The sequence below is a fragment of the Cenococcum geophilum genome (assembly GCF_001692895.1).
Source record: "Cenococcum geophilum 1.58 unplaced genomic scaffold K441scaffold_64, whole genome shotgun sequence".
Taxonomy (NCBI): domain Eukaryota; kingdom Fungi; phylum Ascomycota; class Dothideomycetes; order Gloniales; family Gloniaceae; genus Cenococcum; species Cenococcum geophilum.
The window spans coordinates 439,008-511,096 of NW_027137622.1; the positions used below are offsets into that span (position 1 = coordinate 439,008).

Consider the following 72,089-nt stretch of genomic DNA (forward strand, 5'->3'; position numbering starts at 1 on the left):
AGTTTATAAAGCAGACACGTATAGAGGATAGAAAGAAGATAAATAGTAAGTTTTAAGGATTATTAATTACAAGGACATTAACGATAAAATATGGTACGAGGTTAAGTGGGTAGGCTATAATAAGACTACCTAGGAGCTACTAGAAAATTTAATGAACGCTATAAGAAAGGTATAGGAGTATTAGAAGAGATTAGGTTAGGCAGTATTAAAAAAAATTACTAAAAAATAAGTTACCTAAGGGGGACCTAAGAAGAGCAGTTGCTGAACTACTTAGATCTATTTCCTTCTCTATTAGGAGAGAATCCGTTCTTTTATCGCTAAGTTCCTATAAACCTTGTTTTATAAGTTTCCACTCCTTAAAACGAACCTTCTTATAAACCTTCTTAAGACGAAGCAAATAGGTAGATGCCGCAATCCGAGTATTTAGGGCCTTCTATTCCGCATTATAAAAACGTTCTAATTTAGTAAGGGCTTAAGATAGTTCACTATCTAGCCGCGTAGTAGTAGATTAAATATAAGACCCTAAGGCAAATTAATTAGGGAACTAGACGACTATTAAGAGTAATAGGTTGCGTATATTTAGTATTAGAAGTAAAGCGAACGTTATAGGACGAATAAATATTCGCTTTAGTGCACTCTAAGTAAGAGAATGGTTATTATAAAGATGGGTTCGCTAATGTAATATAGACTAACCCCTCTTTTAAATAGCAAGAATATGGAGACGGTATAATCTTACTAAGAGATAATATCGCAGCAATAGTGCGGGCACGACGGACGGTCGAAGAAGAAGAAATTGCTTTAGGTATAATAAGCAATAATATTAACTAAATTAATTAAACGGATATTATACCTCTAGTAAATAACTTAAAGATATTTTGAATCTTTAAGGACAAAGATAAAAAGGAGGGAGATAGTGTTATGGACGCTTTAAGTACAATATTATAACTACTTAGAAAAGAGACGGAAGAAGCTAGTTAGTTAATTTAGGCACAGTCTAGGATGGAGCTAATAGAGCTATATAATGAGGAATAGTAACTAAGGTTATATAACGTGATCTGTATAATCTATAGGATCTATATAATCTGTAAAGAGTAAATAGAGTATACGTATATTATATACAAGAAGGATTTTATAGGAGTACGGTTGTGTATTTAAGAACCCTTAGTCCCTACCTAAATAGTTCCTTCCTTATAGTGATTCTCAGAATATAATTAGAGTTAATCTATTAGGCAACCACTCCACCAGTTATTATTACTTGTCGACTTTTATACTTGCATTTCCTATATACCTAGCCTAATAATAGGACCCATCGTACTTCTTGCTATAAGGTTCCGTTACACTAACAGGAATAGTCCTACGTACGCTATTCAATCTATAGGTATTAGTAGCTTTGCCCCTTTCTATATAACTTTAAAGTGTATTTACGTAAGAAATCCCTTAAGCTTTAATCTCTCCCCTAAAAATCTCTTAATTAATAGTAACTTAATCTTCACTGCTCCTATCCTGTTAATCCTTTATTTAAATATTATATTGTTTTCTATTAACTAGTTAACTATCTCTTATAGTTATCTAACTGTTATAGGTTATTGTAAGTTAGTATCTACTATACTGGTATCACCTCCTAACCTTAAAGTAGTTGCCGCCGTTAATAGCGTTGTGGTGGCTGCTTTTGGTGGCATATTATTTAACTTTTCCGTATTTAATACCGTAACTAGGTAGTAATTGTATAATAGAACCTTATAGTAAGTACTATAATGGGCTTATTAATAGGCTAGGTGTGTAGGTAATATAAATAAAAGTTAATAACGTAATAATAACTGGTGGAGTAGTTGCCTAATAGATTAACCCTAATTATATTCTAAGAATTACTATAAGGAAGGAACTATCTAGGTAGGGACTAAGGGTCGTTAAATACACAACCGTACTCCTATAAAATCCTTTTTGTACGTAATATACATATTATATATAAGGTATATAAGTTCCTCTTATTCCTTTTATACACTATATAGCATATTATATAACCTTAGCTACTATTCCTCGTTATATAGTTCTACCGGTTTTATCCTAGACTATACCTATATTAACTAACTAATTTCTTCCAACTTTTCTCTAAGTAGTCGTAATATTATACTTAAAGCGTCCGTAATATAAGAGAGGAGTTAAAAGAAGCTAGTTAGTTAATTTAAGCATAGTCTAGAATAGAGCTAATAAAGCTATATAATAAGGAATAGTAACTAAGGTTATATAACGTTATTGTTACGAAGTGAGTATAAGCGACAATAATATATAACAAGGTAGATATTATTAAGCTATATATATAAACTGTGTAAGGAGGTTAAGACGTTACGTAAGGAAAGAAGGTAGGAAAACGGGAAGAAAGGGCATATATTATTAACTTGGTTGCTTAGTTAATACATACATAGGTAGAATAGGGTTTAGGTCATAGTCCTAGCAGAACTTAACAAAATTTGGTAAAACTTGGCAGAATATGGCAGAATATAGCAGAATGCCGTAGATTGCCGTTAGATTGCCATTAGATTGCCATTAGATTGCTATTTCGCGGTTAGTCTCTAATTGCTAAGTCGGTAGAAATAGGTAGACGTGTGCAAGGTGTTACGGGGGTGTCCCATAACAGTACCCCCCCTTTAAACTTGAGCTTCTGCGAGATGGGGCTGTAGTAGTTCTAGGTAGAGTTTGTAAAAGTCTTCTACGGCTTATATAAGTCCTATAGAGTTAACGGGTTCCCATAAAGACTTAGTAAAGCCTCTCCATTTCGTAATATATATATATTAGCGTTTCCGTTTATCGTACTTAATATCATTAATTCTTTTAATAAAGTACTCGTTCTTACTATTTACTTTAACTAATAGGGGAGGGTCTTATATCTGTCTAGGCAGGGCGTCTAATACGGGGGCAGTAGGGTGGAGGACTAACGTATAGAATATGGGGTGGATTTTAACCGTATTAGGAAGCTTTAGTTAGTAGGCGTAAGGAGAGATAACCTTTTCAACCTTATAAGGGCCAGCGTTCTTCCAATTGAGTTTCTTAGTAGGTCGTTTCGTGTTCAGATTTCTTATATCTAGCTAGACAAAATTACTAATTTAGTAGGCTAGTGCTAGGGTTCGTTTCTTATTCGCTACGGCTTTATAGATAGATTAAGCCTATATTATCTTATTAGTAAGGAACTATTATAGTTCCTCCATCTTCTCTATAAATTTATTTACTTTTACGACTTATAAGGCGTAATAAGTAGGGTAAGGAGCATTACTGAAGGGTTTAAAACCTATTTGTGGGTACTAGCCGTAATTAGCTAGGAACGGGGAGACTTTTATAGTTTCCGAGACGGAGTTATTTGCGGTAAACTCAGCAAATGCGAGCTAGTTAATTTAGTTATCCTGTAAATATAACGTATATATCCGAATATACTGTTCCATTATAGTATTTACGCATTCTATTTAGCTATCCGTTTCTAGGTAATACGCGGTAAATAATAGTGCTTTAATACGGAGTTAAGTAGTTAGTTCTTTCTAGAATGCTAAGATAAACTGGCTACCTCTATCGGAGATAATCGTTTTGGGAAGTCTGTGGAGTTTCTATACGTAATCTAGGAATAGTTGGGCGATAGCAGGCGTTAATATATCGGGGTAGGCGATTAAGTGTCTTATTTTAGATAGTTGGTCTATAACTACTATAATGTTCGTGCAGCCTCTACTTTTAGGAAGGTTAATAACAAAGTTAATTAAAATATCCTTCTATCTTTAGTCTGGAATAGGTAGCGGCTTTAAAAGACCATTATACGTCTCATGCGAGGCTTTAGCTCGTCGGTAGGTATAGCAGCTAGAGACGTACCTTTATATTATATTATGCATATTCGGCCAATAATACTCCCGTTAGAGTAGTTTTAGGGTCTTTCCTTAGCCTGGGTGGCTGGTAATAGGTAGATTATATATGTGTTTAAGGAGTTTAAGCTTAAGCTTATTATAATTAGGGATAACTAGACGGTTCCGGTAATATAAGCGGTTTCCGCGGGCTTTATATTTACTTAGAGAAATATTTTTAAAGCGTCTAATGCCATCTTGCATTAGCTTAAGCGTCTCTTAGATAAACTCATTATTTGGGTATTTATTAACCATAATCTGTTTAATTAATTAATTAGTTATTTTAAGGACGTGTACTATAAGATCTTTAGTAGGAGGGTTGAATAGTTTAGGGCGAAGTAGAGTCTAATTTCGGTAAAAGCGCGCTTCTTTTAGGGCTAGCGCGTCTTATAAGCGTCGGGTTAGGGTATTAGGCTTCTAGCCTTGGACGCCTAGGCGGTATATAATTAAAAATTGGAAATAAGACAGATATTCTAACTAGCGGGCCTAATAATGACTTAGCTGTTTTGTGGTTGTAAAGTACTGTAGGTTCTTATGGTTGCTAAGGACCTTAATTAGAAATCCAGCGCCTTTTAGTTTAGGTCGCCATTGTTTAAAACATCTAATAATAGCTAACAATTCCTTATCGTAGATCTCGTAGTTACATTTAGCTGGGCTTAGTTGTTTTAAGAAGTATGCTATGGGGTATAATACTCCATCCTTGTTATATTAAGACAGGATGCCTCTAGTAATGTAGTTAGATAAGTCGGCTTTTATAACACTTATTCGGTTTAGGTTAAAGTGTTAGAGTATAGGCGCAGTAGTAAATATAACCTTTAGATAGGTAAAGGCCTTCTTACATTCCTTATTAAAGATAAAGACTTTATCCTTTTAGGTTAGAGCTATAAGGGGTAAAACTAGGGCGGAGAAGTTATTAATAAACTATTAGTAGAAATTAGCAAATCCTATAAAGGCTCTTACGTCCTTAACGTTCTCGGGTTCTTACCAGTTCACAATTACTTTAACTTTCTTCGGGTCCATTTATATACCATTTATAGAAATAAGAAGTCTAAGGTATAGGACTTCTGTTTTATAAAACTCGTATTTATCTATATCTAATTATAGACTAGCTCCGTATAGGGATTATAGGACAAGGTTAACGTGCTTCCAATATTCAGTTAGGTTATTACTATATATTAGGATATTATCAATATAAGCAGTATAGAAGATGTCTAGGTAGGGGCGTAGGGTGTTATTTATATAATATTAAAACGAGCTTAGAGCGTTTGCGAGGCTAAAGGGTGTTACTAAGTACTTAAATAGTCCATATTGGGTACGAAATGCAGTAAGCCATTTATCCCTTTTATAATGCGGAGATGGTTAAATACAGAGATAATATCGAGCTTTGTGTAGTAACGAGCCTTACTTAGTTAGTTTAGCGTCTCTTATATTAACGGGATTGGATATCGGTTTTTAACGGTAACGGTGTTAAGAGCTCAGTAGTCTATACAGAAGCGCAGACCGCCGCTAGGTTTCTTAATGAAGATTACTAGTACGGCTATAGGCGATAAGCTTGCTCTAATAAATCCTTTACTTAGGTTCTCGTCTAAATACTTTTGTAGTACTTAGAGTTTATTTTAGGATATCCTATATAAGGGTCTAAATCTAGGCTGAGTTCCTTCTTTAAGTATAATCTTATAGTTATATAGTTGGTGTTTAGGTAGCTTATTGGCTTCCTTTTATAAGAATGCATCTAGGCGATAATAATACTCTATTAGTACCTTTGTGGCAGAGTTAGTATGCTTCTTTAGTACCAAGGCCTTCTTAATATCGGCCATTGTAATAGCGAAGATTATATACTTAGGTTTCTTAGTAAGTTACGCTAGCAGGGTAGCTCTAATCATGCGGATATTTAGGGTGCTAAGCTTGCTCGGATTGTCTATAGTTTCTTATTTAGGTTTAGGTTTAGTATTAGGTACGGAGTTAGTATCAGATTTAGGTTCGGGTTCTTTAAGAATTCTTTTTATAGTGGAATACCAGTCCTTCTAGTATTTTTGTATATAGAGCTTAAGCTTTTACTTAGCTCGGGGCGGTGTAGTGCTTAGTAATAACTTATAGAATTTAGTAGAGTTTTCGGATCCTTGGTAGGTGTCAGTGGAATTCTTATATTAGTAGAATTTAGTAAAATTCCTAGGTTAGTGGAATCTGGTGGATTCCTTAGGTATAGGGTAGACAGTCGTAGAAATTTTAAACTAGTAGATCGTGGTGGATTTTTTAGATTTTAGTTATAGGTCTAAGCAGCAAGTTATAAGGCACTTTTACTTGTAACGGGAGGCGGTAAATAGAAGCTTAAGGTTGTCCTAATCAATAGTTACCTTATATAGCTTTATTTAGGGTTATTTAAGGATTACCAAGTGCCCCAGGGTGGTAACAAAAAGTTTAATTAATTCTTTATAGTTTAGGTATTGGAGTTTTAGGAATACTACGTAGGTAATACGGCCTAAGATGGTGCGTTTGCTATTAAATCTAAATATGTTAATATGCTAGTTAAGGGGGATTAGGGTAAAACCATTATCTTACGCAAAGATCTTATTAATAAATCCTATACCGCTAGCTCCTGTGTTAATTAGGATTTAAGCGTTAGCCTATTAACTATTCTACTAAAGATAGTAGTTAATAGTTATGCTACGGTCCTAAGAGTTGGAGTTCGTGACGTTAAATGCGTTTAATGAGATCCTATAGCAGAGCCGTCCCGGAGAGCGACTTAGCTCTAGGACCTTCCTTTTAGAGGTAATCGGGGTGGGGTTCTTATGGGACGTTAGCTATAGCTTTATCCTTATAAATAGTGCTTGCTAAATATAGGGCTAAAACTAGGTGGAGATTAGGGACAGTAACCGGAAGATTAATGCGGTGAACAGCTGCTAGTATTAGCCGTTTATAATTTGTGTTTAGGTATAGGGACGGAGTAGTAGTTAGAGAGGTAAGAGCTACTTTTATATTTAAAGCAGAGGCCTAGCTTAATGCGTTATTCTCGTTTGGAGGACCCTAGTGGGGCGTACCCTAGGGTCCTAGTGTTAATATCCATAGCGTCGGGGTGCTTAGGCTAAGATAATAACTTAGTAGATGTTTACGGGGTTACTATATTATATCGTGGAGTGGGCTTTAGTGTCAGGCGTAGTATATTATTATATTGTTTATTAATAACGTTTACGCAGGCATTAAGGGCTCCTAGTAAGTCTACGCCTATTAGGGAGGTTTTTAGTTTAGGGCTTAGGGATTTAACGAGGCTGTTAATTAGTACGGAGTCGTTCCAGCCTATTTCCTTTACGTAACAGTTAAATTCGGAAAAGTATACTAGGAAACTTTTCGTTCCTTAAGTTATATAGTTTATCTTTCTTTAAGCAGTAGCTTAGCGGTTTAGGTTACTATATATAGCTTCAAGAAGTACAACTAGGCTTTATACTAAGTTTAGCTAAAGCGGTTTAATAAGGTTAGTTATATCTTCTTCTAGTCAACTTAGGGCGTAACAGAGTCGGTTAGCTTTAGTTAGGTAACGGTTAGCGTTACCAGTTAGCTTATTTTTAAGCTAGCTTAGAAATAATTAGAGCTTTTATTATTTACTAGTAAATACTAAGAGGTCTAGTAGTCGTTTAGATTGTTTTAGTATAGTAGTTGGCTTAGGGTAAGTAGCTACTGCGGGTTCGGGGCTCGCATTCCGCGTATTCATCTCCAGAGATAGCGTTTGGTCTTAAGGTCCTAGCGTAGGCATCTTAAGGGCGCGGACTTCTTCTTAGAGGTCCTTAATTAATTACTAGTATTATGCTTCTTATTCGGCTTATTATTAATTTAAAGTGGCTTAGTTCTATTTAAGGGCGTCTATAAAAGACTTCTATATCCCTACTAATTGTTCTTAGAGTGCGGATATAATACCGGCGGCCGTTATAGGGGCTTTAGGTTCGTTCTGCATATCGACAGTAGTGTAGGTAGTTAACGCAACGTAGTGTCACGAAGTAAGTATAAGCGACAATAATATATAGCAAGGTAGATATTATTAAGCTATGTACATAAACTATATAAGGAGGTTAAGACGTTACGTAAGGAAAGAAGGTAGGAAAACGGGAAGAAAGGGCATATATTGTTAACTTGGTTACTTAGTTAATACATATATAGGTAAAATAGGGTTTAGGTTGTAGTCCTAGCAGAACTTAGTAGAATTTAGTAGAACTTGGCAGAATATGGCAGAATATGGCAGAATGCCGTAGATTGCCGTTAGATTGCTATTAGATTGCCGTCAGATTGCCATTTCGCAGTTGGTCTTTAATTGCTAAGTCGGTAGAAACAGGTGGACGTGTATAAGGTGTCACGGGGGTGTCCTATAATAGTTATATATAGTATACGCAGTATATAAAGGGAATATACGTATAATACGTATAATACGTACCTTACGTATAAAGGGGATTTCTTAGGAGTACGGTTGTGTATTTAAAGGACTACAGTCCCTACTTAGATAGTTCTCTCCTTTATAGTAAATCTTAGAATATAATTAGAGTTAATCTATTAAGTAACTACTCCACTAGTTATTATTACGTTGTTAACTTCTTGTTTGCCTATATACCTAGCCCATTAATAAGTCTACCGTAGTTCCTGCTATAAGGCTTTATTATAGCTACTAGTTTCCTATTAAGCGAAGAGTCTATTAAACGGTATACCCTTTATTCGCCTAATAATATAGCCGATCTTAATATTTTTTATAGGAAAAAGGTAGGCGCTCTAAGTTAGTTTCTTGTGGATTTATATCTTCTAGTAGCTATATTCCTTACAGTCTCCCTAAAAGACTAGGGGATTAGGGTAGCGTATATTAGACCCTATAGTAGTAGTTTAGGTCTAATTATTATAGCTTTTATTGTTACTGCTTTAGTAGGGGTTTCTATTAGGTAAAGCTACTTAGCGCTAGCCCTCCGTTAAGCGTTAAGTAGGTAAAGTTACTAGGGGTATAAAGACTTAGGTGGCGTTATATATAGTAAACAGGTATCTAGCGTTATTATAAATATACTTATTAAGCTAAGATTATAAGTATTTAATTATACCTTCTCTTTTAGTAACTATAGTAATTAGTATAATCTTAGCCTTCTTTAACTATTAGACGTCGCGTTTAAACACGCGGAGGTTATCTTTGGTTTCTTAACGTATATTATTAGTAAGCGCCTTATAAGCTTATAGGTCTTAAATAATATTACAATCTTAAGTAGTACGCATCTCGGCTTATATAAGCTTTAGGTAGTAGTTTTATAAAAGGTGGTAGTATTTATTAGGGTCTTATGCTACTATTTTTATAAACGTCTCGGCGTCTCGTATTTTAATTTTAATAGGTAGTAGCCGTTCCATTTACTTATCCATAGTTATATAGTTAATAAAAGATAAGATATTATTAGTGTCCGTCTCCTTAAGGGTTAAGGCTAGGGCTAATAAATTAAATTCTTCTAGGATTAATTAGCGTTGTAAGTTAAGTATAGGTATTAAATTGTTCTTTAGGTTTAATATAGTAGCTAGTAAGGGATATTATCTTACTATTATAGGTTCCTTAGAAGTATAAAGTAAGGTAATTTATAAATACGCTACTTTTAGCAGCGCCTATAGTATTATAGAGACGTAGAATTAGTTATAGGCTAAGCGTTAGTAGTAAAAAAGGTGTAACGTAATGTTATAGGACGGGAGCAGTGGCTATAAAGCGTATATATTCGAGGAGTTTACAAGACATTACGCGATTAATCGTAAGGGTTAAGGGCGTAAGGAGGTAATATACCTACGCGTAGCTGATATAAGTTATACGCGAGGTATATATAAGAGCACGGGGCTCTCCTATAGAGGCCCCTGCGGTAGGGTTCCGTAACAGCTACCTACTAGAGAATTAAGCTTAATTTATATATAGTAACGCGGCTTTTAGTTTATAGGATTATATTTTAGGGCCCTATAAGAAATTTAGGAATAGGATACTAACTCTAAATTAGCAAGCGCTTAATTAGTAGCTATTAATAAAAAGAATTATAGAGTATGGCTTTAGAGGTATTAAAAGTACGTTTAAATTATTAACTTATAATTGGGTATTAGAAATTAGATTATATCTAATTAGCTTATATATGCCCATTTTTGCCTTTTTATAGAACTGTCAAACCTATCTACAAGGGGGCAATTAAATATTAAGAATGTTTAAGCTATTGCCGCCTTTATTAGAGGACTATTTAGCTACTAGTAGTAGTGGTAAGGAGGGGGGTTGGTAAATATAGTAGTAGATTTAAGGTTAAAATAAGCTTAATTTATTCTTTAGTAAATATTAGGGAAGAGGAGGAGAAATAGCCTCTTTTTCTATATAACTATACTAAAACTTTCCTCCTATTCCTTGTTATTAATAGAGAATACCTATATTATATATTATAAGCTTCCTTATTAAGATAAACTTCTTATTACTCTCTTCTTTTTTTATCTACCCCCCTAGCTACTAAACTACGTAAAAGATTTAATACTTTATTCTAATACTTATCCTACTTTCTCTTTATAGCTATAAAGTATAAGCTAGTCTCGTCCCTTATCTAATTAACAATTTTATAAAGTTCTGTATAAGTAATAGTCTCGGCTAATAAAGCAGCAGTAAATATTTAAAGCTCCCTTATAGACTCTAGTATAGTTAGATTATCTACTATATAGGATATTATTGTAGCGTTCTAGCGTCCCTTTTAACTACTATAAGTAAAAGAACTAAAGGCTCTACTACGGCTAGATATTTCGCCTCTTTTACTAACTCTATAAGTAGATTTAATATCTTTATCCTTATAGTTAGGTAGAACCTTATTTATACGCCGCTTATCGCCTAGATTCCGTATAAAATTTATCTAAATTATCTCTCTTTAAGCCGCCTATTATTAGGCCTATTAAGTCCTCTTAAAAGGTTGTAAAATAACATTAACTTATTTAATAAGAATATTAAGGTAGATAAAAAAAACTTACTATAGCGAATATCTCTACTAAAAGTATCGTCCTCCTTAATTTCCTTCTTTCTTTTACTTATAAGCGCGTTAAATAGGGCCTTAATTAGATAGAAGTTATACTTTAGGTCTCTTTCTTTAACGCGTTTCCTTATAAGGATTCTTTAGAATTTATCCTTTCCTTAAGGGCAAAGCTCGGCTTAATAGATATTTGCGGCTAGTAGAGCTAGCGCCTTCTTTTCCGCCTTCCCTATATATAACCTTTCCTCTAGCCGCCTTCTTCACTTCCGCTTAAATTTGGTAAGTTATAGCAATATATTAGCCTGTTCTCTATATAAGTTTCGCTCTAAATAGCTTTATTAATAGTTTAGTAGATAAAATTAGGGGGTAGCAAAGGCTGGCTTATTGTAATTAGGACGGCGCCGTATACGCGGCGCAGCTGCTCTACTATATTAACAGTAGATTTAACATTATATATAGGATTAAAAGGCATAGTAGTAAAGATAAAATATAGAAAATATAAGGCTATTTAGAGGGCTCGATTAAAACGTATAAATAGTTAAATTTTTTAAAATTATATAATATCGTTTTAAATAATATTTGCTAGGAACTAGGTTTGATATTTTAAACGACTAACTAAATACTACTAGCACGTATTGATCGCTCGTTTCGACTTGCTTATACTAAATATTGAATAAATATATCGTTCTATTAAAACCCCCCTATTGCGTTACCTTGCTTAGGCTCTGCTTACTTATAGGTTAGGTTAAAACGGCTGGTAATAAGGTCTGAAAATGGAAATGGAATTTGGGGAGGTTATTCTTAGTAATTGTATATGTCGCTTATATTACATCCTTGCTTAGGCCTAAAAACAGAAACGAACTTTATAAGGTCACTTTCTCCTTATATATTTATTTGTCAAGTATACTCGCGAGATTATACTAGGTCTTACGGTTAGAGGCCTAGAATTTAATAAGGGTTAATAGAGGTAACGGGATTTTATGCAGAAGAAATAACGGAGTAAGTATATCCCTTTTGACGCCGGTGTCCTACGCTATTAATAAGGACTATAGCCTATACGCGAATAACAAAGAACATTAACACCGTTATCCTTAATAAAATGTATATAGCTTAATTAATTAAATAAACCACCAAAATGGTCCGTAATTGCGCATCTAATAATAAAGACTTTATTAAGCCTACCCAATATAACGTTCCCCCTACTAGGACTGCTAAAAACCCCCTTTTAAAGCCCTAGCCTCTCCCTAAATTCCACTATCTTAAAATTAAGAATAATAATATATATAGTAGCTCCAATCTACCTACCAACGTTAACCTATATAATCCTTATTAAATATTTAAGCTATTCTGGACGGATAAACTACTTAATATACTTGCTAAATATATAAATAAGTATATAGAGCTATACCCGACACCTAAGGATAAGGAAAGAGTACGTGTATAGAAGCTAACCCGCCGTAAGGAACTGTATATATATCTTATAGTACTTACTTATATAGGAATATATATAGAATACGCCATTAAGAAGTACTGGGGCGATATTAACGGGTAGGGTTTAAAGTATTAAGTTAAACTTTATATAAGCAGAAATCGCTTCTAGCAGATTAATTGCTTTTTCTACTATAAAGATCTAAACAAAACTATATAAAGCACGTTTGATAGGATAGATATACTTAGTAAGCACCTTAGGCTTACTTGCATAAAGTTTTATATACCTAGAATCTACCTTACTGTTGATAAAATATTTGCTTAGTTTACTAGCCGTACCCATAAATAAGTAACAATACTAAGTAAGCCAAAGCTAGAGGGCTTTAAGATATAGGTGCTAGCCAATTAGGGCTATATATTAGACTAGCTATAGTATACTAAAGGTAATAAGAAGGGCCTTATTAATCTAGATAAATACTAAATAAAGGAGGAAGGCCTTTTAAAGACATAGATAGTAGTGCTTAATTTACTTATATAGGAGGATAAAAATAGGTAACGCCTCTACCCACTAAAGCAGTATATAGTTTGGCTTAATAACCTCTTTATAAGCGTTAAGCTCCTTTTACGTCTATAGGAGCTTAGTATTAGAGGCGTAGGAATAGTTAGGATAACTAAAACTATATATAAGGAACACAGTAATATTAAGGAGGACGTTAACGCTATAGCGGGTTTAAAATGGAAGTATCTAGCAGAGTAAATTTAGCACAGCCTTACTAACCTTAAATTAATATATTTAGTATAGCTATAATAAGGTACCTTATACGGCGAGCCTTTTAAGGATAAGTAGGTAATAGAGTTTGCCTAAAAGGACGCCAATATAGTCCTTTTTATAAGTACTGTTAATAATAGTAAGTTCCACACCTTAATACTAAAGCTTAAATACTAATAACGTTATATATCACTAGGTTAAAGTACTGTTAAACAATAACGGCGATAACCTCCTACTACTGCTAGCGGTGCTAGATAGACCTAGATTGTTACGGGACACCCCCGTAACACCTTATACACGTCTACCTGTTTCCACTAACTTAGCAACCAAAGACCGACCATGAGACGGCAATCTAATAGCAATCTGCGGCAATCTGACGGCAACTTGCTATATTCTACCATATTCTACCAAGTTCTACTAAGTTCCACTAAATCCTGCCAAGTTCGGCCAGGACCACCACCTAAATCCTATTCTGCTTTGTTTACGTGTTGACTAAGCAACCAAGTCCACGATATGTACCCTTTCTTCCCGTTTTCCTACCTTCTTTCCTTATATAACGTCTTAACTTCTTATATAGTTTATATACATAGCTTAATAATATCTACTTTGCTATATATTACCGCAGCTTATACTTACTCCGTAATATAGATAGTCTTTAGTAATAAGCCTATAAAAGTTCTAGAGATTTCTACCTTTATTAACTACTATAATCACTTTATAAATAGTGTTAATACTACCAATTAAATACGCTTATATTATACTACCTAAAGGCGCCATTTAAAAATATAGAAGTCTTTATTCCATTTCTTACTTAATATAATTATTACTAACTATTATAAGCTTTCCTCCTATATGCCGACGGAAGGCTAGCTATCCCGCGATTAAATATATATATAGTTCCGAGAGGTTCTTATTAAGTCCTTATTTTAATACTTAATTTGATTAAAACGGCAATACCTAACGTATTAAGGTATAAAGCAAATATAATAGTATCTTGTGGAGCAATATAGAAGCCGTCCAGTAAAGCTTTTTACTAAGTAGTAGGCTTATTTGGCTTATATTAAAGCTAGCTAAAAGATATATATATAGCACTAGGCTAGCCCTAGGCTAGTCCTTACTATTTTTCTATTTTCCCTAATATAAGCTAAGGTACTATTCTACTAGAGTTAACTAGGATATCCTTATAGGTAAAATTAGTTTAAAAAAAAGAAGAGCTTAAAGCTCTAATTAAGATACTACTTTAAATAAAAGGTTTTAAATAATAATTAGTTAGGTAAAGTGTAATAGAACCTTATAGCAAGAACTACGGTAGGTCCTATTATTGGGCTAGGTGTATAGGAAATGCAAGTACAGAGTCAATAACGTAATAATAATTGGTGGAGTAGTTGCCTAATAGATTAACTTTAATTATATTCTAAGAATTACTATAAGGAAGGAACTATCTAGGTAGGGACTAAGGGTCCTTAAATACATAACCATACTCCTATAAAATCCTTCTTATACGTAATATATGTATGCTCTATTTACTCTGTTATAGATTATACAGATTATATAGATTACACAGATTATATTATATAACCTTAGTTACCATTCCTTATTATATAGTTCTATCGGCTCTATTTTAGACCGTGCTTAAATTAACTAACTAGCTTCTTTCGTCTCTTCTTTAAGTAGTTATAATATCGTACTTAAAGCATCTGTAATACCATCTCCCTCCTCTTTATTTTTGTCCTTAAAGATTTAAAATATCTCTAAGTCGTTTATTAGAGGTATAATATCCGTTTAATTAATTTGGTTAATATTATTACTTATTATACCTAAAGCAATTTCTTCTTCCTCGACTGCTTGTCGTGCTCGCACTGTTACTGCGATATTGTCTCTTAGTAAGATTATACCGTCTCTGTGTTTTCGCTGCTTAAAAGAGGGGTTAGTTTATGTTATGTTGGTGAACCCATCTTCGCGATAACCGTTCTCTTACTTAGAGTGCACTAAAGCGAATATTTATTTATCCTATGACGTTTGCTTTATCTCTAATACTAAATATATATAACCTATTACTCTTAATAGTCGTCTAGTTCCCTAATTAATTTGTCTTAAGGTTTTATATTTAATCTATTACTGCGCGGCTAGATAATAAACTGTCTATTGCTCTGGCGGAGTTATACCGTTCTTAGGATGCTAAATAAGAGGCTGCTAATGCTTAGCAACGGGCCCTTAAGTCTTATCTTACGGCGTCCACTCAGTTAATCCGTCTTAAGAAGGTACGTAAGAAGGTTTATTTTAAGGAGTAGAAACTTATAAAATAAGGTTTATAGGAACTTAGTAATAAAAAAACGGATTCTTCTCTAATAGAGAAGGAAATAGATCTAAGTAGTTTAGTAACTGTTCTTTTTAGGTCCCCCTTAGGTAACTTATTCTTTAGTAATTCTTCTTTATTAATACTGCCTAACCTAATCTCTTCTGATACTTTTATACCTTTCCTATAGCGTTTTTTAAATTTTTTAGTAGTTTCTAGGTAGTTTTAGTATAGCCTGTTCACTTAACCTTATACTATATTTTATTGTTAATATCCTTATAATTAACGATCTTTAAAACTTACTATTTATCTTCTTTCTATCCTTTATACGAGTCTGCCTTATAAACTAGTAGCTTAATATTCCTATATACTAGCTCTAGTATTACGATATATTGTATAGGGTAGATCTTTATTTTAGCTAGTAGGTTTAACTTAAACGTAACTGGTGAAATCCTTTACGTAATTTTAAAAGGTCCTAGTCTAACGTAGTTTAACTTTTTGCTTAGTTGTTAACTCTTAAAATTTTTATATAGTAGCTATATTTTATCTCCCTCCTTAAGATCTGGTCCCTTAGATCTCTTAGTATTATAGTACTTTTTTATTCTCTCTTATACTTTCTTTACTAATTCTATAAGGTCTATATAAAGATTTATTAACGTCTTTATTCTTTCTTTAGCTATACTACTTATTTTCTTTACTTGCCGTAATAATAACGATATTCTTAGCTTATATCCGTAATTTGCCTTAAATAGTAATATACCTATTCCTTCTTAAGGTGTTATATTATATGCAAACTATATAACTGGTAATAGCGATACCTAATTATTCTATATATGATTAATATAATGCCTTAGATACTGTTCTAGCGTCTAATTTAATCTTTCCGTTTAACCGTCTATCTGCGGATAATATATGGTGGAAGTTGCTGCTTAAACTCCTTACTCCGCTAAGAATACCTCCTAAAATACTGCTATAAATCTTAGATCTCTATCTAATATAATCTTGCTTAGTGCTCTATATCTTATAAATACTTCTTTAATATAGATTCTAGTAATATCTTCCGCTGAGATTTCTTCTATATATACTATAAAGTATCCCCACTTTATAAGCTTATCTATTATTACTAAGATCGCGTTATAATCTTATCCAGTAATAGGATCTTTTAACTTTGGCAACTTAATAATAAAGTCCTATAATATGACCTCCTATAGTCTCTCTAGTGTTTTAATAGATTATAGCCCTCTATATAGCTTATGCCTTATTAGTTTATTTCTTTAGCAATCTAGATATTCTTTTATAACCTTTCTAGCTATTCTTTAGATTTCGTTAATAATATACTCCTCTTAAAGTCTTAACACTAAGCCTATAGCTCCATTATATCCTTAAGTTAATCCCTTATAGAAGTCCTCCATAAACTCTTCTACTATACTTCTTAGGATATACTTTATTTCTTAGTTCTTATATATATCTATCTATAGATCTTCTAGCTATACTTTTAGAATTCTCTACACCTAAAAGCTTTCTAGTAACTTATAAACCTTATCTAATTCTTCCTAAGTTACTATAATTTTTAGATAATTATACCTAATTAATCTATCTATATCTTTTCGCAGTAAAGCCCTTAATGGCTTTTTATTATTCTATAGTTTAGCTTTATAACTTAGAGCATCTACCCTTATATTATCTATACCCTTAGTATACTAAATCTTAAAATAGTATTCTATAAGCATCTCTGCCTATCTAACCTATCTTTAGTTAAGTTCCTTTATTATTAGGAATCCTATTAAGTTCTTATAATCTATCTTAACTATAAATAGTTTTTCTATACCTTATAAGAATGCTCTCTATTTCTTTAATACTGTAACTATACCTAATAACTCTTTGTTATAGATATTATAGTTTAACTCTAGTGGTATTATCTTCCGACTATAGTATGCCACTAGGTGCTATCTATCTTAATATTTCTATATAAAGTATACCCCTAGTATATAGTCTAATGCATCCGTTTTTATAACCGTTTCTAGACTAGGTTAGTAGATCTTAAGAACTAGCTCCTAAGTAAATAACTCTTTAACTTTCTTAAAGAGTTCTCTCTATTCCTCTCCCTATGCCCATAGTTCTTTTTTCTTTATTAATTGCGTAAATAGTTTAATATCCTTTAACTACTGCGCTATAAACCTTCTATAGTAATTGCAAAACCCTAAAAATAATCTTAACTACGTAATATTCTCTAGTTCTTGCTAATTTACTATAGCCTCAATCTTCTTTAAATCTATACTAAGTTAGCCTAGTTTAATAATAAATCTAACAAAATCAATCTTCCTAGTAAAGAACTCGTATTTTTTAATTACTACTAGCATCTGTTCTTCTTATAGTCTCCTTAAGACCTATTTAATATATTTCCCGTATTCTTCCTTAGTTATTAAGTAGATAATAATATCGTTAAGATATACTATAACAAATTTATCTAAGTATTCTCCTAATATATTATTAATACGCTTCTGGAACGTTGCTGGTGTGTTTATAAGCCCAAATTATATAACTAATAGTTTATATAGTTCTTCCTTTAATCTAAAAGCTGCCTTCTATTTATTACCTTCCTTAATTCTAATCTAATAGTACGCCTATCTTAGATCTATCTTCGTAAAGATTTGCGCGTTGCCTATCCTATCTTAGATTTTGCTAATTAAGGGTAAAGGATACCTATCCTTCCTAATAATGCTGTTTAACTATCTATAGTTAATATACAGCCTTAGTTTGCTATTTTTCTTTAGTATAAACAGTACTAGATAACCCGCTGATAACTATAATAGTCTAATATATCCCTTTTATAGGTTTTCTTAAATAAACTCTTTTAATACTCTACCTTCTTCTTCGGTAAGCTTATAGATTGGAAAAAACTTTAGACTTATTCCTAGCTCTAATTCTATCTTATAGTCCCATACTACATACTCTAATAGCTTTTTACTTTCCGGTAACTATAGTTTCTTACTATACTTATAGTATCTCTTTAGTATATAACTTAAGCCTCGCTTAGTCTCTTTATATATCGCTCTAACTTAGTACTATACTAACTTGGCTTATTATCGCATCTTATAGCATTAAGTATCCCTAATATTAACCTAACCTATAACCTAATTAATCCTTAGATTATATTCCTATAACTAAGGCATCCCTAATACTGCCTTATCTCGTCCTAATAGTAGGATATTAAAAGACATTTTAATCCGTCTCCCTTTAATAGTTATCTAAATAGGTCCTATTTTAAGACTAATAATCCCTCCTCTATAGGCTATTGGATCTTCTAAAATCGTAACTAATAGGTAAGGTTATTTCTTCTATCTATAAGGTAGCCTTATTCTCTTAACTACTGCTAGTAAAATATAGTTTCGCATTACTCTACTATCTATTAACGCTTTAAACTGCTAATCTTACTATTTAACTTGTAAATTTAGATATTGTCCTTAAATTCCCTTAAGGGTCTAAGGCTCTACCACTAGCTCCCTCTAGTTCTATAGGCCTCTACTTTTCCTAACTATTAGCTGCTTAATCCTACTATACTTAGCTTACTCTTTAGCTAATGCCTAGTTCGCTTTTTATTTTTAATATACTATAAATATATATTTTCTAGGCATTCCCACCACTATTATCCGTCTAAGCATTCTTCTATAAGGAATCTTCCTAGTTAAAGTATTAAATCTCCTTCCTTTTAGACTTCTACTAGATGCCATCTATATATATATTTAGCATTCCTATACTATTGCTTATCCGTTATCCAGTATATCCTTATAGGGTATTTCTAATTCTTTTCTTTTAAATTCTTATATATCTTATATATGTCGTCTATATACGCAATCTATAATAACGTGTGGTGTACTGGGTGCTTTAGGTTAACTCTTAGCTCATTTTCGTCCTTAAGTTTAAACCTCTGTCGTACTAATCTGAACGTTATAACTTCGTTTATAGGTATTAAGATGCGTCTCTCGCTTCTCTAGTCCTCTAATTATTCCTCTAGATCCTTTAACGTTATAATTAAGGCTCCTTTAATATAAGTTATAGCCTTTTCTATAATTAGGTGGTCCTAAATAACTTATTTATCTAACTATATATAGAAATCTTCCTACTTATCGTTATGCCTTTACCTATACTACTTTTAGTATAGCTGCTGGAGTGTATACGGCTTATCTATAAGGAAGTATCTTCTTATTACTGCATTATAACAGCCCTTTATATGTCGTTCTTCAAACCTAGTAGGGATCCCTAAATCCTCTTTATCTTCTAGTTTAGTAAGCCACTTAGCTCTTAGTATGCCTACTCTTAGCCTATTAGTAATTCTTTATACTAGCGCCCTATCCCTTATATATCCTAATATACTAGATCTTTTATCTAGTTTCTGTTCTTGCTATGCAATAATTCTTTACCTAAATTCTTCTATAGTTTCTTTTGGTTTGCGCCTTACGCTCTAATCCTTAAAGTCTTCTTACTTCTTAATCTTGGTATTAACTTTTTAATCTTTAGTCTAAACACTATATTTTATTAGTAAGTCCTCTAGGTTTATATATCTATCTCCTAGTCTAGTTACTGTTTATACTGCAGATTCTCTAATCTATAAAGAAGCTCCTTGCCTTTTGCCTATAGGTGTCCTAATTTACACTCCGAATTTTTAGTCCCTTAGATTCTTTAATCCTAAGCTCGCTTCTAACTTAAGCTTAGCTCCAGCCTTAGTCCAACTAGGCTTACTTAGTGTTTTCATCTCGTCTTAAGAGTCTTAAATCTTACTTATCTCGTCTTAAGAATCTTATGCCTGTAGGAAACTTCGTCCCAAGCTTATTTGTATATTACTAAACTAAGCTACTGCTCTGCTCCATTGGTTTTCGTCCGTTATAGGTCCTTAAGCTTACCTTATCTTATCTTAAGAATCTTAGTCGTCTTTTATCTTGTTATAAGAATCTTAAGCCTTTAGCCTTTTGCCTTTATTAAGTGCCGAAGTAGTTTACTGTCTTACTTCTTTTGTATCTTATAAAGCAATAGACATCGTGTTTAGTAGGGTCTTAATCCCTACTAATATTCCCTGTTCTATAGTGGAATTATCCTCTACCTTTAGTGTGATATCTCCAATAGCTATATGTTCCCAGTAAACTGCTTTTATTGCCTTATTATTACGAAATATTTCGCCTATGTTAAATTTATTATCCTTAATATCTAATCTATAAACTAGTTTATTGGTTTCTCTATATCCTATAGGTATTAGCTCTTATAGCTAGTAGCTTACGCTATACTTAGCGTCCTTATGAATTCGGTATGCGTTATTATAATAAAACGCAAAACTTTTAATTAAATACTCTTTTGTTCCTTATAGTATATTATTATCTCTTTATACGTATATATTATCTACCGTTAGTCTAGTTCCCGTTATTGCATAGTAACTCTGACTATTTTTGTAATCTTTGGCGAAGTGACCCTATTTTCCGTAATTTATATAAGCTCCCTTTCTAAACCATTACTTTTGCTATAAAGTCTGCCTAAACGTCTTCTACTGCTAAGATCCTTAGTTTAGCCTCTACTCCTTAGACCTCTAATTACTTAATCCTTATCCCCTAGGTTTCTACGATTTCTTACTCTATCTCTTATAGGCTTCTTTAGTACTACTTAGGTCTATTAGCTCTGCGCTATACTATAGTTTCTAACTTAGCTTAGGTCGTTGCGTACTTTACGCCTTATATAACTATAGAACTCTATCCTAGCCTCTCTTAGCCTGTTCCCTTTAGTAGATCTAATTATTAATCTTAATTGCTTAATCTATTAGTTCCCTTAGGGTGTCTATATCTTCCATTAGAATAATTACGTCCTAGACTTTAGCCTTAAGTCCCTATTTATACTGTGCTATAAGCGCCCTATTATTCCACTTAACTTATATTACTAACGTCTAGAACTACATTATATACTTAATTGCTAAGGTTTATTACATAATATCTTAGAGTTTTCTTTTTACTATAGTTACTGCCTCTAGGTCTCTAAACATTTATATAAGTCGCTCTATAAATCTATTCCAGCTTAAGAACATAAACCGTACCTCTTAGTTGGTAGTTATTATTCCGTTTGCTTAGATTTCTATAAGGTAAGGCTTAAACTATTTAAGTGCTCTTCCTATTAAGAATAATCCTATATATGCTATTTAATCTATAGGTGTTGCTAGCTTTACTCCCTCCTATACTACCTTAAAGTGCATTTATATAAGGAATCCTTTAAGCTTTAATCTCTTTCCTAAGTATCTTTTAATCGATGGTAACTTAACCTTTACTACGCCTATCCCGTTAATCCTATTTTCCAACGTTATATTATTTTTTTATTAACTGGTTAACTATCTCTTGTAACTGTCTAACCGTTATAGGTTGCTGTAAGTTAGTGTTTGCTATACTAGTGTCGTTACCTAACCTTAAAGTAGTTGCCGCCGTTGATGGCGTTGTGGTGGCTGCTTTTAGTGGCATGTTATCCAACTTTCTATATTAATACTGTAACTAGGTAGTGATTATATAACGGAACCTTATAGCAAGAACTACGGTGGGTCCTATTATTAGGCTAGGTGTATAGGAAATGCAAGTATAGAGTTAATAACGTAATAATAACTAGTGGAGTAGTTGCCTAATAGATTAACTCTAATTGTATTCTAAGAATTACTACAAGGAAGGAACTATCTAGGTAGGGACTAAGGGTCCTTAAATACACAACCGTACTCCTATAAAATTCTTCTTATATATAATATACGTGTACTCTATCTACTCTATTATAGATTATATAGATTACACAGATTATATAGATTATATTATATGACCTCAGTTACCATTCCTCGTCACATGGTTCTATCGGCTCTATCCTGGACCGTGCTTGAATTAACCAACTAGCTTCTTCCATCTCTTCTCCAAGTAGTCGTAATATTGTACTTAAAGCGTCCGTAATATAAAGGCCTTATAGACAACTTCTAGTTTTATTTACTTCTTTAATATTTATTCCTTTTAGTCCTCTACCTTTTAGATATATAGGTCGCCCTACTTTTAAAATAGACCTTTAAGCCTCTACTTTATAGTTGTCTTAATAATTAAGTCTTATTCCTTAATAATAACACTATATTTTCTCCCTAAATAAGCTTATATATTATTAGTAATCACTTCGCGGAAATAGATATATTAGTTATAGTACTAATAGTGCCTACTATTCTTATTCTTTATATCTTTATTTAGATAAGGTTTCTATATAAACGACTATATATTTATGGCTCGAAGCTTGCGTTTCTTATTAGTTAGGGTAGCTTTAGTAAAGGATAACGCGTTAGATTCTTTATTAAGCTTAAGATTATTAAACTAGGCGCTATTAAGCTTAGATAACTTAGATTAAGAACTAGATACGCTATTAGCATTAAGTATTATAAAATCTAATAAAGAAGGGGCCATTAGAGCGAAGGCGTGGGTATAAAATTAATATAGAAGTAGAGTGTCTACCTCTAAAGCTTTATTATAAGAAAAGTTAAAATAACCGAGCTCTATATATATATAAGAACGATTAGCGTACTTATAAGTATATATACCTAAAACCTTATACTTAGTTGCTTTTAAGTGCATCTTCTATAACTACTAAAGCTTTAAAAAGGGTCCTTATATTTATAAGGGCTTCAAAATATTTAATTTATTTAATGAATATATTCATTCATGCGACCACTGCTAAGAAAACAGCTCTACTTCTAGTGGATGTTCAGCAGGAGTGCATTATGACAAGTTCAACTACTGATATCAAATACGCTGCTCTAAGTTACGTGTGGGGAAACACTTCAACTACGAAGACAACTTCTCGCAACATTGACGACTTGCGCTGTCCTGGAGGCCTATCGTCTATCGGTGATGAAATTATACTTCCAAAAACCATTCGCAATGCTATCAAGCTTATCTCGGTCCTTGGGCTACACTATCTCTAGGTTGATTGTCTATGTGTTATGTAGGACAATGAAAATATTCACGGCTCCCTCAATGCCATGGGTTTAGTATACGCTAATGCGTATTTGACAATCATTGTTGCAGATGGCGAGAACGCCAACCATGGAATAAGAGGTATAAGCAGTGATCCCAATGATATTTATATCCATCGCTTCTCAACGATATATTCATTCATAAGCAATGATAACGATTGGATTTTTTAAGATCCTTATGAATGAATATCCATAAGCTTATGAATATATATAGGAAAGTTAAAGCCTCGTAGTGTAGTAAAAGGATGCTGAGGCGTATACGTAGTATCAATCGTACGCTCTACATTCTGGTATATATGCAAGAGCAAAAATTTTAATACTTGCCCGCAATAAGGGGGGGGGGGGGTTAAGGGCCTCCAGGAAGCCGTCGACCTTGACAAATAACTACAACACCATGCCAAGACTGGTTATGTAGCTTATATAAGCAATATCGCGAGTATCCATTCATATCGCGGTATTTTAGCTCCCTTAATGATAACGATTGATATTTAGTCAAAATATCAATCCATTCATCACTGGGACCACTGGGTATAAGCAGCGATTCTGAGCTTCGGGACGTCCCCTAGATGGTTCTTAAGTTCCCGGAGCAACCATTAAAACCCCTAAAATTAGATTAGTGGGACGATATTGCGGGTTCGGTCTGGGTTACAGGGGCCTGGAAATTTTCCCTATATGTCAGACTTTTATGGCCCATTTTGACCTTTTCCGTTACACATTCCTGATATCCACATTTAACACAAGGCATTTTACTTTCGAAAACGACACCTTAAATCCTTTCGCCAGAATAATGTCGTTCTATTCTGACCCAAATTTCCTATCTCCCGCAAGACTTATTTCTGATAAATGGGCCTTTTCTCTTAAAAGCTGTTTTCGCTACAGGAAATTTCATATCTTACTCTAAAAACCACTTCGGCACTTCGGGTCCCCAAACCGCCAAACTCTCATCTCCAGCCAAACCCCACCCCACTGGCGTCTCCTCGTTCACTAAATCACCATCTGCATAATGCTCAATCATGTTTCCTGTTATATCCCACCAGTAGTCGAACAACTGAGACCCCAGGATATGCCTTCCGACTCCCCACACGCTCTTATATCCTTTCGAAGCCAGCCACTTGTGGCCCAGATTCTGTGTGTCGAAATCATGCACTTCAAAGGAGCAGTGGTGCACATGAGAAGTCTTGTTTGTGGACATAAAGAAAGAGTGATGGTCTGTATAGCCAGGGCCAACGTCGATGTGGGCGAAGACGGCGACGTCGAGTTGCTTCCCTGCTTCATCTTTGATGTATAGGAAATCTGTCGGTGCGAAGTTGAACGTACGAGTGTACCATTCGAGCTGGGACTCGAAGTTCTGGACACAGAGACCGTAGTGCCCAAGCTGTGCAAAGCTTTTTAGTCACAAAACTTTGAACAGGGCGCAGAAACTAACGAGAGAAATAGAAAGGGTTAAAGTTTTTTTTTTTTTTAAAAAAAGAAAGAAAAGAAAAGGAACAATAATCCCACCTTATGCACAGCAGCAGGCCCAGGTTTGAATCGCTGAAACCTGGCTACTCTGGGCTTCTCATCTTCATAATTTGTTTCCAGCACCTCCGGCATCTGACCCTTTGGCACAGGCGTCTGATTGTACATCAGATTGATCGGAAACCCCTCCGGATCTGTCAACGTGAGAAGGTATCCGCCGCCCGGCGCATCTTTCATCTCCTTAACCTTTCCCGCAGTCGGGAGTTCCGAAGCCCTGGAAGCCCATAAGCCTTGATTTATAGAATGAAGAAGTGATTCGATTGGCAGCGCGTCTTACTTTTCCAGCTCCGCATAACTCTCCACCTCAAAAGTCCCGCCAAGGAACTTCTTTTCACCCTGCTGCGCGTAGTAGACATACTGGTCCGACCCGTATCCTTTATACCAGCGCTGCGTATCGGTCTTCTTTGCGACGGACATTCCGAAATCTGCAGTTGTCCCTAACATCAGCTTTAGAATCTAAATTACCCCAACGTGAGCGATAGGGTTATGACGGTTCCTAACAGATTTCGTCTGTGCGTATTTCTAATATCCCAAACCGTCATAACTATGCCGACCGTGATAACCCTATCGCTCACGTTACCAACCCTTTACCTTTCATTATTATTGTTATTACTATTATTATTTTTGGAAAGCTATTCTCGCCATGTATCCTCACCTACCTCGCAAAAACTGAGTGATCAGACCCAAATCTGGATGCTGGTACCGCATATGCGCGATCTTAACTAGCTTGATCTGCGCCGCTCGGTCAATTTTGTTGCGAGTCTGCCATTCTCTCAGCGGGCAGCGCTGTTGGCTGACGGCGAAATCTTGCGGGAGCGAGGTGCCGCGGTTGGGTGAGGTTTCACGGCTGTGATCCTATGAACTATTTATCAGTAATTGCGGATTAATTCAGGGATATAAATCGCGATATTTTAGTGAAAGCGGTTTCGTTTTATAACGCGGGTACGTACCTGAGGTGTAATCTTCTCTTTCAGATCATCAAAAGTCATGGTTGCGGTGTATCAACTGTGGAGTTTACAGTGGGAAGCTGTAGAGGGGAGAAATTTATGGGAAATGATATGTTTAGATAGCGGTGCTAATTCCGCGACTTTTGTGGTCAATTATGGTACTTAGAGTAAGGGTGGCTCGACGTTTACACGGAGAGGTGGTGGAGAACTGCCGAGATGTCATGTGGGGAGCCGCTTGCAAGGGTCTCGGATGAATGAAAGCGAATGAGGCTTGAGAATTAATAAAAATGGTCGAAGGGAAGGAATTTTGACAATGGCATATAGCCGGTCTTTTTGGAATATATATGAAAATTATAAGGGCATTAAGATAATTCGCAAGTGACCATTACCCACGACTAGATCTCTACCGCCTCTTCTTCGACGAGTATTAGTCATATTCTATACTAATAAGCACCTTGATCTGGTCCTCCAGTCCTGCCTGGGTTTGTATCTAAGATCATCTGTCTATCCTTCTTATAATCCCTGTGTACCAGCTTATTCAACCAAGTCCCTAACCTCAGCGCAGCTTTGTTGATTTGAAGTTCCACAATTGGATATGCTCCCTCAGCATATCCACTAGTCAGGAGATTCGTATGATTGAAGACATGACTATAAACATAGTCACAGGTCCAGGCGTTGCTTTCGCGAGCCCAGGTTAGGGCGCATTCTAGAGGTGTGGAGGGCTCACTACAAGCTAGCCATTGGTATGTGGGCTCGAAGGAATCGTCATTCTGGATTCGCGAGATGAGTTCGGTCATTAATGGACTGATGGAGATATTGGAGAATTTAGAGACGCCGGAATCGGCGTAGACAATGTAGTCATCCAAGCCTGTATATGTTAACTTAACTAGTCAATGAGAGGAGAATAGACCCAACTCACAGCGTGAAGCTCAGTCAAGTGGTTCCCGAACGTAACATTAAAGAATTTACCTCCGGCTGCAATACCAGATACATGGAGAGGCTGTATTATATCTCCAAGGAAATACGATACACATTTCAACGCGTATAAACAGGTGAGGTTCGTGCCACCGGTCAAAAAACCCCCTTTGGTTGCATCAACACATTCCTGTAGAATGTCTGTTTGGTTTGTGATAGCGGAGACAATGCACCCGCCTTCCGTGCAATCTCTGCGGTAGTATGGATTGCATAGCTCCGGAGGCTACGAAGTCAGCATAAGCCCTCTGCAGATGAGCAGCATACTACTTACATTGTCATTCGCATCGATCCAATGCCACTGATATGAAAAGGCTCCTTCCTTTGTATGCGCATACGAGTCTGCCCAAGCTGCGGCGCGCCCAATGGACCCATTGTATTGTGGCTCGAGAATTGTTGGAGGATGGAGGCCGTGTATGTGCTCAGAACTTCTCGGACATAAAACCGATATGATTATGTACTGAAGATTCACATTAGCAATATTTTGTAGCATTGATTGTATGGAGGCGCAAACCATCAGCGTTCCACGCCGCCGTTATGGCAAGCTGCAAGCTATTCGAGAGAAGGTTTCGCAGGCGCATTCTCAACCGATTATCCTTTCGAGTTTGATACTGATAGCTAAACAGCCGATGCTGCCATTATTTGTACAACTAGCAAAACTAGGCAGTCTCGGTTGCAACTTCATATTCAATATGGAGGCTCCATACTTAACCAATATAGAGCTCAAATCTAAATATGAGGCTATTGTTCGGTAAATCTGACAACTTTTAAATATGGAGCTCCTCTATATTGGTAAGCGCATCAAATTGCTATACTATATACGGTAGTTAAAATGAGGTTCTTGGCACCATTATATTCGCGCCAAAGTAACGACTTCTTAACGTAGTTGACCAGGAAGCGAGCCACCCCACGTAGCGAGCCACACAAGAATATTCCTACCATTTTTAATTTCATAGCAAATTGCACCAAAATCAAAAAGCCTCAGCATATTACAAGATGCCAAATCAATCCTTGCCCTCTCGCGAAGCCGAGACTACCATACAAAATATCATACAAGATCTTTCTTCTGGTGTTGAGCCGTCGATTCGCAAGGCCTCTAGCGCCCACGGAGCACCTAGATCTACCGCTGGACATTGTCTTGCTGGCCATCTCCCACAACACGAAGCTTACCTAGGTTTATTGTATCCTTTATAAGAACAGCAAATTATTAAATGGATATACAAATGTTAATCCTAGGGCCTTCCGTTAACGGTTAATATGCTCTTAAAAATGGCTTATTCCCTTTTAGGAAAAGGCTAAGCATTGGGGGCAGAGATTTATTTAACGCCACGGTTTTAGTACTATATTAAGTCGTCAGCTCGACTATTAAAGAGCTTAGAATAATAATCCAGTGGTTATACATAATTGGTTCACGTTCTTCCATGCTATTTATAAGGCCTTGTTTGGCTACTTTTTTCTACCTGTGAGATTCCACCGTTTCGACTACCAAAATTTGACCTATTCGAATCTTTGACGCCAAATAGCTCCAATTATAAGCGCCACTAGTTAATACCTTACAGGGGTGTAGAATGAATAGGTGGATGTCTATCGTTTGGTAGAATCGCCGTAAGGGACCTGTTTGAGCCGCTCCTTGGCAAACGGACGAAAAGGTGATAAGGTATCGTAGGTAGAGGACGCCAAAAAGGTCCTATTAGATCCTCATCAATACCATTAACTTCTCCCTTAATTACACACCTATCGTAATAGCTAACTACCTTGCCTCTGTCAGCACCCCTCCTACAACTAGCGTACCAAGTATAACATCCTCTACCTCTGCCTCTACCTCTGCCTCCACCTCTGCCTTTACCTCTGCCTCTACCTCTACCTCCACCTCTACCGAGCCAATATTAATATCTGGTGTATTGGAGCCTACAAAGAAGCTAACGGCGAAGCAAGGGAGGGCAAATACGGCGAAGGATAGTAGATCTAATACTGCGGCTGCTAAATCTCCTCCAAAGCCTGCTAAGAAGACGCAGAAGAAGAAGGCAGTAATGGAGGACGCTGATTCAGGCAAGAAGCCTAATAGGTTAATATGGTTAGAGGCCTCAACTAAAGCCTTTTTGGAGTACTTACAATTACTTATAAGGGCAGGGAAGGAGACAAACGGTACGATGTTTAAAGTCACCGCCTATACCAACTCTATTGGCTATATCAAGACTAAATCGGGCCAGGATATTAGCCTTGGGCAGTGTATAAATAAGTATAACATACTTAAGGCTACCTAGCGCGAATGGGAGGCCCACATTAACGCGTGTTTTGGATGGGGCCGATATAAGGTTACTGACGTTTTATAGACGGATAAGGAAGGCGTTATAGATACCTACTTCTTTAAGCATATTCAAAGGAGGCCTTTTAGGAAGCGGAAACCTGCCTTTTTTAGCTAGCTAGATGAGTTGCTTACTAATAAAATGGCTAGTGGCCATATGGCCGCATTAATTAATAACGCGCTAAATAAGGCGTTAGAGTGGAACTGCTAAAACGAGGACTCTAATATATCTAATATTAACGCCAAATATAAGGATAAGGATAAGGATATTATAGACCTAAATAAGCCGCATAAAACGGTTAAACCTAGCCTATCTAGCACGCCAATAGAGGGCTAGAGCCTAACTTCCTTACCTACTCCTTTATCTAATATGTTAACGCCTTTAACTCCCTTACGTTCCTTATCTATAGCTTCCTTAGAGTCTTCTTCGTTAAGCCAATCGCGCTCCCATATAGCAGGAAAAAAGCTTCGTAACACCCAGAAGGTAAAGGATCTAGACCTTATAAGGCGTTTAATAAGGAACGCTACTAAAGCGGCCAGTAGAGGCCGTTCAAAGCCGTTAATAGTGGTAGAGTCTTTAAGCGAGAGTATTAATAAAGCGACAGCGGCGCTTAGTTCTTTTAGGGCGACGCTATTAGTAATGCAGAGTTCGTTAATTAAAAGGGCAGTAAGTAGCTTTATAAAAGAGTTTCACCACCTATCTACCATTAATCAGCAATTGGTTCTAAAAGGCTTTAAGGTTAAAAGTAGGACCTATATCTTTAATTCACTTACTAGTAAAGCTTGGGAAGGGTATATAAAACAGCTTATAACTAATATAAGGCGGCAGCAGGCGTCTTTTAATCAATTTAGGTTGGTAGAGGAGAGATTTAAGCTTAGTAGTAAGTTAGAGGCTTAACTTAATAAGGATTTTAGGTTAGATTAATAAAGAAGGCTAGTTATATAGATAAGCTATAATCAAGTTATCTATTACAACTTTTTTATTAGTGGTATTGCACATTATTTTACTGCTCTAAATGCTCTACCTATAGATTAATCACTTCTACAGCTTTTTAAGGCAACTATTATAACATAAAAGATATCAATAATACCCTACTAAAGCTTTATATTAACTTCTTTATCTATACTATAATATTATGCTCTCTAGCAGCTAGAACCTTACTATATTGCTCCCACATTACAGTAGTAATATCACTACGCCGCTGTATTATATTATAGTAATCCTTGCTTAAAATATCCTTATCTTCCTCATCGCTACTTTTATATCCAGAGTCCTTGTCCCATAGGTTCCACCTAATCTAGTTTAAGAAGTTATAAACCGCCGTCATTGCCTATACAATCTTAATCTGCGTTTTAATTGAGTAGCCTCTCCAGGGCTTATTAAATATAAGAAATCGCGCCTTTAGAACACTAAACGCCCGTTTAATTACATTCCTTAGCTGCGTATGGCGTAAGTTAAATAGCTCATACTTATCCTTTGGCCTCTAAGCCGCTTTGGCTTATTCTTTTAGGTGATATTAAACCTTCTAATACGGTATAAGCAGTATAGGATCCTCCTAAGCGTATCCGGCGTTAGCCAGGTAGTATTTTCCTAGTGGTATTTTAAACCCTCGATCCTTCGCGCAACTAAGCACCCGACTGTTATGTGTAGATTCTTCCTATCCAGGTAATATATATACGAAGTTTATATTAAAATCGCACGCCGTAAGAATATTCTGCGAGAGCTAGCCCTTCCTATTCCTCCAAGCCGATTGCTTATATAAAGAAACTGATATTGGGATATACAAGCCGTCGAGTGCGCCAATATAATTAGCAAAAAAGGGCCATATCTTATTATTAGATTCGACTTAATCGGGTGTTATTTCATTAGGAAGAACGATAATATTCTTATGCAGCTTATAGTATGTATTAAGAACTTTATAGAATACACTAATACTAGTAAGTTCTAGTCCTCTACCGCTTTAAATATTAACTACTTACAGGCTTATTGTATGCGTTAAGTACTACCACTTGTAGGCTATATATCGCATGCTAAGTCCTCTACCGCAGATCGACATAAATATTATTAACTTTTAAGCAGTAGAGAGGCCTGCCTGCGGGTATAAACTATATTTATTTACAAGCCGATTCAGTAGCAATTTAAACAACTATTAATTAAGCCGCGTTACCATCTTAATTACCTACGGAGGCCTATATAACAACTTAATCGTCTTCCTTTTACTACGTAAAGGGTTAACAATTTGCTGACGCCGTCCACCGCTGCCAGGAAGTTGCTTAGCGCACTCTATAAGTATATAGAATAGTGTTAATAGGGCATATAGGCCTGCAGATACAGCGGTAGTAATAGGCGGGTTTATCGTATATAAGGTGGAGGTTAATGTACACGATTACAAATCGGGCAGGATAGTGCACAGATAAGCGTCGAAACGGCTGGGCAGGTGTTGAAAAGTACCTCGAGAGGTACTTTAAGATTTTAACCTGTTTGACAACCTTTTTGCGGCCAAGACCTAGATATCGCGCACTCTATACTACTTTGGGCCACAGAATCGCGGTAGACGCGATAAAGTTAAAACGGCCGTTTTAAGCCTCAATTTTAGCTGCTAAGCTATTTGAATAGGTTGATCTACTAAACGGAAGGCCCAAACCTGTTTAATTTTTGACCTGTTCGATTTATTTGACCTGTTTGTTCCGTTTTGAATTTTTGGTGGTTGAAACGGTGGAATCTCATAGGTAGAAAAAAGTAACCAAACAAGGCCTAAGTAATATTAAGTGAAAATGTTTATCGGTAGATTGCGAGCACCGCGACTTCTACCAACAACATCAAACTTCTCCATTTTTGAGCCATACGGCTTTTGCTTTCTTGTATGGCTCATTTAATAGAGAACTTGTTGTTCATTCGGTCTATCGTATTACGACGGTCTCATCCCGTCATTGTCGCGTTAGATTATCTTACCGCCGCATCTACAACCACCCCCCTTTTTTTCGCTTTTTACGCGTCAAACGCATCAGAAGTATTAAAGGTCTGGTTTATATCTTGCTTTTCACTCAAGTGAGCATTTGGCTATCACAATGCGCGTCTCGCTGTCGTCACAATACGTGGCGTCTCGCTGTCGTCGTCGCGTTAGGTCGTCTTACCCTATTCCACGAGCAGTCTTTACCTAATTTTTCCCCTACCTAGCGGCGACTAGGAGGGTTTTTTAAATAGGGTTTACATTGGACGCTCTCCCCTACCCTCTGCCTTCGCTGGCTACGCTCCCCTACCTTCGCTGGCGCTTCTCTTAGCCTTCGGGCCCCCTCCACACAATACACAATATTTGGGTATAGGTCTGTTCCTACTACGCTCTGCTTTGTGGGAACAGCTCTTTCTGGGTCATACTTGGCTTTCTCTGCTTCACCCACCCTACCTGTAGCTGCAGGCCTGGCGCCGGCTGTGCTTGCAGAGATAGCCTCCTTTGTGCCTATACCTCCAAATATTGATATTATTGTACGGCTTCTTCTTCTTCTTCAGATGGTGACGAGCAAAAATGAGATAAATTAAGCATTTAAAATTTATTAGCAACTTTAACGAGAAGGGGGTAATACTAGGCCTTGCAGCAGTGGCCTAGGTAATTGTGTTAGGCAAGACGTGTAAGGAGAGGTCAAAGAATTAAACAGTTATATAGCCAGGCTCTTGTGAGTTGGTGTCTATTATTAAGACGATATGCGCCAACGGCTCTCTACTGCCTGCCTTCTTGATTTAAAAGGTGTAAACCTACCTAAAAGGATAGTATTAAATCAGTAAGCAAAATAAGGGCCTTCGCGGATATATATACGCCACCTCCCCTAGTAGGTAAACGGACAACTCCTTAGGTCTATATTATATTAAACATTATAATAAACATACGAAACACCTTGTAGAAGATTCCGACGGTAAAATATAGTAATATCGCCTGCTTTTAATAGATAATTATTTAAGCTACCTTACCTGGCAATTCGTTAAGTATGCGCTTGCGCATAAGATCGTCCTAGTGGCCCTACTACCTCATTCGACTTATAAGCTTTAACCACTAGATATAGGTTATTTTGGACCACTTTCTCACTACTACGGGAAACAGGTAGATGACTTCTATCAATATAGCCACTTAGGTGTTAATAAGGAATATTTTTTAAAGCTCTACCCGAAGGAGCGCATGTAGGCATTTACCTATAATATAATCTGCAGCGCCTAGAGAGCTATAGGCCTTCTACCTTATAATCCTACTACTATCTTAAAGACTCTTACTTATATAGAGCCTTCTAAAAGCCAGGATATAGAGGAATTAAATATACCTACTACTTTATACACTCTAAAGACGTTAAGAACTGTAAGGGAAATCGAATCTCTATATAATTAAATTAATAAATTAACGACCGCGCGACCTAACGGCCTACTTAAGACTCCAACTCGATGACGTCTTAAAAAGCTATTTAAAGCTTTAATAGGCTTCGCGACCGACTCCCATATCTAAAGGGAAGAAAATAAGAAATATTAAAGCTTTTGTATTAATAAGAAATTAAGTAGGTAACTCCTTAGTAAGGGCAGAGTCCTTAATTAGGAAGACGTTAATTAATTAAAATCTAAAGATCTATAGAAGCAGGAGGCCTCCGCATAAAAGTTAACTTAAAGGGAGTATAAGGAAGGAACGACTCTACCAGAGCTTAACGTTGCTATATTAAGTAGAGCCGTTCTAAACCCTAGTAAATATAATTAGGATTGGGCCCACCTCTCTTATATATTTAGGTGCGATCCACAGCCTACAAATAAGTGGATTAACGGGTCGTTGATCTGGAAAGGGACGTCGCAGGAATGTGGTAGCCGCCTATACAGTTAGTCGGCGCGCGGGCCTATATCATCACCAAAACGTAGATAAATTAATTTAAGCGATATCGCGATCAAAACAGTAGTATAAAAGCTTCAATTTGGCCTATTTAGAATATATATAAGCTCGTTGTTGATTTTATTATAAATTAATCAAATATCACCTGTATGTGGCTCGCTACATGGGGTGGCTCGCTTCCTGGTCAACTACGTTATAATACCGTATTTTATCGGCTAACGCACGGTCTCACCTAACGCACGACTTTCCCAACCCCACTAAATCGATTTAGTAGACTAAACATTAATAAAAACTAATAAAATTTATATGGTGTATAGATATTCCATAGCTAGTTAAGAATATAAATTTTTTTTAAAAAAATATTAAGTAGTTTCTAACTATTTAGCTTTAAAATATTTAGTAGTTTTTAAAACTTTTAAGTATAACTAAGCTACTACTATATATAATTTTATAATATTAATATATAAAGGCTTACAAAGGCTTATAAAATATAATTAAAAGGTTTTTATTATTAAAAATACTATAATAATAAAGTAATTAGCTTAAAAAAATCACTTAATTATAAAAATTCAAACGTTTATTATATTTTTATATAGCTATATAAAATATATATTAAAAAAAACTTATATATACTTATTTTATATATATTATTAAGATTTAAGCATAAAAAGCTTTAATTTTATTTAGTATATATATAATGCTTTAGAATTTTTAGAAAAAATTTAAAAATAAGAAACTAGCAAACTAATATATTACTATTAAGCAAATAAACTAAAAATTTATGGTTTATAATTACTAATGCTTATATAATACTATATTTATATAAAAAAATAATTTTTTATAGCTATATTATAGAGGTTTTTTATTATATAATAAAATTTCAAGCATTTATTATGTTGGTTACACAAGGGGATATTACGTAGCTACGGTTCGTAGATAGTATAATAATTGTTCTTCTTTTCTTTCTTCTTAAAGAAAGGGGTAAGGAACTTAAGGTTCCTCACCACGCTAGTGCCGCGGCGGCACGTGACGGCAACTTGCCGCACGTAACGGCAACTTACTATACGTGACGGCAATATGCCTTATATGCCTTTATTCCCAATACTAGCAACTCTTCTTTTATGGTTGCCATCTATATATATATACCGCTTAACTAGCGGAACAAAAATCAATCCTCCTTACTTACTATTGCTATTATAACATAAGTCTCGCTGTCCTAAAATTTGCCTCTTAGCACGTAGTGCTTTCTTAATTATAAGTTGTGGGTAGGTATCTTGTTAGTAGGGCCGCTAAGGCGCTAGCGGTAAGCGAGCCAATAGCGATTTTCTATCCCGGGGATAGAAAATCCTAATTGGCTAGTTTAAGTCAGGGTTTGCAGAATATAACTAATTAGACAACTTCGACCGCCGGTTAAAGTTCCTGGATATCTTAAGACCTTACATAACTAAGAAATTTCTAGAGACTCCCTTTTAACCTAACCTTTAACTTATATATATAGAGTATTTGTGTTAATAAGCGTCTCTAGTGCCTTATTTAGGTTCGCCTTTATTATTATATCTACCGGGTTATTTTAGCCATTAATCTATTAAATCTTAAAGAGTTCTTAACGCTTGTAGGATTGCTAAAGTGCTATAATATTAATTATAAGGTGCTTCTCCTTTGTAGTACCGAGCTTAACTAAATACTTATAGAGGGAATATGAGTCGGTGCATACGATTATAGGGATAATAGGAAGTTCGAGTCGATCTATAATCATCTTTAGGGTAGTTCTAATTGTAATTACTATGTTAACTCCGCTAACCATTCTATATATCTCTAACGCTAGAACGCTTTAAGTAACGTGCTTACTCTTAGTTAAGCTCTAATAGATAAGATTACCGTGGATTGTAAAGTTATTCTCTTTAGTAGATTCGTTTGCAATAATAATCTTATATCCTAGCTAGGAGCTAAAATCTTTATTATTTATAAACGATCTATTAATAAATATAAAGAGCTTAGCGGTAGGAAGGTTAATAGGCACGTAGAGTAGTCCCTAATTAAGATGGTTTATTTACTAAAAAAGACGCTTATTTAGGGCAAGGATATTATCCTTAGTTAGTTCCTAGTGTTAAGCCGTAATAAAGAGATTAAATAAAGCCTTAGGTTAATAGATAGAAGTAATATAAGCTCCGCGAGCACGTTACTCCATATATCCTTGCTTTAGAGAATTAACGTTAATAACGTTAATCTTCTTGCCTTAACCCTTCTGGCGCAAAGCAATAGAATTCTCATTTAGGGAGAGGATGCATCTATTAAAGAGTAATGGTGTTGTTGAGTTAAGCTTTTCCTTTAGCTTTGCTATAAGATTTGCCTTTACTAGCTTATCCTCTTTAAGAGCTAAGAATTGGTTGTCTCCTAAGATAATTATATTATTAGTTTATATACTAACAATTCTAAATAGGGTTCCTATAGTTATAATAAGGAAGCAGGGATCAAATATAAAAGTAGTTATTAAAAGCTTCTCTTTATAGTGCTTGCTGTAGATAGCCTACTAGTAAGTTCCTACCTCTGCGATTCTATATAATAGCTTAAGCACAACTATAATTATATCTTTAGGATACTAGTAGCGAATTTACTCTGAAAGGTATGCTAATATTAAGCGCTAAAGGTGCGTCTCTAATTAGGTATAGGCTTAAGTAATATCTTATAAATAAACCGCCATTCTATTCTTTATTAAGGAGGAAGCTAATATAATAATGACTTGCTAACTAGCTTGTTGAATTATAGGAGATTATATAAGAATTATCTCTTTGCCATTATTGTTATAACCTTAGATAATAAGCCTTAATTTCTTAAATAGGGCGTTAGTAGCCTTACCCTTAATCTTATTAACTATCCTTAACTTAAAGATGCAAACTTTATTAAACTTAGTAGGGTCATACTTCTTGAATTTAAAGACTCCTCTTATAATAAGACCGTCGATTTCCTGCTTATTAGATGCTTAGAAAGGAGCTCCTAGGGTTATAATATAACCTTCCTTTTGGAGCTGTTTTGCGAGCTTAAAGTTAGCCTTCTCTTTAGCTGTTATAAAGGCTATTAATAACTTAACTTTATTCTTAATAGCGGCAATAAATTATTCTTTAAAATTAATAAGATATTAGCGATTTTGTAATCCCTTTAGGCGACCTCTACCGCGTTATAGTTGTGGCGCATCTACTACAATTATATTGGGATCGTAGTTGCCTTCTAGAGCATATTAATCGTGGTTCTCTTTTAGGGCATCTTCTGGGGTATCCTATAAAGGCTTAGAATTATTATCTTTATAGTAAGGCTTAATAACAGTTAAACGGAATTAAGTAGGTCTGTAAGGCATCTAAATAGTATAAGTTTAACCATTAATTGCAATAAGTTGGTATGGGCCTAACCATTCTCCCTTTTCACGCTATACGCGTACTTTAGACTAAAGTGGCAGATTAAGCGTATTTAAGGTATTTAGGCCATTTCTTATTCCTAGTGCGTTATTAACCTAGCGTATAGCGTAAAGACGTCGCACCTCCTTTATTGCCTTGTAAATAGCCTCAGCTTATTATATAATGGAGGGAGATAGTAGAGAATTGTTAGTTATTTAAGGGTAGGCGCTAAAAACTAGCAATATAGGTACGAGTCTATTCGGGCTAGCGGAATTATTAATAGCTTTAACAGCTATTTATAAGGTAAGTTCTTTACTAGTGTCCTTTAGTTCTAAAGAGATAATCTTATATACGCGGCGTAATAGCGCGTAATATCGCTCCACTTTTTTAATACTATTATGTGCCTTAACGGGGACTTCCTTAACCTTAATTGCTATTACCTTTATCTATTATCGGAACTCTATAGATAAGAAATTCTTTCCTATATTATGGACGATTTAATTAGGGGGTCCTAGGTAGATATTAATCTAGTATAACTAAAGGGTATCCTATGCGTTCCTAGCTGATATATCCTTTAAGAATTGTGCGGCTTAGAAGGAGGTTAAGAAGTTAATAACTTAGAGTACTGGCTTGCCGCTAAGATATATAACGTTAACGATAATATAGAAGTTAAAGTCGTAGTTATCTTTAAGGGTGAACTTAAAACAGCTAGGGGACCTCTAGTTTATTTAGTAGTAGTAGCAGTATTTTATAAGATGCTTAATTACCTTAACCTTAACTTTATAGCCTACTCGCTAAAGAACCCTAAGCAATTAGTGAACTAATAGGTAACCAAAACGACGGTATAGTTGGCGTAACTCTAACTTAGTTAAATAGCTCTAAACAACACTCTTTTCTAGTTATTAAAGGAGTAGCCAAGGGTAACCCTACTTACGTATAATAGGCACCCGATTATCTCCCTATATAAGCATATTCTTAAGGTTATTAAGCTTAACACCTAGTTTATCTATATCTCTAATATAAAATAGAAACGGGGTATTTGTAGGAATTAACGTAAAAAGTAATATACCCTAAGGGGGTTTGAACCCTAATTATACCAAGAGAGATTATAGTACCCTTGCTAAAACGAATCGTGTGTTGGCTTACTATTAAATAGTTAATCTAAACAGAGCTATTAAGCTGCTAAAGGGCTCAAACTTAAGGTTCTCCTACTATAGATACTCCTGCGGCTCTAGTATCCGGTATAATACTATAGAAGACGTTCGCCGAGTATTTGTTATTAAAGGAAAACGCAGAGCTCTCCTTTAGCTTATTAAAGATATCTAACTTTATAATAAAATGGAGTATAAATTAGTTATTAAAAATAGTAACGGTTTGTGTACTATTTACCTTACCATACTTAGTAAAGTATTGGTTAGGTAAGTAGTCCTTAATTTCTATATCTATAAGGAGCTGTTCGGTCTTATTAACTTTACCCTTAAGATCTTCTACGCCTTTATATTAAACTAGGAAGCTTTAAAAGTAGGCCGTAGTAACCTTATAATTTCCGACGTTTTTTATACTCTAACGGAACTTATTATATGCCTCTTTTTACTTATTAAGGGAGTGTCTAGTTAACTAGCAATTTGGCTTCTTATAAACGTAGTACTTCTTTTAGCAATTACTTCAAAATAAACCTCTACAAGGACCTCTATAATTACCTTATAGTCGACATTAATTATACCCTCTTCTATATTCCCTACTATGGCCACTATATATTTAATTAGTCTAGTTATAATTATATTAGTCGGGAGTACTTAGTTAGGTAGGGTTTTCGGTATAGAGCTGTTAAGATTCTTATATTCGCATCGTAGTACCTACGGTGGAGCGTAGCTTAGTATATACTCCTTTAAACGTGTCCGTAGGTTTATATAGCGCCAAGTTACACTTAGGAACGCTACGGCATACTAAGATAACCTAGTCCCTTAGGCTGTTCTTGTTTTAGTAAGTTTTAGTAAGGCCATATTAGATTTTCTAGAGTTTATTAAAGAGTAGTTAAAGGCACTCTAAATAAGTCTTTGTTAGGTTAGAAGCGATAACTCTTTAAAATATAGTCTCCTGCCATTCGGATATATAAAGCTAGCAATTCTTATTAGTCTTAAAGTGGGCTCTAGTAAGCTAAAGCATTATATTAAAGCTATAGTTTTTACCCGTAATATGGTTGTAATAGAATATTACTACCCGTCCCTTTAACATAATAGAGAAAGCGTAATGGTACTAGTGGCGTTAAATTCTAACCTTATTGCAACAGTTATAAAAGACCTATAGTTTTGCTCCGAGTATATTATACAGTTCTCCTCTAAACTTCTTCTCTTTATCTAAATATACCTTTATTAGATTCGTAACTTCTTATAGTAAAGGTTCACCGGTTGGCTAGAGTAGAGGAGGTAGAGGCGGAGCAACTCTAAGTGGGAGAGCACCTCTAGGTGGGAGAGCAGCTTTAGGTGGGGGGTTGGCGTTTTAGGGGTTTTAATACAAATTAAAGTTGCCTTCTAAAGAATATGGGTTATTTTTAGGTTTCCGTAGTTAATATATAATCTTAGCTTCCGTCCATATTGGTTCTTCTATACTAGTAATAACGGCCTAAATATTGCTAGCGATTAGGTTACCGTTCTTAGTAATATATACCCCATTCCTATAGAGGAAGTCTTAAAAATCCTAAACAATATTAACGTTGCTAAGTGCCTAGGTATCAGCAGTCTATCCTACGAAATCCTCCCTAAAATACTCCTATAGTTATAAATCGGCGTAGCATCTATTTCGGTAGAATATAATATAGTGTAGGAGAAAGCTATTAACTTGTTTTATGGTACAAGTTGTTATATTAAAGGTGAATTTATCCTAATCTTTATTGATAAGTTTCGCGTGCTTAGCTACCCCTAGTGGTAAGGAGTCTTTTTAGTTATTTAAAGTAGGCGTAGCCATATTTTCGGAGGGAGGGAAGTGTTATTGGTATAGGGATTGTCGTTTGGTACGCGTTTGTAATATATATTTATTATTTAGTACGCGTTTATCGTTTAGTACGCGTTTAGACGTATATTTATAATTATAGGGCTTAGAACCAGTTTTGGCCTTAAATCGCGAAGACTCGTAAAGTATATTATTCTGCGTAATGGACGTAAGAATCCGTAATCTTAGAAAGGCTTAGGACCAGTTCTGGCCTTTAGATCCTTAGATTTATAGAAGAGTTTTATTTAAGGTTTAGGACTAGTTCTAACCTTAAAAGACAGCTTTCTCTAGCACGAGTAGCACTGGTATAGTGGCTTGTCTCTTCTTGGTGGAATACCTTACTGTTCTATAGTATAACAGTAAAGTTAACCACTAATTAGTATTGGTTATATAAGGGGATATTACGTAGCTACGGTTCGTAGATAGTATAATAATTATTCTTCTTTTCTTTCTTCTTAAAGAAAGGGGTGAGGAACTTAAGGTTCCTCACCACGCTAGTGCCGCGGCGGCACGTGACGGCAACTTGCCGCACGTAACAGCAACTTGCCATACGTGACGGCAATATGCCTTATATGCCTTTATTCCCAATATATTAAAAAGGCTATAAATAATTCACTATAAGAGCTTTTATTAAATAATAAAATACTATATATAACATATATTTACTTATAAAAGGCTAAGTATATTATTTTATACTATTTATATATATTATTAAGCTTAATAAATAAGAGCTTTTTTAATATTTTACTTTTTAACTATCACGGAACCCTACCGTAGGGGCCTCCATAGGAGAGCCCCGTGCTCTTACATACACCTTACGTACAGCTTATATTAGCTACGCGTAGGTATATTACCTCCTTACGCCCTTAACCCTTACGATCGATCGCGTAACGTTTTGTAGACTTCTTAAATACATACACTTTATAGCCACTACCCCCATCCTATAACATTACGTTACGCCTTTTTACCATTAACGCTTAGCCTATAACCAATTTTACGTCTCTATAATACTATAGGCGCTATTAAAAGTAGCGTGTTTATAAATTACCTTACTTTATACTTCTAAGGAACCTATAATAGTAAGATAATATTCTTTACTAGCTATTATATTAAACCTAAAGAATAATCTAATACATATACTTAACCTATAACGCTAATTAAACCTAAGAGAATTTAATTTATTAGCCCTAGTGTAACGTTTCCCGCCCCAACGTCGCTATTCGGCCAAAAAGACACGGAGTGCTTGCGATATTTTTCGTAAGCGCGGCGGGATCTAATATATGTACTCTTACACCTAGCCTTAACCCCTAAGGAGATGGATATTAATAATATTTTATTTTTTATTAACTATATAACTACGGACAAGTAAACGGAAGGGCTATTACCTATTAAAATTAAAATATAAGACGCTGAGATGTTTATAAAAATAGTAGTATAAGACCCTAATAAATACTATCGCCTTCTATAGAACTACTACCTAAAGCTTATATAAGCCGAGATATATACTACCTAAGATCGCGATATTATCTAAGACCTATAAGCTTATAAGGAGCTCGCTAATAATATATATTAAGAAACTAAAGATAACTTCTATATGTCTAAACGCGATATCTAATAGTTAAAGAAGGCTAAAATTGCACTAATTGCTATAGTTACTAAAAAAGAAGGCATAATTAAATATCTATAATCTTAGCTTAATGAGCATATTTATAATAACACTAGATACCTCTCTACTATATATAACGCCACCTAAGTCTTTATACCCCTAGCAACTTTACCTACTTAATACTTAATAGAGGGCTAGCGCTAAGCAGCTTTACTTAATAGAAACCCCTACTAAAGCAGTAATAATAAAAGCTATAATAATCGGACCTAAACTACCACTATAGGGTCTAATATACGCTACCTTAATCCCCTAGTCTTTTAGGGAGACTATAAGGAATATAGCTACTAGAAGATATAAATCCGTAAAAAACTAACTTAGAGCGCCTACCTTTTTTTTTTTATAGAAGATACTAAGATCGGCTATATTATTGGGCGAATAAAGGGTATACTATTTAATAGACTCTTCGCCTAATAGGAGACTAGTAGCCCCTAAAAGTGGTAATCCTACTAAGAAGTCCTTAATAATCTTAACCTAATATACCGCGACTATAACCTATTAGCCACTAACTAAGCTAAACTACACGCCCTAAAGATAAGCCCTACTAAATTATTTAATAAATTCTATATTAAATTTTAGGAATATACTGGAGCCCTCGCCTAAGATAATACTAAAGACTAAAAAAACCTCCTTAAAAAAGTTACTTATTGCCTTAGTTACGTAGCCGCTAGCTATAACTATAACAATGTTTATAATATAGTAGCAGCTCTATAGAAGATTAAATAATAACTAAATTAGATTACTACTGCTAACTTTTATCTAAAGACCTCTTTATAGAAGCCCTTTAGGCCTACTAAACCCATATATACTAAGCTACTAACGCTTACTACCCTAAGTACTACCGGAACTAATATTGATTTCTCTATACTAACCTTTTTATAAAAACTCCTAGATAGAGAGCGCGAGCTACTCTAAAAACTAAAACGCTGCTATAGATACTATTAAGAAGGCTATTATTATAATAACCTAAACTACCTAATAGCTAAGTTTAGTAGCTGCCGCCTAATACCTAACCTAATACCCTAAACACTAAATATATTGCTATATACTACTATTATATAAGATAAAGATATAGTAATAGTAGTAGAGTTGGATATAGAAGCGGAAAACGCTAAGTTCTTGCCCTAAGTTATAGGTTAAGACGCCCTAATAGTAGAGGGATTTATATATTAGCTTACTTAATAGATAACTCTATAAAAATAAATAGACGGAAATAGATAGTTTTACCTATAATAGGAACTACTACTAAAAAATAATATAAAAGCTATTTTATAATTAATTACGGAGCTATTAATATATTTATAGATACCTAATTTATATATACTTATAACCTACCTACCTTACCCCTTATTAAAGCCCGCGCCCTATAACTTACTAATAATAGTTATACTGTATAGAAGATTACTTATATAGTATAACTCTACCTAGATATAAATAGGCACCAGGAAGAACTCTAGGCCTATATTATACTACTTGCTAACTACCCTATTATTATTAAAATAAACTAGCTTAAATAATATAACCCTACTATTAACTAGAAGAAGAGAGAAGTAACCTTTAACTTTAAATACTATAGAGAGACTTACCTAGGGCATAGCCTAGCCACCTTTATTTACTCCCTAAGATATTAACCTAAGAAACCCCTTATTACCCTACTTATAACTAACTACTACTATATAAGTGCCCTAGCCTTCTACTATATAGTATATAGGAAAGGCTAGACCGTTACTATAGCTTCCTAATTATAACTATATAAGCTTAATAAAGAATAGAATTATATCCTTTATAGTAATAGAATAGATATAGTTAATCTTTTAAAAGATAATGCCCCTATAGAACTCTACGAACTTTTACTTTTAGACTTTAAGAAGTCTATAAAGCTTAAAAAAGGACTTATTAATAAAGAACTCCGCAAGCTCCTCCCTAAGAGGTACTATAACTTTACTAATATATACTTATAAAAGGGCGTAGATATACTCCCCCTATATTAACCTAATAACTATATTATTAATATTAAATAAGAAAAAATGCTACCTTATAAGAGACCCTACTTAATATTAAAAGATAAACTTTTAGTTATAAAAAAGTATATTAACAAGTACCTTAATAAAGGATTTATTCGTCCTAGCATATTACTAATAGCCGCCCCTATCCTTCTTACTAAGAAGCTAAAAGAAGGTATTTAATTCTGCGTTAACTATAAAGGACTTAACGCTGTTATAATTAAAAACTAATACCTAGTACCGCTTATACGTAAGACCCTTAAGCAGCTTAGTTAAGCTAAAATCTATACTAAGCTTAATATTATTGCTACCTTTAACTATCTCTAAATACGGGAAGGTAATAAATAGAAAACCGCATTTATATTACGCTTCGGCTAATTTAAATATACTATTATACCCTTTAGCGTATATAATGGCCTAGGCACCTTCTAAAGCTATATTAATAACGCCTTATAGGACTACCTTAATAACTTCTGCTCTGCGTACCTAGATAATATACTTATTTATAATAATAACCCTTTTAAGCATACTAAATACGTTTAAAAGGTTCTATAGCGCCTTAGGGATATAGGACTTTATATTAATTTAAAGAAGTATAAATTCTTAGTTATAGAAGTAAAATACCTTAAACTAATTATTACTATTAAGGGTATCCGTATGGACCTTAAAAAGGTATATATAATTACTAAATAATAAGCCCCTAACTGCATTAAGGACGTATAAGCCTTCTTTAGTTTTACTAACTTTTATTAAAAATTTATATATAACTTCTTAGGTATAATAGCACTACTTATAATAATAATATAAACGAAGGGCCTTTCTATAAAAGGAAGAAAAACGCACCTATACTTTATCTAGACGCTTAAATATAAGAAGGCGTTCTAAGACCTTAAAAATGCCTTTACTAAAGCACTTATCCTAGCTTACTTTATACTAGGATAATAACTCTACCTTAAAACTAACTCCTTAGACCACATTAACGTAGGTATTCTTTCTTAGATAGGTAATAACGGTTTCCTTTACCTAGTCGTATTCTATTTATCTAAGCTTATACTATAAGAGTGTAACTATAAAATCTATAATAAAGAACTCCTTATAATTATATAAGCGTTTAAAGAATTCTAACTAGAACTCTTCTTAGTAGAGCCTAATTAGCTAACTAAAGTCCTTATAGACTATTACAACCTTAAGTACTTTATAACTATAAAGTAGCTAAACTAATACTAAGTATATTAGAATAAGTTCCTCTTTAGTTTTAAATTTAAAATTATATATAAACTAGAAGTATAAGGTACTAAACCTAATAGCCTAATACGCTGCTTATAAGACCTTCCTTAGTCTAAAGATAACCCCTATAATTAATTCCAACACTAGATAATCCTAAAAGTACAAAATTTGGCCTTAGGTATACTACCTATAATAAAGCTAACTATACCTTAGCTTTATACTATAGAACTAAAGTTACCTCCTAAAATTAATAAGCTTATTACTATAATATATAACGCCTCTATTAACCCATTACTATATTAACTTATTACTATAAAGACCACTAGCACCTATACGCTACCTACTAACCTCTAAAGCTTAGGCTAGATTAATATAGCAGCCTTAAAAGTAAAAAAAAAGGCTCTATTATAGAGGCCGCCTATTTATCCCTAACTTAGAAAATTTATAACGGTAACTAATCTAAATGGCCTATAACCTCCGATTAAGCGGCTACTTAGGTAGAGAAGGAACCTATAAGCTTCTTAGCTGATACTACTTTTAGCTAAAAATAATAAACTTAGTTAAATGCTTTATAGGCGCCTGCCGCGGTTATAAGCGCGCTAAGGCCTTTAATATAAAGTACTAAGGACTACTATACCCCCTATTAGTACCTATATAATAATAGGCAGATATCGCTATAGATTTTATTATTAACCTACTACCCTATAAACGATATAACCGTATCTATAAGAATATCCTTATAATAATATACCGACTTATAAAAGAGCGCCACTATATCCTAACTAAAGGCATAGCTGTTAGTAATGTTACTAACGCCTTTCTTTATAAAGTTTACTAACTATATAGGTTACCTAACTTAATTACGTCTAATTAAGGTATATAATTTAACTCTAATATATAGAAACAAATCCACTAACGCCTTAGCATCTTTGTTAAGATGTCTATATCCTTTTATTATAAAACTGCTAAGTAACCAGAAAACGCTAATACTAGCATAAAAGCGTACCTATAATAGGTAGTTGCCTATAGTTAAGATAACTAGGTAGATTACCTCCTACTAGGTAAATTTATAGTAAATAACTATATCTTAACTACTATAGGACTTGCCCCGTTCTTCGCGAATAAGGGTTATTACCCCTAATCTAGCATAAAGCCACTAGAACCTATTAATAAGAAACTACTATATAGAAAACGCCTTAAGATACTACTTACTAACTAGCATATAGACCGTATAAAAAATCTACTCAACTACTATAAGGGAGAAATAGCCTGGGCTTAAGTAAAGTAGGCCTACTTTACTAATTATTATAAAACGCTACTACTAGAGATGCGTGTTAGCGACTAGGTATAGCTAGATATACGTAATATCTTTATATAGAGGCCTATAAAGTTACTTAATTATAAGAACCTTAGCTCCTATCTAATTAAATAAGTTATTAATAGGGGAGCTATATATAAGCTAGAACTCTTACCTACCCTAGCTACCCGCGGGATATAGCCTATATTTTACCTATAGCTACTACACCTTTATTAGCCTAATCTCTTACTAGGGTAGATATAGCCTAAACCCCTACTAGTACTAATCTAAGATAAGAATGAAGACGAGAACTATAAGGAGTAGACCGTTAAATAAATTATTAACTCTAAATACTTTAGTAAAGGTAAAGGATAATAGCTTTACTACAGAGCTATATATATAGGATTTAATATAAATTAGCCAGAATAGTAACTATAGAAAGACTTTAAAAATGTAAAGGATCTGATTAGTAACTTTTATTATATAAACCTATAGAAACTGGGCCTAAGTAGAGACTTTATACCTAATCCCCTATAGAAGCCCTTATAAAGTTAAAACCGTTATATATTACCACGTAAGGGCAAATTACCATTAGATTGCTATTAAATTATAGTAAAGTGCGATTATGTAACTGGAATATTATTAAGATATCTAGGAACTTTAACCAGCAGTTAAAGTTATCTAATTAGTTAGATTCTTAAATGCTAAGCCCTATTATATAACATTATTTTAAGCCTTTAGCAATACCCCCCCCTTTTTTTTTATACCTTAAGTGTCCCTTTTATATATATATAAGTAACCACAGCGTCACCAGAGCTCCGCCTTTATAGGAGAAAAGGTAGTATTACGGAACCCTACCGCAAGGGCCTCTATAGGAGAGCCCTGTGCTTTTATATACACCTTATATATAGCTTATATTAGCTACGCGTAGGTATATTACCTCCTTACACCCTTAACCCTTATGATTGATCGCGTAACGTTTTATAGACTCCTTGAATACATACGCTTTATAGCCACTACCCCTGTCTTATAACATTAACGTATAAAAGTAATTATATATTATATATATTAGTAATTTATAATATAATATAATATTTTATATATAAAAAGTAATTATATATAAGTTTTAGCAATTAATAGTTATAAAAACTTCTACTATATAAGTAAAAAATCCTCGGAAAAAATCCTTAAAAAATGACTACCAATTTACCTATAATAGGTATATATTAAATAGTTTTAAGCCTATATATATTATTATACAAGTATATATAAGTATTAGAGGTTATAAAACTTAAATATTTAAAATTTTCTAAGTAGTTATTTTGTTTTTTATTATAATTGCCCAAAAATTATATATATAAAAATTATGCTATATATTAATATTTTCCATTAAAAAAAGATATAATGGGCTTTTTATATATTATATCTATAATATAATTTTTTTTTGCCTTATAGCTTATAAGGTTGTTATATTATAGAGGGTAGTAAGGTAGAAAAATCGTATATTAGGTAAGACCGTGCGTTAGCCGATAAAATACGGTATAGCGACTCTACATACCCTAACCGCGATACTACTATCGCATTTACAAGCCTTATCTGATGTTATTATCCTAACCTTTATAATCGCGATAAGCTTGTTTCCGGGGGGCGTCTATACTTAGTATACTAATATATAGCGAGGAATAAGGTGGACGTCGCAGTTACTCTATAGCTATAAGTAATAACTTATAAATCTAACTTGTATAAGGCCCGAAATATTTAGGAAGCTTCTATTAGCGTCTAAAAAGCTAATAATATTCCTAATAATATTTAGTAATAATTTATTATATAGATTACTAAGTAAGGTAACTTAATACTTATCTGTAATAATCTACTAGTAAGTATTTACTTGCTGGCTAAACTTTTAGTATTAATTTATTATCTTATAGAGCTATATATAAAGTCCTTTTTAGCCTTTTAAAATTATATAAAGAAGTTATTTAGCCTTTTAAGAACTCTACTCTAGAAGAGATTACTAATTATGCTAGAGCTCTTAATAGTATTTATCTACTAGTTCCTATAACTAGTGGGTATATAAGGTAAGCTTTATAGTATAAAAGGGAGGGAGGATTATTATAAACTGTTTTTATAGTTATTAATTTCTAAATAAACTTTTTTTATATTCTAGCTAGCTAGGGGATTCTACTTATAACTTTAGAGTCCTTAATTTAGTAAGAGTTAAAGGATTAAAAGCCTTACCTAGTAGATACTATATTATAGATACTAGGTGCTCTAATACGCCTATAACTATAACTCTATACTATAGTATATAATATTATCTTTATAAGTAATTATAGGTAAATATATAGCTATAGAACGTGGAGGAGCTCTATAATCTTTAGTATATAGTATTAAGAAATATAGTAGAGCGTACTATAGGAGTTTTTAAGTATTATTTCTAATACTTTAAGGCTAGTTGTAAGAGTATATATATTAGATCCCGCCGTACTTATAACAAGTTCGCAAGCACTCTTAGTCTTTTTAGCCGTATGGCGACGTAAGGCGGGACACGTTATACTAGTAAGCGTAGTCTCCCTTTAAGCATATAGGTGGATATAGTATACGCTTTAGCTATAGTTTATAACTTTATTAATATAAATAATCCGGATAATTTAAATAATAATCTAAAAGTAGAGGATAAGGTTACAAATAAGAAAAATATAGAGTTTATAGAGGTAGAAAGCGATATAGTTATAAACTAAAGATGTAATAAAATCGCGAAGCTTATATAGGAGAGTTACTACTAGGCAATTAACAGGCCGATTACTTAAGAGTATATAGTAGATTTAGGTATATTTATAATAGAAATCTATATAGTTTCCCTCTTTATATTACCTACTAGATAGGAATAGTATATATATTACTAAGAAAAAGAGGAGCTCTTGCTGCACCCGGCCTAAAAAGACCAAAACCAACTAAAAAGAACCCTGAAAAACACCTAGAGAATCCCCCTAAGATATATACATCGCAGGGGAGGTACACGTTAACCGACGGTGGCTCGCACTTGCGCGTAACCGCCAGATTTACGCCTAACAACGGCCCTCTATAATAAAGATAGGTAAATACTACACTATAAAGCGGAAATACCTCAATTAAGAAGGCATTTAATAAAATATAAAGCCTACTAGACGTGTCTAGTATCTAGAATTATGGGGGAGTAACTATTAGCTATAACGAACTAATACAGCTAGTAGAATGGCTCCGCCAGTCTAGCAAACCTTAGGCGCCCCTCTAGTAAACCCTTAATTAAATTCTCTAACGGCTAAGTAAAATTAAAAATAAATAAAACCCCCTTTTACCGGCGAACTGCACCTAGGCCGCTGTAGCTGCGCTTCTATAGTATAGGGAACCTACCCCCCTTAAGACAATAACTGGGTATATAATTATAATATAACCAAATATAAAAAAAGTAGAGGGGCTTAGGGGATAATTAGAAATAGAAGTCCTTATAGAGATTTATAAAGAGGTTTACGATATAGTTATAGTCCGACACCTTAGGAGCGGAGATATTAGAGTTACCCTAAAGGACCAATAGGCAAAGGAATAAGCCGTAAGGGTAGGGGATAGGCTAGGAGAACGTATTGGTATAAAAGTGCTTTATAAAGACTACCTAGTTAAAGTCCTAGCGGTTCCTATAAGCCTTAGGGTAAAAAAGGGACGCTAGGTAGACAATACAGTAACTATATAAAAAATAGTAAAATATACAGAACGCCTTATACTAGGCCTTAAGATTACCTAAATCTAATAGCTTTAATAGGAAAATGTAAACTAAGTAAATAATAAGAATAATAAGAGAATATAAGGGTCGCTAAAGACTTGCTAGGGAGACGCCGGTTAAACATATAGCTCCCTTATTATTAACACATATATACTAAAAATGTAAAAACTCCTTATCTAAAAAGGAATAATTATAAATGGCCTTATATATAACGCAAGGCTTTATAACTATAAACTACGCCTAAAATAATGCTACCGCTGTGTATAATAGGGACATACCTAATCCACATACGCAGTATAGGTGTGCTACGGCTACTATACAGGCCCCTACAATATAAGATACTACTTAAATTAAGACTAAATAAAATGCGTATACTGCCACTAAAGCATATATATAAGGCGTAGGAGAGAGAAAACTGTATTAAATACAAGAGGTAAAAGGTAAGGGCTTAATAGCTACAGGAATAACTGTACGCTAGGTTATATAAATGGAAATAATAGGCAATAAGCTAGGGGGACGCAGATGCCTTCCTAGCGTTTCCTATCTTTAGTACTAGGGGGCTAGGCTAGCCATCCTAAGCCTTAACGGGCCAGAAGCGGCGCTATGTAACATTATTAGACTATATAGGGATATAAAGATTACAGGGGATATAAGGGAAAGAACGCCCTATAGGAAGACCCCTATAGATAGCTATAGTAAGCTTAAGACTAGGATAATTAAGAATTAGATTTAACGCGGTAAATATATTATTTATAGCTAACCTACTAAGGGTATATAGCTAGCTAGTAAGAATAGGGGAGGAACCGGAGATAATAATAGATTTAGATATAGAAGCGCTAGTAGGAATATAAGACATAGGAATAGAAAGCTCTATATAAAATAAGTAGTAACTAAGGTATAGATATAAGAGATAGAAGTTCTAAATATCCTAAAGAAAGTAGAAACGAAAGAAGTGAGGAATAAAAGAGAGGTAAAGGATCCTTGCTAGGGGTCCGCTACCTATTTATTATATAATATAACTATAGTAATACAAACCACCGTCTTATAAGGCCTTTACTAGACAGTCTAAACCTAGAGAAATACTATATCCTTGCTATATAAGAGCCGTACTATAATACCTATATATAATTAACATACTGCCCCTAAGGATTCTAGCTCCTATATAAACTAAAAGCAGCTATACGCGTATACTTTATAATTAGTAAGGCTATTAGCCTATCCTTATAGTTATAGTAGGTAGTTAACCTAGATATTATAGTTATAATAATCCAGATATATAGGGGACTGGTATAAATTATTAATATATATAACCCTAGGGTTAAAGGGGTCCCATAAATAGAGAATATTATATTAGTAATAAGCTTGCTAGAAACCAAAGGTATAAAGTCTATCCTACTAGAAGATATAAACCTTTACTACCCGCGGTAGGGGGGTATCTATATTGCTGCTAATTAATAGGTAGAGTGCCTACTAAAAGCTATAGACACCTAGGGCCTTAAGTTAGCCACCCCTTTAGAAGTAACTATATAGTAATAAGGAACCTCTAGAAGTATAATTAACCTTATATTTATAGACAAAGGCCTATACTAGAGACTTAAAAGGTATAACCCTAAAGAAGAATAGGCACTTGCTTTAAACTATATCCCTATTTAAATATAGCTAGATTTAGATATTAAGGCGCAACTAAGTAGTAAAAGATACGCAATAAGGAAGCTTAAGATAGACAGTTTCCTTAATATAGTTAAACAACAACTCTAAAACCTAGAAGAAATCCACCTAATTCTAAATAAGCGAGGCTTATTAGCTACCCCTAAGGAAATCAACTAAAGACTAAAAAGGATTTAGGCAGCGATTAAAAATGGGCTAGAAGAATACTGCCCGGTTTTAAAACCGGGCCCCTATACGTAATACGTATAGTCCGCATAATACGCGGTTCTTATTACTAGCTAATAATAAGTAAAAAGGAAATATATAAGTAGCTATAACCCTAAAGACGAGAGATAATATAAAGATATAAGAAACCAGTTAAAGAATACCCTAAAGAAAGAAGTAAGGAATAACTAGAGACGGTTTATAAATAAGTATACTTCTAACCCAAGCTGTTAGATAATCTGTATTCTCTATGGCGTAGGATGTGCACGAGTCACGTGCACGGGGCCCGTGCTTTGTAAATATCTTCATCTAAGCCTAGGGGCCCTAGGTCAAGACACAATTAAGATTATCAATCAATCAACCCATTTCATTAATGAATAGCTCTATATGAGTTATCTGACAGTTATGAGCCCGGTCCGCCGACACAAGAAGCTATTCGGCTAATACTTAATCATTTGACAAAATTCTACCTCATCGTCAGACTCTGACACCTCATCGTCACAAGACGACCCTGATCGAAATCCTACCTCAATTGTCACAGGACGAGATTCCATGAGATTCCACGAGATTCCACCTCAATCGTCAAAGGACGATCCTGACGATAAGGACGATCCTGACGACAAAATACCATCTCAATTCCTCCTTTGCCTATTAGTCAAATGACTCTACCAACTACCTCATCGAACACGATCATCCTTAATAAGCCAGAAGACTGGGAACAATGGCTATGGCAACTCCGAGCCCTTGTAGATTAGCAAATTTGGGCCTACGTTAACCCAGCTACTAAAGCACCTTAAGAAGGTCTACTTAAAAAACCACCTTATCTAAAGGTTATAGACTTTAATGAGAATACAACCTTATATGTATAGCTCTCGTCGAACTAATAAAAAGCGTACAAGAACAGCAGACGATACTACGACTAGGACATAAAGTACTTCCTAAAATAGAAAGAGTATCTGCAATAGATACGCACCTAGATCACAACTACAGTATTAATTCAGAAGAAGCTACTGCTTAACCCTTCCTTAACAGTTAAAGAATGGCTATCCCAATTAAAGGAGAATACAGAACCTACCTTATTGTTTATTAGGAAGAAGGTATAACACTAGTATATAGAAGCCCTTAAGGGGTTTAAACACTTATTAAAATTAAATTAGTGGTTAGATTAATGGAAATACGTAGTAGTACTAGGAGAGAAGTATAAGATCCTTTAAATGTCTAATAGAATCTGGCTTTAAGATTTAGTAGAAGTTATTTAACCTTTTAGCGACGCCTACTATATAAAGTATACTACTAAGTTAAATAACCTACAGAAGTTAAGATCTTCCAAATACTATAGAGTAGTAAAGAAGCTATAAGAAGGACTTAGAACACCCTTAAAGAAAGCCAATGCTACTATAAGAGGGAGTATCTTTAATATAGACTTCGTAGAGTAAGCTATTAAGAATCACTCTAATACTACTAAAGGTTTATAAAGAGGAAGAGCCTTAGTATATAATAGACGCTTAAAGAGAGTCGGGATACTAGTAAATAAGGAGACGTCCTACAAAAAGCTAACGCCTAAGTGCTTAGCGTATAGAATATAAGGACACTCCCTATAGAACTATTAGTGTTTATTTAAAAATAAGAGACCTATAGGAGTTATAATAGGAGATATACGCGTTAATAGGGCACTAAAGAAGGTAGAAAAGAATAAGAATTTTGCTAATTAAGTTATAAAGATTAGACTTAAAGAACAGGAAGACAAGGCTTAATAATAATAGGATAAGAGTTAGGAAGTTAAAATTAAGGGAGAAGCTAATGCGATATTTCTAGAATTGTATTATATAGGTTAAATCCATCTATTAAAGCTATTAACTATTCTTAACTTAGGAACCACTCTCTATATCTTTAATAACCTTTCTTATTTCTATAACTTTAAGAAAGCTTTAAGACTTAAATACGCCATCGCCGGCAGCTTAGAAGTGCTTATACTAGGCTATAGTAATATTACTATCTAAGTTACAAAACTAGATAAGAGTAAGGGAATCCTACGTCTTAAGGACGTTGCCTTTTATATAGACTTTAATATAAATCTAGTGTCGTTCCGTCTACTTTAAAAATAAAGGTACTACTAGGACAATAAAGGAGAGAATAATCTTCTAGTTTAAAAGGATAACTTAGTCCTATATTAAATGGAAGAACGTTATAGATAACAGACTATTAAATACATTTAACTAGGAAGTCTATTAGCATTTAAAATAAGCTAAATGCTACGCTAATAGAAGCGTAGAGCATTATTAAGAGACGCTTATCCAGATTTAAAAGGAGATGTATATTTATAGTATCTGTATTTAGGTTATCTAGGACCTATAAACCTTTATTATTTAGGTCTTAACGCCTTAGAAGTTAAGCTTTAAGGCCTAAAGATAACGGAATATTAATATTATAGTCTTGCTAAAATTAAGCATTAGGTCTTAAGAAGGTTCTTAAAATAGAATATTAATAAACCTTATCTTAACCTCTATATTAACTAGACTAACCTTAAGGAAGCGTATACTGGATTTATATGAGTTATATTTATCTATAATACCTTCTTAGAAAGAACCTTCCTGTATTTTATAATAACGCATAATAAAGAGAAGGAGATACTATAAGTGCTTAAAGATTTTACCTAATAGATTTATCTAAGGTATAACCTTAAGATTAACACCATTAGATTAAATAACGAGCTAGGGAAAAGAAGAACCCTTAAATAGCTACGGACTTAAGGAATTATATTTAAGCCTTCGGCGCTATATACCTAAGCTTAAAACAGTACCGCCGAACGCTTAGGGGGTGTAATTATTAAGAGATTACGAGCAATAAGAATTGCTGCTAATTTACTACACGACCTATAGAACGAGATAGTTAACTACGTAGTGTACCTTTAAGATTAAACTCCACTAAAAAGCAATAGTTGGAAATCGCCATATAAGAAGTTCTATACCTTCCTAGCTAATAGGTTAAGAAAGCCGTAACTAGCGTACCTAAAAGCCTACGGCTATAGGGCGTACGCGATAACGTCGGACGCCTAGCTAAAGAAGAAAAGGCTAAGTAAGCTAGATCCGCGAGCCCATATCGGCTACCTTGTTAGCTATAACTCTACCAATATCTATAGGATCTGGATCCTATATAAAGGTATCGTTATCTCTACTAGGGACGTTATCTTTAACAAGAAGACGTTCTTTGACGGCAAGTAAACGGACATCTTAAAGGACCTACACGCTGAGTTAGATACGCTAATTAAGAAGATTTAACTCCTTAATACCTTAACTAAGAATAAGGTCCTTTTAGAAGACAATAAAGAAATATTTAAACCATTAATTTAAGAGGAAGACGACAATGACGTTAATAAGCCAGTTCGAACCTTTAATAAGTTAGCAGATCTCGAGCTTGCAAGAGCTCTTGAAGATGCGTACTATACACCACCTCTAACAGAAGAAGATAAAGAATCTCTATATACCTTTCACGTTAAGTATCCTATAAAGTTAGATATATAAGGTACTAATTAAGACGTCGCTTATTAAGCAGGAGATGCGTTTAACACTTAGGGGGTGTCCAATGACTTAGTTAAAGACTTATTTAAGGAAGCCAGCGATAATAGGTTTAAAGACTTTATTACTAAAAGGATTACGTCAGCCTATTACAGCGCCTTCTTAGTAGGAAGGAAGTTTAACCTTAATAGTTAACTTAACGATAGTAAGCTAAAATCAGGCAGAATACGCGATGTTAAATTATATAGGAAGAACCTACCTCCGCCACCCTAGTTAATCCAAGACCTTAATACGTATCCTCTTTAAGATTAATTCTAAGAGGCTTAACAAGCCCATCTCCAATTTTATTATTAAATAAGGTCATTTTAAGAAACAGATAAGAAGCATGTAAAGGGATAGCAGGTCCTTAACTTAATATGAGTATTCGTTTATAAGACGGACAAGCACGGATTTCTCTAGAAATATAAGGCACGCTTAATAGTCTGCGGAAATCAATAGGCCCTAGGAGACCTACCTATAAGAGCTACTATATTAGCTAGTATAACCTTCCGAACCCTTATAGCAATTACTACAAAATTTGACCTGGAGATAACATAGATAAATGCAGTTAATATGTTTATCCATTGCGATCTTAACGAGGTTATTTATATAAAGCTACCGCCAGGGTTCAATAAAGGAAAGATAGACAAAGTACTACGCTTAAGAAAAGCCCTATACGGACTACGACGATTACCACTATTATAGCAGAAGAATCTCACAAGCTTATTAAACGAATTGGGTTTTAAAGAAGTACCCTAGGAGCCGTATATTATGCTAAAAGGTAAAATAGTTATCTTCTTCTATATCAACAATATTATCTTCTGCTACCGAAAGACAAATAAAAAGAAAGCTTAAGAAGCAATTAAGGAGCTAAGTAAGGAATACTAGATGAGTACCCTTAGCGAGCTAAAATAGTTCCTAGGAATCCACGTACTACGTAATTATAGCTAGAGGCTCCTATAGCTATCCCAAGAAGCCTATATTAAGAAGATAGCTAATTAGTATAAGATAGATCTTAGAGGGCGTCTTTTAGATACTCCTATAGCAGAATCGGAACTCCTCCCTACTAATTACCGTATAATCCGTCTAACGCGTCCGTCCCCCAATATAGACCTATTAGTCCGTCCTATATCCCTACTAGCTTCTATAATACTATATTAGAAAAAACTGGGTTTAGTACTCTATATAGCCACTACGACGCGTCCGGATATTGCCTTTATAGTATTATAGCTGGTAAGGTTTAATTAGGACCTAAGCTAAAAGCACTATTAAGCGGCAGATAGAGTTATCCAGTACCTATATAGCACAAGGAGTAGAGTAATCTACTATAGAGGAAATAAGGAAGAAATAAACGGTAAAGGGAGAGATAAAGGAATACGCGACTAAGGACGAGACGACGGAGACAGTAGAAGTAAAGCGTAATTATTTATCTATACCAGCGACGCATTATTCGCGGACAACTCCGTTAATAGAAAGAGCTCGTAAGGATATATTATAAAGCTATTTAGGGGGCCAATCGCCTGGAGAGCAAACAAGTAGGGTATGGTTATAACGTCAAGCATAAAAGCCGAGCTGTTAGCCCTATTACAGACAGCAAAGGAAGCTATCTTTATTAGTAGGCTATTTAAAGTAATAACGTTACAACTAAACGAGCCCTTAATTATTAACTATAACAACACCCAAACGCTCTAACTAATTATAGAAGATACGGTAAAGCTAATTATAAAGCTCCGACACGTTAATATCTATTAATACTAGCTACGTTAGGAATACGCAAAGAGACGAGTATAATTTCGATGGACAGTAATGAAGGAGATAATTACTAATGGACTTATAAAGGCCCTGCCTAAGCAGAGGTTTTAAAGCTTCGTTAATATAATTAGGATGGTAGATATTAAGGAGCGGCTAAATAAGGAGAAGTAACTGGAGGACCTAAGGGAGAATATCAGAGCGAGACGGAAGGATTTAAATAAGATTATAGTACAATTAACGCATTAACGGACACGAGAAGGTAGTTAGCTTTGACCTTAAAGAGCTCGAAGCTAAGGGGGTGTGTTAGATAATCTGTATTCTCTGTGGCGTAGGACGTATATAAGTCACGTGCACGGGGCCCGTGCTTTATAAATATCTTTATCTAAGCCTAGGGGCCCTAGGTTAAGACACGATCAAGATTATTAATTAATTAACCCATTTCATCAATAAATAGCTCTATATAAGTTATCTAATATAAGCCTCCCCTATAATAAGGGCCTTTAGGCTATAGCAAAATAGGTAAAGAAAAAGGTAGGGCGTTTAGTAGAAGACTTATACCTACTACCCCTATAAAGAGTAGGGGAATTATAGGCTACTAATAACAATGATAAGAAGGTAAAGATCCTTATAGAAAGGTTCTTCCCCTAACCAGCTCTAGTAGACCTTAGCGACATTATAGGTAAAACACTAGTGACTTGCCTAAGGGTCGACAGCAATATAATAATAGAGGAAATGGCTAGAACTATTAGCCGCCTTTTAAATAATATAGTACTAGGACTAGATAGGATTCTAAATAAGGCCTTAAAAACCTATAGACCACTTATAGCACCCTAGCTTATAGATATAGCTAGGGCATACTTTACTATAGGCTACTACCTATAACTTGGAAGATCTATAATAACGGTTATTTTACGGAAAGAAGGTAAAGCAGATTACTTAATCCTAGGAAGCTACTGCCCTATTGCCTTAGAAAATACCCTTAATAAGATCTTAGAAAAGGTAATAGTGGACTATATAGTAGATACGGCTAAGAAATATAACCTACTACTATAAAGGTAAATAGGGGCAAGAAAGAACCGCTTAACACTATTAGCACTTACGCTACTCGCTGCCACTATTAAATCCGCATAGGTGATGCGAAGGGACTTTATAGTATTAATACTCAGCCTAGATATTAGCGGCGCCTATAATAACATACCCTATAAGCGTCTCCTATATATCCTTAGGGTAAAAGGCTTCCTAAAATAGATTATATAATTTGTTTAAGGGTTTATAGGTTAAAAAGAAATATTATTAGTCTTTAGTAGATACCAGAGCCCCCCTATTATAGTTATAACAGGAATACTATAAGGATTACCCCTCTTGCCTATACTCTTCCTTTTTTTTATAAGTAACCTACTTAACTCCTTTAAGGAAGGGGCGACCTAGGGGATAGGCTTTATTAACGATATAAACCTAATTATATACGGGCTAATAGCCGCAGAGAATTGTAGAATACTAGAGAAAGCTTATAACACCTATATAGAATAGGCAAGACGATATAGAGTCCAATTCTCACTAGAGAAATACTAGCTAATCTACTTTATAAGAAAACGCAACTAATCTATAGATCTTTAGCATATAATTTATATTTAAGGCTTTAGGGGTTAACTAGTTTAGGGCCTAAGGGTATTAGGAGTATAGGTAGATAGTAAGCTCTAATAGAGCGTATATGCGGCGTAAGCGGCCTATAAGGGCCAAGCATAGTATATTATATTATTTAGGATTGTTAATTCTATATAGGGTCCATGCTTTTAGAGGTCACGCCTACTATATACAGCAGTTATCCGGCTAACTATAACGTATAGGTCTAGTATTTGGGCCATTAGAGAATCTAAAAAAGGCCCCCCTAAATTACTCCTTAAACTACTCTAAAAGGTCTAAATAGCCTGCCTTTAGAGTATAATAGGCGGATATAAGCGAACGGCCATAGCACTGCTTAAAAAGGAAGCTAATATTCCCCCCCTATAACTATATATTAAAGCCGCTGTAATATAAAGGGCGTAAAATAAACGTAACTCTAATGTTATAAAGTATATTAAGACATGCCTAAATAAACTATAGAGGGATTCTAGGGCGCCCTATAGGAGAATAAACTAATAACCCTAAAGTAGGGAAGATATATTAAAGAAACAGGTAAAGAAAGTAGAAAAAGAATAGTGCTACTTTAGGGCCCAGGCCTATATAGAGGAGGAAGGAAGACGCATAAGAGGCCAGTAAAGATAATAGTAAGAAAGAAAAAGGAGCTAAAGTAGAGTATAAAAAAACGCTAGAAAACTATTTACTGTAATATAATACTGGCTAAACTAACGCTAGAGAGGTATATAGGAGTTAAAGGTATAGAGGCTGACTAAGGTAAGAGGAACCTAAGCTATAGCATAGTTAACGCTATAGGGGGTAAATACTTTAGGGCTCCGAGAAGGCCTAACGAAGGTAGAAAATATAATAGCAACACTCTTAAGAACAGGAATAATAGGACTAAAAGACTAGCTCTACTAGGTGGGTATTTTAGTAGGTAGCCTAAAATGCGAATGTAGCTGGCTAAAACAGATACTAAAACATATAATTTTATTATGCCCCTTACGTATTAACTAAGAAGTAATGCTTTTAGTAGCTAGTATAGAGAACTATAATACACTGCTCTTAATATAAAAAGGCCTTAAGGTGGTTACCTAGTAGCTTATTAGCTAAAATATACTAAACTAGTTCTGGGTTGCAAAGGAAATAGTAATAAAGGGTAAGGGGGGCGAGCAACGGGCGCCCCCTAATAACTCTACAGTGGTAGAGTAAAGTTTGCGATACTAGTACGTCCGTAGGCTTGTTACGGCAGCAGTAGTTCCTAAAAAGGTTAAAAAGTAAGGTAGTAAAGCACTATAGATGACTTATAGGCGCCTTATAGGCGCCTTATAGGCGAGTCCTAAAAGGCGGGGAGATAGATTACGGGGTTTTCTTAAATAGAGTTTTCTCCCCATATGTATATAAGGAGTAGTCCGCGTAGGCCCAATAGNGATCCAAATCAGACGTTAAGCAATGAATAATAATAATAATAATAATAATAATATTACCTACTAATTACCTATATATAACGGCTTTAAAAAGCGACTTAGATTTTATCTAAAATCTTATTTAAAGCTTGCTTTTCTATACGTCCTCCTTTCTACTTACTAAAATACTATTAATTAGGCTTTTCCGAAGCTCTATAACTCTAGCTATTATAAGAAATAATTTAGCAATAGACTCTATTTTAAAAGCTTATAAAATAGCTAGCTACTCTATCCCTTAGCATAGTAATTTATATTCTACTAGTATTAATAAAAACTAGCCAATTAGAGGAGCTAAATTTAGTGCCTATACTTAGAAATTCACAGCTTTACGTATAGACTATACTTAACATTTTAATATTATTGCTTATCTAGCGCCTAATACGCCCTTATAGGGTATTTCTTATTTTTTACCTTTAGCGTTTAGTGTATACTATACTGGTTATTTATATATACAATCTATACTAATATATAATACGCTAAGTATCTTAGGTTAACTCTTAGCTTATCTTTATCCTTAAGTTTAAACCTCTATTTAACTAGTCTAGTTATTAGCCTATTATTAGTAGGTATTAAGATTTGTTATTCTCTTCTCTAGTCCTTTAACCGTCCTTCTAAGTCCTTTAATATTATAATTAAGGCTCCTTAAATATGACTTATCTATCATTCTAATATAGCTTAGTCTATATTAGGGCACTAAGTAGGCTAATAGAATAATATATATAATGCTCTATATTAGGAAGAATCTTAGGGGCTTAAAGGCCCTAAGAAGGTATCTATATAATGGCCCGCGCGCTATTATGTAACACGTCACTGAGCTTAAAGAGACTGCCTAAGTACCCCCCCTTACTAACACACCCCCCTAGGCTTTATGAGCTCTAGCGAATAGGAAACTCCTTTAGGATAACTATACTATACTCCATAAGGTTGTGGTTAATAGGTAGGGGTAATATAAGTAGTAAGAAATGAAATTAAGAAAATGGAAATTTCGAATATTAATAACGCTTAATCGCCCGTCTTCTATGCTAAAAAGTAGTATTAGTAAGCTTTAAAATTTGGAACTAAGTTAATTAGCATTAATTCTAAGGTTTTACTGGTTGTAGTATAATATCCTAATTAGCCCTAGGTGACTTAAGAGACTTTAGTAACTCTAATACCTATCTTAAACGCCTTATAGGCGGCCTTTAGTAAAGCCTTTATTAAGCCGTCTACTGGCTAATCTATACCTAGTATATGGTGTAGTTTAATCCTACCCTATTTAATATTATCCTTAATCTTATAAAGCTTAATATCCGTGTAGCGCTCTTTTAGCACCAGTCGCTCGCCCTTAGTAAGTGCTTAAACGTTTGCACTATTAGTATAGATCTAAACTAGAGCTAGATCCGTGCCGTTATAGCTAAGGGCTCTTAGGAAGGTTGTAATCTTAATCGCTTCTTATACTGCCGATTTAATCGCTAGGTACTCTGCCACTATAAATAACATTACTACTATTAATTGCTTCTTTAAAGCCTATTTAATTAGAGCTCTAGTTAGTTTAATAAACTAGCCCTAAGTTAATTTACGGTTATCTAGATTATTACTATAAGCTGCATTAACGTATACCTCTAGGTTAAGTCTCTTTAGGTTATACTGCTTCCCGCTATATATAATTCCGTAGTCTTTTATACCTTAGATATATCCAAATACTCTCTTAACATGCGCTTAATATTTATTAGGTAGGTTAGCTAAATATTGTAATAGCTTTCCTATAGCTGTAAATAGGTCTAGTCTTATTTAATATAAGAGCCAGGTAAAGGTTCTAATGGCTTTTAGGTACCACTTTTTATAGGCCTTATTTATAAGGTCTTCTAGATAGCGCTTTCTTAATTAAAGGCTAGTAGCTATTAGTATTGCTTTTAGGTTAATTCTAGTAAGCTTAAAGGACTCTAAGATCCTCGCTATATAGGCGTCCTACACAATCGCGATCTTTTTAATTAACTTGGTCGCGTACTATATAAATCCCTAAGAAGAATTAAAGCTCTCCTAGGTCCTTAATCTTATATCGTTTTTATAGGAGCTCCTTAAGGGCCTTAATTACTAGTATTGTTGCTACCGTAATTATAATATTATCTACGTATAAGCAGAGATAGGCGTCTTAGTATTTATAATGTCAAAATACGCAAGGATCTTTGTTAATTAGCTTAAATCCTATTATCTTTAGATACTCCGTTAGGGTGTTATACTATAGTAGAGGTACCTATTTAAGGCTATATATCGCCTTTAGTAATAGATAGACTAATATACGGTTGTTATTTTTAAATCCTTTTAGCTATTATATGTAGATTAAGTGCTTCCTTATAAAGCTGTTTAGGAAGGCCGTAATAATATTAATCTGGTAAGCCTTAAGGTTATATACCGCAATTAACGCCAGTAGAATCCTATATGCAGTTAAGGTCACTACCGCGGCATATATACGGTTATAGTCGATATTCACTACCTAGTAGTTACCGTATATAACCTACTATGCCTTATACCGGATTACCTCTCTAAATGCGTTATATTTAAGGTCGAATATAAACTTTAATAGTAGTACTTATATGCCCTTTAGTCTCTTAACCAATTAATATATCTTAGCTTTTTAGTGTTAAGTTATTTTAACTATTAGCGCTTAACGCTAGTAAGGAGCTTCTAGTGACTATAAAGCCTCCTTTAATATTCGCGGTATCTTAATCTTATATAGAGCTTCTAGATAAGGTTTTTAAGGAGCCGGCTGCATCTATATATAGGATAAGAATGTAATCGCTATATAAGAGACCTTCTTTTAGCTATAAGTATTCACTCTAATAGGAAGCTCCTCTGCTTTAGCAGCTTTTATCTCTATACCCCCCTTAAACTGTTAGTTAATTCGGTAGACTCTATTATTATTTAAATCGACATTATCTTAATTATTATAGTCCTTATCGTCGCTTTTAGCAATTAACGGTATTATACTCTCCCTGCCCGCTAAAAGTAAGTTAGCAGTTAACTACTAGGCTGCCTTCTTAAAGGCTCGCAACGCCTTAGCTGTATTTTTTATAGTAGGTGTATTGGTTATTTAAAATATAGTGGCGTACCATTATATATCTCTATATAGGTTAGTTACCTTCTTAAAAATTGGCGCTAACGCTAAGGAGTTTCCTAACTCTGTTAAGGGGCTCTAACTTAATAACTAATTTAACTATATTAACGGACCTGGTTCTAGTAAGGGGGACAACTATAGTATTACCCCTCTTAGGCCTAGTTCTTTTAGTACTAAGTTAGAAGTATAGGGTCCTTTTAGTTTACCTATACGGTATTCCTTTTCTTTTAGTGCTTTTATAGTAGGATAGGTAGCTATTATAATTATAATAGTGGTTAAACCTTATAGTTCCGGTAGTAGTTTTAGCTCTAATTCCTATATAGTAAGCTTATCTTCTAATGTAGCGATTAGTAGATCTAGAGCCTTATTAAATATTATATCGCGCAACCGTATAATCTTATTCTTAATTAGTATCTAAATATAATAAATATAACTATTATTATAACGAAGCCTTATAGGAAATACTACGGTAGACTTGTTAATGGACTAGGTATATAGGTATAGAATAGTTAACAACGTAAATATAACTAGTAGAGTGGTTACCTAACAGATTAACTCTAATTATATTCTGAGATTTACTATAAAGAAGAGAAACTATCTATAAAGACCGTGTGTCTTTAAATATATAACCCCCCCTTATAGTAAAGGGTTTAGTACGTTAGTATATTAGTACGTTAGTATATTAGTACGTTAGTATATTACATTCCTATATTCCCACGTTTCTATATTCCGAACTTATAATATAACTAGCTATATAACTTAGCTACCCCTTATCCTATAGCTTAATTAGTTCCAGCGCCTCCTATACTATCTTAACTAACCCATTTATATCTGTCCTTAGTAGTCGCACTACTGCTAATATAAGGTCCGTAATACTACCTCCCTCCTCTCTATCTTTGTCCTTAAAGATATCTCCTATTTCTAAGTTGTCTATTAGAGGTATAGCATTCCTATCTTTAATTTAATAACCTTTATTATTTTTAATACCTCCTATTAGATCTTCTACGTCTAATCGTTATAACTAGCTAGTAACGTTTATTTTATCGCTTAGTAAAGTTATACTGTCTTGTTTTTATTATATAGAGAAAAAGTTAGTATATATTGCGATTGTAGCTTCGTTTAATTGCTAACCTTCTTCCTATACTAAATATACGTAAGCGAATATACAATTATCCTGTAATATTTAATCCGTCTCTAACGCTAAGTATATATTTTTTATTATTCTTTATAACTATCTAGTTCCTTATCTAATCTTCTTTAGGGTTACGCGTGTTAGTAGCGGCTAAAAGACTAAAGAGTAAGCTAGTCGAGGCCCTTACTAAAGTGCAGCGTTGTTTTAATAAGGTGTCTTAGGCTCTAAAAGCTTAACTAAAAGCTTATACTTACCTAGGCCATCTAGTAAAGATCCGTAAAAAGGTACGCTTAAAGGAGCTTCGCTTAGTAGAGTAAGGTCTATCTAAGCTTAAGGCTAAAGAGGCTAAAAAGGATTCTAATTAGGAAGAGGCGGAAATAACTTATATATTAGTAGTGGATCCCTTAGATAACCTAGCTCGTCTATTACCTTTAACTAATCCTTTTATTTTTAGCTCCTTTTTAATATTACCTAACCCTTTTTTTTAATACTCCTATACCTTTCCTATAGCAATCTTTAAATTCTATAGTAGCTCCTAAGTAGTCTTATTATAACCTATCCACTTAATCTTATACTATATTTTATTGTTAATGTCCTTATAACTAATAATCTTTAAAACTTACTATTTATCTTCTTCTTATCCTTTATACGTGTCTACTTTATAAATTAGTGGTTTAATATTTCTATATACTGGCTCTAGTATCGCAATATACTATATAGGGTAGATCTTTATCTTAGCTAGTAGGTTTAACTTAAACGTAACCAGTAAAATCCTTTAAATAATTTTAAAAGGTCCTAGTCTAACGTAATCTAACTTCTTACTTAGTTATTAACTCTTAAAATTTTTATATAATAGCTATACTTTATCCCCCTCCTTAAGATCTGGTCCCTTAGATCTCTTAATATTATAGTACTATTTTATTCTTTCTTATACCTTTTTCGCTAATTTTATAAGGTTTATATAAAGATTTATTAATATCTTTATCCTTTCTTTAGCTATACTACTCGTTTTCTTCACTTATTATAGTAATAATGATATTTTTAGCTTATACCCGTAATTTGCCTTAAATAGTAATATGCCTATTCCTTTTTATAGTATTGCATTATATATAAACTACGTAATTAGTAATAGTAATACCTAATTATTCTATATATAATTAATATAATGTCTTAGATACTATTTTAGCGTCTAATTTAATCTTTCTATTTATTTACCCGTCTGCGGATAATATATAGTAGAAGTTACTGCTCTAACTCTTTGTTCCGCTAAGAATACCTCTTAAAATGCTACTATAAATCTTAAATCTCTATCTAATATAATTTTACTTAGTGCTCTATATTTTGCGAATACTTCTTTAATATAGATTTTAGCGACATCTTCTACTAAGATTTCTTCTATACATGCTATAAAGTAGCCCTATTTAGTTAACTTATCTACTATTACTAAGATTACATTATACTCTTATCCGGTAATAGGATCTCTTAACTTTAGTAATTTAACGATAAAGTCCTATAATATAACCTCTTATAGTCTCTCTAGTATTTTAATAGGTTGTAGCCCTCTATATAGCTTATACCTTATTAATTTATTCCTTTAGTAATCTAAACACTCCTTTATTACTTTTCTTACGATATTCTAGATTCCGTTAATAATGTATTCTTCTTATAGTCTTAATACTAAGCCTATTGCTCTATTGTGTCCTTAAGTTATTCCCTTATAGAAGTCTTTTACGAAATACTCTGCTATGCTTTTTAGGATATACTTCTTAGTTTTTATATATATCTATTTATAGATCTTCTAGCTATACTTTTAGAATTCTTTATACCTAAAAGCTCTCTGGTGTCTTGTAGACTCTTTTTAGTTTATTATTATTTTAAGTTACTACTAGCTTAAAGTAATTATATCTAATCTATCTATCCTTATCTCTGCGTAGTATTGCTCCTAATAGCTTCTTATTATTCTATAGTTTAGCTTTTCTATTAAGTGCGTCTACCCTTACATTTTTGGTGCCTTTAGTATACTAAATCTTAAAATAGTATTTTATAAGTATCTCTGCCTATCTAACCTGTCTTTAATTAAGTTATTTTGTTATTAGGAACCCTATTAGGTTCTTATAATCCGTTTTAACTATAAATGGTTTCTTTACGCCTTATAAGAATGCTCTCTATTTTTTAAGTACTATAACTATACCTAATAACTCTTTATTGTAGACGTTATAGTTTAACTCTAGTAGTATTATCTTTCTACTATAGTATAATACTGGATGCTATATATCCTTATGCTTTTATAGTAAGTATACTTCTAGTGTATAGTTTAATATATCTGTTTCTATAACCGTATTTAGTCCTAGTTAGTAAATTTTAAGGATTAGTTCCTAGGTAAACAGCTCCTTAAGTTCCTTAAATAACTTCTTTTACTTATCTCCCTATACCTATAGTTCCTCTTTTTTTATAAGCCTAGTAAACGGTTTAATGTTTTTTAACCACTATACTATAAATCTCCTATAGTAGTTATAAAACCCTAAGAATAACCTTAACTGCGTTATATTCTCTAGTTCTTACTAACTTACTATAGCTTTAATTTTCTTTAGGTCTATACTAATATAACCTAGTTTAATAATAAATTTAATAAAATCGGTCTTCCTTATAAAGAACTTGCATTTCTTAATTACTACTAGTATTTATTCTTCCTATAGTCTCTTTAAAACCTATTTAATATATTCTCCATGCTCCTCTTTAGTTATTAAGTAGATAATAATAATATTAAAGTATACTATAATAAACTTATCTAGGTGTTCTCCTAATACACTATTAATTTGTTTCTAAAATATGGCTAGTATATTTATTAACCCAAATTATATAACTAATAGTTTATATAGTCCTTCTCTTAATCTAAAGGCTGCCTTCTATTTATTGCCTTCCTTTATAACGGAACCTTGTAGTAGGAACTACGGTAGGCTCGTTATTGGGCTAGGTATGTAGGAAATGCAAGTATAAAAGTCAACAACGTAATAATAACTGGTGGAGTGGTTGCCTAATAGATTAACTCTAATTGTATTTTGAGAATCACTATAAGGAAGGAACTATCTAGGTAGGGACTAAGGGTCCTTAAATATACAACCGTACTCCTATAAAATCCTTCTTATACGTAATATACGTCTTATATATAAGGTACATAAGTTTCTCTTATTCCTCCCGTTTAATACGTAGCATATTATATAACCTTAGCTACTATTCCTCGTTATATAGTTCTACCGGCTCCATCCTAGACCGTGCCTAAATTAACTAACTAGCTTCTTCCGTCTCTTCTCTAAGTAGTCGTAATATTATACTTAAAGCGTCTGTAACACTATCTCCCTCCTCTTTATCTTCGTTTTTAAAGATTTAAAATATCTCTAAGTTATTTACTAAAGGTGTAATATCTGTTTAATTAATTTAGTTAATATCTTTACTTATTATGCCTAAAGCAATTTCTTCTTTATACGCCTAACGTCGTGCTCGCACTGTGGCTGCAATATTATCTCTTAGTGAGATTATACCGTCTCTGTATTCTCGCTGTTTAAAAGAGGGGTTAGTCTGTATTGCGTTAGCGAGTCTATCTTTACAATAACCGTCCTTTTATTTAGAGTGCACTAAAGCAAATATTTATTTGTCCTGCGATGTTTACTCTACCTTTAATGCTAAATATACGCGACCTATAACTCTTAATAGTCGTCTAGTTCCCTAATTGATTTGTCTTAGGGTTTTATATTTAATCTGCTGCTATGCGGCTAGATGGTAAACTGTCTTAAGCCCTTACTAAGTTAAAACGTTCTTATAATGCAGAACAGAAGGCCCTAAATGCTTAAATCGCGGCGTCTACTTATCTACTTCGTCTTAAGAAGGTTTGTAAGAAGGTTCGTTCTAAGGAGTAGAAACTTGTGAAATAAGGTTTGTAGGAACTTGGTAATAAAAAAACGGATTCTCTTTTAATAAAGAAGGAAATAGATCTGAATAGCTCGGCAACTGCTCTTCTTAGGTCCCCCTTAGGTGACTTATTCTTTGGCGATCCTTCTTTATTAATACTGCCTAACCTAATCTCTTTTAATACTCCTATACCTTTCCTATAGCATTCTTTAAATTTTCTAGTGGCTCCTAGGTAGTCTTATTGTAGCCTATCTACTTAACCTCGTACTATATTTTATTATTAATGTCCTTATAACTAACGATCTTCAAAATTTGCTATTTATCTTCTTCCTATTCTCTATATGTGTCTGCTTTATAAACTAGTGGCTTAACATTCCTATATACTAGCTCTAGCATTACAATGTGCTATATAGGGTAGATCTTTATTTTAGCTGGTAGGTTTAACTTAAACGTAACCGGTAAAATCCTCTACGTAATTTTAAAAGGTCCTAGTCTAATATAGTCTAACTTCTTACTTAGTTGTTAACTCTTGAAATTTTTGTGTAGTAGCCACACTTTATCTCCCTCCTTAAGATCTGGTCCCTTAGATCTCTTAGTATTATAGTACTTTTTTATTTTCTTTTATACTTTCTTTGCTAATTCTATAAGGTCTATATAAAGATTTATTAACGTCTTTATTCTCTCTTTAGCTGTACTACTTATTTTCTTTACTTACCGTAGTAATAATAATGTCCTTAGCTTATATCTATAATTCGCCTTAAATAGTAATATACCTATTCCTTCTTAAAGTATTATATTGTATATAAACTATATAACTAGTAATAGCGATACCTAATTGTTCTATATATAATTAATATAATGCCTTAGATACTGCTTTAGTGTCTAATTTAGTCTTTCTGTTTAACCGTCTGTCTGCGGATAATATATAGTAAAAGTTGCTACTTAAACTCCTTGCTCCGCTAAGAATATCTCCCAAAATACTACTACGAATCTTAGATCTCTATCTGATATAATCTTACTTAGTGCTCTATGTCTTATAAATACTTCTTTAATATAGATTCTAGCGATATCTTCCGCTAAGATTTCTTCTATATATGCTATAAAGTATCCCTACTTTATAAGCTTATCTACTATTACTAAGATCGCGTTATAATCTTATCCGGTAATAGGATCTCTTAACTTTAGCAACTTAATAATAAAGTCCTACGATATAACCTCCTATAGTCTCTCTGGTATTTTAACAGGTTATAGCCCTCTATATAGCTTATACTTTATTAGTTTATTCCTTTAGTAATCTAGACACTCTCTAGTAACCTTTTTAGCTATTCTCTAGATTTTATTAATAATATACTTCTCCTAGAGTCTTAACACTAAGCCCATAGCTCCATTGTGTCCTTAAGTTAGTCCCTTATAAAAGTCTTCTATAAACTACTCTACTATGCTTTTTAGGATGTACTTTACTTCTCGATTTTTGTATATATCCATTTATAGATCTTCTAGTTGTACTTCTAGAATCCTTTATGCCTAAAAGCTCTTTAGTGTCTTGTAGACTTTCTCTGGTTTATTACTCTCTTAAGTTACTACAATTTTTAGATAATTGTACCTAATTAGTCCGTCTATGTCTTTTTGCAGTAAAGCCCCTAATGGCTTCTTATTGTTCTATAGTTTAGTTTTGTGGCTTAGAGCGTCTGCCCGCGTATTGTCTATACCCTTAGTATACTAAATCTTAAAATGGTATTTTGTAAGCATCTCTACCCATCTAACCTGTCTTTAGTTGAGTTCCTTTATTATTAGGAATCCTATTAGGTTCTTATAATCTGTCTTAACTATAAATGGTTTTTTTATGCCTTATAAGAATGCTCTTTATTTCTTTAATGCTGTAACTATACCTAATAACTCCTTATTGTAGATGTTATAGTTTAACTCTGGTAGTATTATCTTTTGACTATAATATGCCACTGGGTGCCATCTATTTTAATATTTTTGTATAAAGTATGCCCCTAGTATATAGTCTAATATATCTATTTTTATAACCGTCTCTAGACCTAGTTAATAGATCTTAAGAACTGGCTCCTGGGTGAATAACTCTTTGACTTTTTTAAAGAGTTCCTTCTATTTCTCTCCCTATGCCTATAGTTCTTCTTTCTTTATTAATTGCGTAAATAGCTTAATATCCTTTAACTACTGCGCTATAAACCTCCTATAGTAATTACAAAACCCTAGAAATAATCTTAATTGCGTAACGTTCTCTAGTTTTTACTAATTTACTATAGCCTTAATCTTCTTTAGATCTATACTAAATTAGCCTAGTTTAATAATAAATCTAACGAAATTGGTCTTCCTAGTAAAGAACTTGTATTTCTTAATTGCTACTAGCATCTATTCTTCTTATAGTCTCTTTAAGACCTATTTAACGTATTCCCTGTATTCTTCCTTAGTTATTAAGTAGATAATAATATTATTGAGATATACCATAATAAATTNATCTAAGTATTCTCCTAATATATTGTTAATACGCTTCTAGAACGTTACTAGTGCGTTTATAAGCCCGAATTGTATAACTAATGGTTTATATAGTCCTTCCTTTAACCTAAAGGCTGCCTTTTATTTATTGCCTTCCTTAATCCTAATCTAATGGTACGCCTATCTTAGATCTATCTTTATAAAGATTTACGCATTACCTATCCTGTCTTAGATTTCGCTAATTAAGGGTAAAGGATACCTATCCTTTCTAGTAATGCTATTTAACTATCTATAGTTAATACATAGCCTTAGTTTACTATTTTTCTTTGGTATAAACAGTACTGGATATCCCGCTAATAACTGTGATGGTCTAATATATCCCTTTCGTAGATTTTCCTGGATAAACTCTTTTAGTGCTCTACCTTCTTCTTCGGTAAGCTTATAGATTAGAAAGAACTTTAAACTTATTCCTAGTTCTAATTCTATCTTATAGTCCTATACTGCATACTTTAATAGCTTTTTACTTTCCGGTGACTATAGTTTCTTGCTATACTTATGGTATTTCTTTAGTATATAACTTAATCCTTTTTCTATTTCCTTATAGGTTGCTCCCACTTAGTATTATACTAACTTAGCTTATTATCGCATTTTGCGGTGTTAAGTATCTTTAATATTGACTTAACCTGTAATCTAATTGATCTTTAGATTATATTCCTATAACTAAGGTATCCCTAATACTGCCTCGTCCCGTCCTAATAGTAGGATATTAAAAGATATCTTAATTTATCTTCCTTTAATAGTTATCTAAATAGGTCCTGTTTTAAGATTAATAATCCCTCCTCTATAGGTTATTAGATCTCCTAAAATTATAACTAATAGGTAAGGTTCCTCCTTTTATCTATAAGGTAATCCTATCCTTTTAACTGCTGCTAGCAAGATATAG

At 33.9% G+C, this 72,089-nt stretch overlaps 4 protein-coding genes across 4 annotated transcripts; 2 read left to right on the forward strand and 2 right to left on the reverse strand.

Moving 5' to 3' along the window:
• Positions 1-23,341: 23,341 nt before the first annotated feature.
• On the forward strand, positions 23,342-23,539 carry K441DRAFT_587198 (uncharacterized protein; the record flags this gene model as incomplete). The annotated part of the gene is made up of 1 exon (XM_067644663.1): positions 23,342-23,539. A coding segment is annotated over one exon (198 nt), but the record flags the coding sequence as incomplete, so codon positions are not given.
• A 516-nt stretch (positions 23,540-24,055) lies between these two features.
• Positions 24,056-26,005, reverse strand: K441DRAFT_700301 (2,4,5-trihydroxytoluene (THT) oxygenase domain-containing protein). Its single transcript, XM_067653239.1, has 5 exons — positions 25,837-26,005; positions 25,546-25,741; positions 25,164-25,323; positions 24,869-25,100; positions 24,056-24,743 (listed from the first exon to the last, which is right to left on the reverse strand). Exons 1-5 carry the CDS (start codon positions 25,873-25,875, stop codon positions 24,261-24,263), a joined length of 1,110 nt encoding a protein of 369 aa, XP_067498262.1. The 5' UTR covers positions 25,876-26,005; the 3' UTR covers positions 24,056-24,260.
• Positions 26,006-26,193: 188 nt separating this feature from the next.
• On the reverse strand, positions 26,194-27,298 carry K441DRAFT_620662 (phospholipase C/P1 nuclease; the record flags this gene model as incomplete). Its single annotated transcript, XM_067645939.1, has 3 exons — positions 26,194-26,701; positions 26,749-27,031; positions 27,080-27,298. 3 exons carry the CDS (start codon positions 27,296-27,298, stop codon positions 26,277-26,279), a joined length of 927 nt encoding a protein of 308 aa, XP_067498263.1. The 3' UTR covers positions 26,194-26,276.
• A 17,167-nt stretch (positions 27,299-44,465) lies between these two features.
• K441DRAFT_587290 (uncharacterized protein) lies at positions 44,466-44,702 on the forward strand (the record flags this gene model as incomplete). Its single annotated transcript, XM_067644669.1, is given in 2 exon segments — positions 44,466-44,546; positions 44,565-44,702. Coding segments are annotated over 2 exon segments (219 nt in total), but the record flags the coding sequence as incomplete, so codon positions are not given.
• Positions 44,703-72,089: the final 27,387 nt, after the last annotated feature.

Coding starts and splice junctions, on each gene's coding strand:
- K441DRAFT_700301 (XM_067653239.1), bottom strand. CDS start 25,875: ATGACTTTTGATGATCTGAAAGAGAAGATTACACCTCAG. Junction 25,742..25,836: donor AAGAGAAGATTACACCTCAG/GTACGTACCCGC, acceptor AATAGTTCATAG/GATCACAGCCGTGAAACCTC. Junction 25,101..25,163: donor AGTTATGCGGAGCTGGAAAA/GTAAGACGCGCT, acceptor ATGGGCTTCCAG/GGCTTCGGAACTCCCGACTG.